Source organism: Pseudopodoces humilis, chromosome 3, assembly GCF_049639895.1.
Source record: "Pseudopodoces humilis isolate 2021_Gansu_Grassland_sample_001 chromosome 3, ASM4963989v1, whole genome shotgun sequence".
NCBI lineage: Eukaryota > Metazoa > Chordata > Aves > Passeriformes > Paridae > Pseudopodoces > Pseudopodoces humilis.
Genome location: NC_142202.1, coordinates 25,862,888 through 25,934,976, shown reverse-complemented (window position 1 = coordinate 25,934,976; position 72,089 = coordinate 25,862,888). Strand labels below are relative to the sequence as shown.

Genomic DNA, 72,089 nt, shown 5'->3' with positions numbered 1-72,089 from the left:
TATTTCTTTCCCTCCTGACCATGTCATCTAGTGTGTTTGTGCAGCCCTGCTGTGACTTGCTCACATTTTGGATAAACAAACCTTTTTTCTTGTTTTCTTTCTTCACTCTCCTTATCTCTGAAAGGTCTCTTTAGCCTGACTGGAGCCATGGAATAGACCTACACGTACTATTGTAGAGCTTGGTGCTGGATTATAATTTTGTGTGTCTTGTACTGATGATACATCCTTTTGCCACCCACATTTGTAACAAATTCAGCAGGCAAGTAAACGGTTCATGACAGTGAATCACAAGCATATTTTCCCTGAGAATCTGTAATAGTTTGGTGGTAAGTTTAGGAGAAATTAGTTCTTAAACTTAAGACTGAACCAACCCCCAAAACCATAGGAGTGGAAAAGTCTTTGGACTGTTGCCATTTTTGAAAGGAAGAATATGGGTCAATGTTCATGCTTCAGGATAGATTGGATAGATACTGTGTTCTAGGAGGAAGTATGCTTATAAAGGATTTTCCATAGTTATAAGCTAAGCATAAAACATAAAGTTATTCTACCCTATAGCATTATAAATTCAGCTGCTTGGAGAAACTCTAAACCGGTGACACTGGTCATGCAAGTTGCCTTGTCATGTTCTGTATTTCTAAATTATTAGAAAATGCCAAAGAAGGAGAGATTGTCAGGTTATTTAGAGTAAAACAATTATCTTAGCAATTTTTCCCCCCGTGCTCTTGAGGCTCCTTCCTGTCTCTGAGTTACTCATGTTTTTAAGTTTAAGAAACGGATTGTGACAGATGGCCTCCCATACACAGTTGTGTGTGTGGATGTGTGTGCACATAGACACTCATGGACCTCTGAAGCATCCAAGGAAATGTGATTTTTGCTTCACATGCTTTACTTGGGTCAGAAATACCAAACCAAGGCAGTGTCAGTTGGACTTCATTTTTACAGCTATATCATATCACCAGTGAATGCATTAGCGGCAAAGGTGTTAGTTCAGGAACTTGAATGCTGTAAATTTTCTAAGCAGCAGAGAGAGCATAAGGACTAGAAAGCAGAGCTGTCCCACACTGACTCACTGCTTGTTTGAACTGTCTTTAGGCACCTACAGGAGCCTGACAGACTTCTTCCTTTTCAAGCTACACCAGGTGTGTTTTTGTGGCAAGTTTTTCAGCAAAGATGTTCCTAAGAGGTAGGTAGGTTTTGTAGTGCCTGGAAATAACTAGCAAGGAGTGGGGTAAATATCATGCTAAAAGACTGCAGCATGGGGTTGTTTGCTAATTTGCTGGACAAGCAAATCAGATTTTGTTACTTTAACTGGGAAGCAAGAGATTTACTCTCCAGACCATCCTGTTCCTTGGGGAGGGTGAGGCTTCTTGTTTTGAGCCTAACAGTGAAGTGAGGGAACAAGAATATGTATAAATTATAGAGAAAAAGGACCTTTACCCTTGCCTGGGAGCTGTAGCCTTTCAGCAGTTTGATGGATACAGGGGTAATTTTCTTAAACTTCAGGGCTGAATTTTCAGCTGAGTTTCAGGTTTTAGAAAAACAGTCATTTTAATTTTGAAATTACCTCACAGAGTTGTCCCAGCTCTCTCAGTGGCTTTCCCTTGTCCTCAAGTGCATTTTTTCCCCTAGGATAATTTCACCAAATAAAATTTAATTTAAATTTAGGATCTGATCTTCCACTGGTAAAGTCAAGGGAAGCTTAGCACTGTCATGCAGCCAGAAACCCTGTGTTTTGCAGCAGTAGGTCTTATAAATATTTGCATGTAATAAATAGTTATTTATGTATATTTAATTAATGTGCAATTTGCCTTTATTAATTGTAATTCCAAGATACAAAATCTGTCCCCAAAATTTGTGTTACCCTTTTAATCCCTCTCTGTAAAGCAGGTACTTGTGCTTAAGTCCAGGGTGTTCCCAGAAGATGTATTTGATTTCACATCATGAGTTATACAGGTCTCAGTTTTCAGGGAACTGACTATGTTTCCTTTATTAAATACTATTGCTGATATTACCCACTGCACCAAGTTTGGCTGAGTTCATTCTGGTAATGACATTATGAAAGACACATAGAAATAGGGCCAGAATGTTCTGTCAAGCCTGCATGGATTGGTTTGTGCTCCTGTTCCAGTTTTACCAAAAACAAATGTGGGAAATCTCAGTCCAAAGCAGAAACCAACACACCCAGTGCATGTGACAAAGTCATTGACAATGATGGGAGTTACTTGCTACTGGTATTTATTGTTGTCTTATAAAAATATTTTTCAGTACTTGGTAAAAACATTTTCTGAGTGAGATGAGCACATGCAATTACATTTATTAAAAGATTTAAAAAGCCCTGTCCTTCATTAAATAAAATTAATATTAAAAAAAATAATAAGGAAGAAAAATTATTTTATAGATTTGGTTTTTTTTCACAAACTACTTTCTTAAAAAAACACTTTCTACACAATTTTTTTCTCTTAAAAACAACCCTCTGGCTTCATTCTGACAGAAACATCCTCTAGCATGAACCAAGCTTCTTCAGGAAGGAAGGGGGCGGGGGACATGCTTCCTGGAAAATCCAGTCAGTACAAAAGGGAAATGGTCTGCAGCATCTGCATTAATTTTGAGGAGAAACTGAAGTAGTGCAAATGTATAAGATATTTTTCAGCAACAGGAAAGCACATTATTTTCCTCATCATGTACCCTGTACTTTGTTCTTATTCCTTGGGAGAGCTGCTTTGTTTTTGGGTTTTTTTTCCTTTTGAAACTTAAAAGGTTTGAGAAGGGAAAAAAAAAAAATGGAGTCATAAATTGAAAATACATGTATATGACAACATCCTTTGTCTTTGCTCTTCAGTTAACTGTACTGACCTTAATCAGCACATTAAGCATGTTTGTGTTATGCATCCCTGTATTCCCTCAGCGTTTTGGTAACCTGGCAGCTTTGTATTCCCTGTTTCCCAGGACCTATGAGATACTTGGTGACAGTGGAGGTGGCACCTGCAGGTTTGCTGTGCACATAGACACCTCTGCCACTGCAGCAAGGTCTCACACTGGAGTTCCAGCCTTAGGAGGTCTCTCCTTGATCGTCACCTCCAGGGAGGAGGAACAGAGGGAGCAGGGCTGGGCAAGGGGCCAAGCCCAGATGGGGTGGTGGAGATCTTAGCTGCTCCCCAAGGGGTGGGAGCACCTTCACTTCACTGGGTGAAGTGCTCCTTCACCTGCTGTGAAATGTCAGCTGTATGGAACAGGGAGAAGGCAAGGGGATGGAAAGGATGAAAGAAAAGGGAGACCAAGAGTCTAAGCAGCACTGACATTGCTTTTGGCCATGAACTCTGGAAAACCTAGAGGTAAAAAACTCCACTATGGTGATGTGATTTCCTTTGAGCTCTGGCCTGGTGTGCACTCTTTAGAAAGTCACTTTAGCTCCAGACCCTGGCTGCTTCTTCCCACTGCTCTCCTTTTCTGCTGCATGTGCTCTGATTGCAGACCCTGTGGGAGCCAGGCAGTCGTTCCCAGCATACCTAGAACACATTGCAAGGGTGGTTCTGGTTACTGCCAAACCTGTAAACAAATCTGTGCTTAAAGAAGTGCTTCAAAACCTGTATTTTAGAAATCTGAAGGGAGTAGCCAGTGTTCTCTCTGAGTGCTTCTGAGTTTGTGCCCAAAAGGGTTTGGTATTTGATTCTGCTTCTCTGGTTGTGTTTAGTTTTTATCATCTAATCCTACTCTCTTCATACAGGAACTAAAAATGTATATACAGAGATATTTTTGAAAGCACATCATAATCATGTAATTCTAATGACACCCTAGAAGGGACATTTTCTGATCTCACACCCTGGCAGGCAAGCAGCTAGCTGTGGCTTTGTGTGCTGGGGCAGAGAGACCAGGAGAGAGATGAAAACCACAACTGTTTGTTATGTAGAACATGGTTATTTTGGTGTCTTGCCAGTCATGCCAGAGTATCAACAGATGTTACATATGTGATTAGAGCTTATCCAGGTAAGGATAAGAAGGAAGCTATAAGGGTTATAATATGGCTGCAGTCTTTAGCTTTTGGTTAAATTGCTAGAACCATAAATAAAACCCACTCACCTGAAAATACCTTGCATTTGCTGTGTTCTTGGGTTTAAAAGAGTTTCCTGAGGGAGGTGCTTTTAAGTTTCATTGAAGGAGCCAAATGATTTAATTTTTTTTAAATAGCTCAAAGAAAATTTTTCAGTAAGAGCAACAGTTACTGGTAGAAACATGCTATTGCTGGCTTACAGACTTGGAAAGCCAGGCACATTGTACATGATTTCTGGTGTGCTTATGTATGTTATTCTTAACTATAAAAAGGCAGGGCTAGGCCTAGGTAGGAGCAGTGAGTGGCTCTGGAGGGCAGAGCTGAGCCTGAGGAGACAGGACAGCCTGCATTGTGAGGCTGGACTGCTTTTCCAGGATTGTGTCTCCCTGGTAAGATTACTGCCTGATTCTCTGCTGTGGACCAAATGTGCAAAATACCACGGTTTATCAGGCTACTTAACCAAGGTGAATGTTTGGGGGTTTTTTTGGTCTATCTATTTATTTTTTACTAAGAAGTTATAAATGGCATACTTTGCTCCCAGATGAGAAGGTGCTGCAGCCAACACCACCAAGTGGTAATAAAGCAGAGCTCTGTGCCAGTCTTCCCTCTCACCCTGCTCCCTCTGCAGCTGTGCATCCTCTCTGCAGTGCAAGCCTCAGATTCAGGAGATTTTCGGGGTTACTGTTAATTCCAGTGGGGAATGGTACAAACTTTATATAGAAAATTACACGGTGGGGAACTGCTGAGTTTTGCACATGGATTTCAATGGTGCTGTTCATACGGCTGGAAGACCAGAATGTGATCCTGTGCTTTACCTTCTTTGGATGTAACCTAAGAGGAAAAATGTAAGACTGAACGTTGCCTTTTAGCAATTTGGCCCTTCGCCTTTGATTTTATTCCAGAGTGGAAGTAGCAATATTTGCAGCTCCCACGTTGCCAGTGTGTATATATCATTCTAGACAGCAACTTCTTTGTTCAAAGATGCTTTTAGATGTAGGATTGAGTGTATTGAACTCACTGAAGTTTATCCTTGTGTTTTTACCCATATACCTGCAGGTCTGTCATGGCTGTTGATGCATATGTTTCTGGTCTACAGGCAGTCTTTCACAGCATTGTTAATGGCAATGTGCTCTTTCACAGAGAGCCATGGAAAACACCTGCCTTCTATGGCTGCCAAGTTTTTTTTAGATGTAGTCTTCATTGCATTGTGCTTATCTTTTATACATACGTATATGCATATATAGACATATGAATATTTTATATAGGAATATTTTCTCAGCTATCATGAAATAGAGTGACTAAATATAAAAATGTGAAATAACAATGAATACCTTAAATGTCCCTACTTTTAGTAATTTCATACTGTGAATTTATATTAATGCATTGTTTTCAATTATCAGGTTTTTTAAACTCATGATGCATTTTAATAAACAGCAAGAGATAAATGAACAAGTGCCTACATTACTCTGTAGTGTATGTGCAGTTGTGGGGGTTTAGATATAATTTTTAAAGATTTCTTTTTTTTTTTTTTGTTAAATTGCAAGAGCTTTTGTTTCCATGATGCAGAATCTGACTATATATTTATAGGGATAAGAGAAAAGGAAAATGAATTCATATTCTTAAACTAGCTAATTATTTTTTTTCTTGGAACATATAAGGCTAGTATGTTAATATGTAAATATTCTAGTGTGTATTTGCCATGGTAAAATTGGAGATAAGGATGGAAAAATGCAAAATTAGGCATGATAAGGCCTATACAGGAATAAGGTCTGGTGAACATCTCATAGGCTAAGAAAATCAGGTTTTGTGAATTGATCTTTGAAGAAAATACTCTGTGTGAAGATGGAGAATAGGATATCTTGGAAGGGATAGTTTTTCCACTGGCATACAAGGTATCAGTTTTCTAGTGCTAGTGTGAGAAATGGAAAAGCTGCACTTCATCAGGAGGAGAGCTGTAAAGCCACCAGTCCTCTGTTCCATCAAAGCAGATGATGCCCAACAGCTCTACCAAGCGGCAGTGGGTGGTAAAAAGGTGCTGCTGTGGGAGACCATACACACAGTGTGTCTGAAGGCAGAAAGTTACACTGGGGAAGCAAGAGAAATGTAATACTTAATTTTTTAAATGTTACTTCTCCAAACTGTAATAGACAAATCTTCCCAAAGAGAAGGGGCAGTGGTGAAGAGCACATGAACACAAGGATGGGAAGTATTGCATGCCACTGAAAATTGCCACAGTGCGTAGGAACTATAACAAACACTTTAATAAAAGGCCTCCTATTATTTTCATATGTATTATGGTTTTTCATGAAACATCTACATTATCCTGCTAAGAAAGGCTGATGTGGCTGCCCCAGAGAGCCACTCCTTGCCCAGGTGACTGCATTTGCCAGTAAGATGTTTTCCATCCAACTGTTCTGAGGTGTTTTTCAGTTTAAATACAACCCCAAATCAGCCATTTACAAGGAGCTGTTGCTAAACAAACACACACTGTGAACAAGCACAAACCTGTAAAGTTTCTCTCCATGTTGTGAAATCCTTTCAAATGCCTCAAAAATGAGGAGAAGAAATAGCATCCTCTTAGGCCTCAGAGGTGGGGCTATTTAGGTTCCCAAACACATCTGCTTCTAAGCCCTAGACATATTGACACTTGGCACGGAAATAGTGTCCCTGAGTTAAGGCTGAGCAACATCACGCAAAAGCTAGTGTTGAGGATAAAATATTGATAGAACAGGAGTTTGTCAACTTGTATGTTGTAAGCTGTGATTACAAGGCTGTTAAAAGCCAGCGATGAAGGTCCTGTAGAAGCACCCCCTTGGGTAAGCAGAGACAGCTCGCTGAAGAAACAACGAGCTGTCAGCAGGAATAGTTAATGGAAGGGCTTGTGAGGGTGCAGCTTCCCCAGCAGATCAGATGGTGACATTTCAGAGCCATTTCATCAGGGGAGGGGAGTAAGATGTACAAGGCAATGATCTTGGTGCACTTTGGTAGCATTCCCTAAAGGGGGAAGGAGAAATAAATTAGATCAGTGATCTCCTGGAGCAGAGCTGCCAGTTGTTAACATCTCTGAAGGGAGTGCACAAGCCAAGATGACACTGCTGAAGAAAAAGGAGGAACTCATTTGTCTAGATGTACTAATGCATTATTTTGATTGTACCTGTGCTGGTGGGCCTCAGTTGCAGGAGGTTAGGGCTTGACAAATGCTGTTTAGACAGCCCCTTTCTTAGGCTAAGCTGTTGCAGAACAGAGCAGATAGGCAGGACTGAAAGTGTTGTTTTCCTCAAGGTAGTATATGTGGAAATGTCAGAGCCCTGTTGGCCTCTGATGCTGCCCAGGACCGACAATAAGAGCCTTCAAAATTTTCAAAGGTGCTGTTAGGATTTAAAATACAATTTCAGTCTGGTGTCCCTTGTTACCCTGCAGATGCAGTCTCTCACAAATGTAATCTGAACTCATGCTTTTTAATGGAGTGTATACTACTAATCACTCAAAAATCAGTGGTTTTTTTTTTTTTCCTTTATAATGAGACTGAGCTTTTTATTTGTATGTGGATGGAGTTTTGCCAGGAAGGCTTATGTCAAGTGGTTTCATTCAGCAATGTGAAAACTCATGTGCTTGTCTCGGCAGGTAGAGAGAAGTGGAAATCACACACTTGCAAAGAATGTAACTAATGACTCCACTTCTGTATGTGTTTTTTTCCAGGGAGAAAGCTGGTGTATAAGCCTTCAAAATGTGACTCAAAATGAGATAAAATTTTCCTAGCCCAAATGTTTAAGTCTGTGTTAAAACATAAATGTTGCTTTGTGGGACCACCATGCATTTCTGTATATAACTTTATGTGCAATAATCAATAATTAATTGGGAAAGCTGTGCTAGGAATTTTGGTGAACTGTTCATTACTTTAAGCTATCTTGATTAGAAAAATCAGAAAACAGTTTGTATTTAACTTGCAGCTGCAGTACCCCTTGCCTTCAGTGTTCTCCAGACCAGACTCTTCCCAGAGTGATGGCACACTCATGTTGTGCCAAGGCTGGGGTCGCGCCTATTGAGCAATGTCAATGACATTCCCTTGCAGCCACCACCTGCCAGCATGACTGTGCCTTCTCAGGCAACTGTTCAGGCTCCATCAGGAGCAGGCAATGCCCAGCTGATCTTTTACAAAGAAGATTTTTCTTGGCAGGTTGGTTTTCTGTTGTTCCCAGTCTCCTGCTAGCCAAAATGAGTGTGAGCACTGTCCACCCCTACCCAAGGCAAAGTTTAGAACCACAAGAGCGATGTCTTGGAGCATCTCATGTAGCTGTGATGACAATGACAAGGAAAGGACTGATACCATATAACTTTAACATTTGGATTTTTGTGCTGCAGCTTGAAGTGGGGATGATCTGAAATGTGTAATAGTGTAAGGTGCAGTTCAGGGTTGTTGCTAAAGGGGAGGAGTGGCATGGTTTAGGAAATTTACTTCACCAGACCTGGCTCCAAGGTGGGAATACAGCTGCCTCTCCAAACTTGGGTCATCTCCTCAGCAGCAGCACTTACCTTTTCCTTCAACAAGTTAACAGTATGTTGCAGAGGGAAGCAAGGTATGGCACGGCTTTTCTTCCTACAAAACATTTGGTGCTGTGCTGGGTTTTCTCATGCCTAATAATTGAGCTGATTCAGCCTTTCAGCAGGATAACAGTGGTCTGAAACAAGGAATTGGTTTAATACCTTATGACAGAACTAATGTTAACACTTTAATTTTCCCGCTGGCAACAAGGAACCTTCACTTGGCTTTGCCACTGCCAACAGCTTTTCCAGCTCGTGGGTGACCTCCCTTCTCTGTACACAAAAAAAAATAGAATCTCTCCCGTCCTTACAGGGAAATGAAAGAATTAATTCCTAGCTACACCATGAAGCCAGCAAAGATCAGCAACAATGAGATGAAGACTTCAGTATTTTAGTAAAATATTTCTTTGCAGAGATGTTTCTAAAGGAGATTGATGACTACCAGGAAGCCGAAAGGCTATCCATTAAAGAAGATCTAACACGACTCTAGATAGAAGCCAATAATTTTTTAAAAAAAACTAACTGCTTTTTAGTTTTGATGAATGACTTGGCACCAGAAATTAGACATTTAACAGGACTGCTTTCACTGTGGAAATGAACATCACTGGGAGTCACTGATGCAAAACCAAATCTTTAGAATAATGACCAGACAAGCCCGTTATTTTACCTTTTTTTTTGTATTTCTTTGTGTAGGAGCAAAGAGTGGGTGAGTTTGTTTATCTGATAGCTACAAGGTCAGAGGCTTTTGTGCTTAGAATAGTACAAAAGTGTGAGCTCCTGCATAAGATCAAATCTAGATACAAACAGAAATGTATCATTTCTATTTGTGACCATGAATTTCAATAGGAAGCAGGTTCTGCACGCAGTATGAGATTTTTTTAAAAACAGTTGGCATCAACAGAAAGTAAATTAGATTAACAGTGTTTCTTCTGTTTTATAAGCAAATAACACATCAGGTTATAAGCCCAGTTCAGTGCAGAGTTTCATTTACCCATCTTATTCTTTGCAGAGGCTAGCTCTGCTAATTTTCCTGAAGAATTGATAGTCAGAAACTTTATGTCTGAATGCAGAAGAGGAAAAAAGCAGTTTAGGAAATATTATAAACCTATAAAAGAACCTAGCTAAGCATGTATATAAAGACATTTTGGGCTTGAATTGCATGAAGAGAGTATGGCTTTAGAGAGTGCTGCACTTTTTCTCTCCTGGCTGTGTCAGACAGGGAATCCACTGTCAGGATGCATCCCTGCTTGCAGCCATTTTACTCTCTCCCCACGTTTTGCTCTAATCCTCTCACAAGTGTTCCCATACCTCGGCACCTGCACAAGATATGTGTGTGTTAAATGTGTGTTAAATCAAGTAATGGCTGCCTGGGCCCTGTTGCAATTAGAGCTGCTGTGAGCTGTTCTCCAGAGACATGGACTCTGGTGAAAAATCTCCTCCAGGTAGATTAGGAGCTTGCTCCTCTCTTCCCATTGAGTTTTTGATGAAAAGGCGAGTCTGAAAGCTGCCAGTACTTATATTTTTATATTCAGCTGCATTGTCTGAGGGTGATATCAGTTATCAGCACTAAAGAGAGAGAGTGAGAAACTTTGTGCTCACAGTAGAACATTGATATTTTGAGCTCATTCCTTAAGTGTGGGAGAGAAGGAGTTAGGAATTAGCTGGGGAGGGGGACTATTTAGTGGAGGTATTTCTCTACTGACTTTAGCCAAGATCTCTCAAGGCTCATAAATTTGACTACCAGTACTTTTATTTCTCTTGTTGCTGAATGATATGGATCACTGGATAGCTCTTTTCCTTTTCTTTTCCTTTTGTTGTTTTTGGTTTTTTTTATTTTTGAACTCTCTCTCTCATCTCAGATAAAAAGACATTGACAGAATAAAAAAACCAAAATAGCCAGGATAATTTTGTTTCATTTCTTATGTCTCGTTAGCCATGCTATTCTTGATGGGTTTTCTTCCTCCTGAACTAGCAAGATTTCTCCTTCATTATGAGAAAGATCTCGAGAGTTCTGTTCTGGAGTATATGATTTCTGCCAAGTCAGTTTATAAACCAACCACAGTAAGGTTCCAAGGCCCAAGATAAGACTGATTCTATAGATCCCACAGCCCACACTTCTTTTAACTGAACCAGCTGTAGCCTCTCCTGGCTGGGTCTGCTGATGAATTGAACATTCAGTAACTACAGATTGTAAATTGATGAAGTTAAACAGTAGCAGGGAGAGAATCTGCAGCTTCCTTTTCTTTCAGTAGAGAAATCTGTATCTTCCTCTAGAGCCTTTTCAAAGGCCTTCCAAGTAAAGGTCAGGAAAGTGAAGTGCCATTAATTAATCACAACCTAAATTCCCAGTGCAAGGAGAAAACTGCTGCTTTTGGGATTAATGTTCGAAATCCCAGACCTCATTTGCAGAAGCACCTGTCTCTTGTGTCATGGGGTTAAATTTTGTCTTTTCTTTTCCCTGTATTTTCTCATCATGATTTACCTTTTTTTTTTTTTTTTTTTGAGTTATTTTGGCATTATTATTCACTGGAGGGAATGTTTGAAAGGGAGATGAGATTTACTGAGAAAAAAGTTTGTTTGCTTTTCACAGTTCTAAGGATACATTCAAAACAGAATCTCCTTTTAAATTAACATTGTAGCAGACTGACTTACCTCTTTTAGGAAATTCCTATAAAAAGTTGTGGTTTTTTTTATTTTAAGAGAAATATTTTAGTTTACCAAACAGAAGCAACTGTTCATTCCACAGATCTCTTTCAGGAAGATTTGGGCATTTGGGGCTTTTTAGTTAGTTTGGGTTTTTTTCCTAATTTTTCTTTACTCTTCTAGCTGATTTTTTCTAATTTAAAGTATATTTCAGATGTTTTGTTATACCTACATTTTCCTATGCTTTAGGCTTTTGGTAGGAATCTCTCTTTAACAGATAAATGATGTAATTTTTCCTTGTCTGCACCAATAACTGCTTTCTCCAGGTCAACTTCTCATTGTTAGGTTGTTGTGTAATTACCCTCAGACTTAAAAAAAAATACTATATATTCTATAGCATTGTTTGTTTGGACTCCAATTTCATAAGTGAATTAATTAAGTGAAATAGAATATGAAGTATTTTTAATCAATTATTATGTAAAATGTAAGAAGTGCACTATGAAATATTTCTTTATACGATTAGATACATGACACTAGGACAGGAAAGTCATAGCTTCAGACAGAGACACAGGACAGCGGGAGATTTCCACAGCTCATTTAAAATAAGTTCATAGTTTTCTGGCATCTTTTGAATTTTGAGTCTGGTTGCTAAGGAATAAAAAACCCCAAACATTAAGGACAAGAGAGATTTAATGGTTGTTATAGCTTTCTGAGCTCTTTTAATAATTCCAGCTTTCCTTTGTGAGCTTCAGTTTTCTTAAGAGTTTACTATTAAATTGCTAACTATCACTCCACTGAATAATTAATGTTCATTTAGATGGGCAGCCTAACTCAGTGTTGACTTTCAGAAACATTTTGGGCATTACTTAAATGTTAGTGCCACCTTCCTGTTCAAGCTGTATATTCAGAGTACAGTGACAGCAACTGCTGCATGGTTTCTTCACTGGGAGATAGGAGTGTTATTAATCGCCAACATTTGAAATTCTCCTGTGGTCCCTGCTAGACGTGCAGTGCAGCCATGGTTGGTGATGGCACAGCGACTGCAAGTCACCAGGCAGAGCTTGAGCTCTTTTGCAGCAGGAGTTTGAGGTGCAGCTAGTTGCAATAACCATTTAAGATTACAGAAGATGGTTGTTCAACTGCAGGCTCTGTGTTTTTCCTTTTTTTCCTCAGTGACTGGAATTTCCAGAGAGAATTTAGGAATACTAGCTGTGAGGGCCAGGTACCTCAAAAAAAGCAAAGGAAAATGAGCTTTTTTTAAAAAAAAAAAATAATTAGGGGACCCTCTTGGTGATGAACCACATCCATATGTTTGCCACAGAATCAGTAATGGTCTGCTGTTTAAAAAAATCAGTAAACCTGGATGGCATGGAGATACTTGCTGAGGTGTGGGAGAAGGAGAAGAGTGAGAGCAATCAGACAAAAATACTGCTCTTAGAAGTGTCCATACCATGTGCATGGGAGCTGCCTTATGTAAAAGCAAAGAAAAAATGCCATTGGAAAGAAACACCGCTTTGTGGGCATCTTGCATGCAAATACATCTGTGCTCACATCTGTGCTGGAATGCAGACATAGATACAGATCATTAACATCTATTTTCTGAAGGTGATCCAAGGTATCAATCACCTGAATTACTGCAGTAAAACCTGTCTTCTAATGAAACAAAAGTGAGACGTGAAAATAAAAGGTAACCTACTTCTAAATGTTTATAGAAGATAAAGGTTTAACCACAAGTCTTTCATCAAATGGAAGACAGTAGGAAAAAAAAGTTTAGAAAATGCCCTTTGGCTGCTCTTTACTGTGTGGTGAAACCTCACAGTATCTCACCTCATATACTACATGGGCCCTAAAGGCAGCTGGAAATGTTTAGAAATACGTCTATTTTGGTACATGGCTGCCTCTCTATCTGTTATATCCAGCAGTGTTTCAAGGAAGGGAGATATTTACTTAAATGAAAAGCCCAGACCAAAGTGTGAGATGGTAAATGGTGCTCGAGGGTATACTGCAGTCGAAACGGTGCCCTCTGTTAAAAGAATCAGCCACCTGACTGCTCATTAGTTAGCAGTAAATAATGAGGAATAGCTTGAGGCAGGAGCTCAGAAGTGCAGATGTCCCAAAATATTCACCCAGTCTGTGGTGTCATGAGATCTGTAGTGTCGTAAGGTAAAATACACGTAATCCCTCTTCTGAGCAAAGTAAAGCATTTTACAGTCTTTGTGCAGTCTAGTAATTTTATGTAATCTTTTCAGTGAAGATATCAGAAAAGTAAAAGCAAGGCTCATGAGATAAGGCAGTAACTGCATAATTTCCCCTTCCCTGTCCTGTTGTGTGCCCAAAAGGCATTTAGCAATACATGGACAACCCTGCAAATTCCCCCATATAGATGCTGCGCTCTCCTCACTCTCAAAAGGCAGTAGGTGATGAATCTTGAATTAGACTAATAACAAATACGAATTTCTCAGATGGCTCCTGTTGTTTTAATGGGAAGACCAGCATCTCAAACCAGAATTACCCTGAAAAGAGAGTGAGTCTGAGTGAGGAGGGTGAACAGTGACAGGGTTATGGGAAAAGCCCAATCGTATTTTACAGTGATAGTGCCATTGCAAAGAACAGCAGAGATATATTAGGTTTGAGTAGAAATTAATTTTAAAATCTATGGACAGTTTTAAAATGGGTTGTGTATCTTTTTAAGATATTTTTATACCCTAGAGACTCCTTCTCTTAGATCTATAGAAAGTCTGATTTTCTTTGCTAAATTTTAGGTTGCTTTGGATTTTGAGTGCTCTCTAAGGTCAGAAGATACCTATAGTAAAATTGTTATAAGCATTTCAGGCACAAAGAATCTTCAGCCCAATTAAATTTTAATGAAACTTGGGCTGGTAAGTGCCTGCATTTTCTCTTTTCTGAACATTTCTCCTCCTTTTTTTCTGTTTTTGCCAGTTTGGGTAAAGCTCCCCAGTAGTCTTGAGGCCATATGAAGCAAAGATCTTTGAAGAGATGAGAAGGAAGACCAAAATCAAGGTCTGCTCTCCACAGCTATTGTGATGCAGCACCCCCTGCACTGGTGCGTAGGTGATACCTCTTGTCTCTTCCGTTCTGGCTTCTCTCCATCCCCCTGACCCTCTGGCAGTGCATCAGAGCTCAGCTTCAGGCTCCAGTACGTCTCATCTCCTCTTGTATCAGGTGTCTTCTTATGTCATCCTCTCCCTCCAGCTCACAGCTCTACCTGCCTTGATGTTTCTTTGATGTGTCCAGCTTAATCTCATACCAGACAGCCGCTGTGAAGATACCTGCCCAGGAAGGTAGTCTGGGCAGACTCAGATGCCACGGCTGTTACACGCTTTTCAGTCATTGCTGCCATAATCACTGCCTGGGGAGGGACTGATTGAGGTCCCTGCTCTATTCAAGTAGGTTTCTTACCTCCTTCTTGCCACAATCTGCCTCTACTTGTGGCCTATTTACTGTGCTTTGTGTGTTCATTATCTGAGCTGTGATGCTGAGCTGAACCCCCCCTTTCCTCCGAGCTCTTACCTTTCAGCACAGTGTCAAATCCTGTTTGCTGAGAACCTGAAACATTTTTTATCTTGTCTGAAAAATCAAACAAACTCTGCTCAGAAACTATCTAAATCCCATAACCAAGGGGTTTAAATTAGAAAGTGTTTAGTGTTTGGGAAGAACTCAAAAATGTAGGCCTGGACTGCAAGTCCAGGTTCTTTCATTTGTTGCTATATGCCTCTCATTGATCTCAGCATACATGGCAAAGGCAGAAGGGGTGTTTGCAAAGAGATGGGGAGCTGAGCCATAGTGAGAAAGCATGGGGAGAAGATAGATACTGCTGCTGAATGCGCTCTACCAATAATGGGGTAAATCTAGCTGTGTCCTCCCAGTCCATGCCAGGCTGGGCCCATCCAGTCTTGATCAAAGATCAAGATCAAAAGGTCTTGATCTTTTCTTCCCAGCTCATGCTGGCCACAATTCCCATTTTGGGTCCTGCATATGGTAAAAATATTTTGTTTATCCTGAGGGACCAAATTCAAAGGTAGAGGGGGTCTCCACCAAATGGTCACTGAGCACAGGAAAGGCTGCTGAAAGTTCTTTCGAGCTTTATTCCATGGGACAAACTATCATTTTTTGTGAATGTTAAACTTTCATATTGTCCCTTACTTTCGCTGTCATGCATTTACACAAATTGAAAGAGCAAGTGGAAAGAAAAGCTGGAAATCCAACCTCAATAAACTCTCCATAAAATCCACAAATTAAGGGCAAGTACATCATGAAAGCATATTATTCAGAGAGCTATAATTCCAGCAAATTTATTGTCATATATAATCAAAAACATACTATAATATATAATAAATTGAAATAAATACCACAAACCAACCTCAGGCTGTAAATGTTTAAGATTAGTCCTTCATACCACATACACCTGAGGTATAAATAAAGAAAGCAGGAAGGCTTAAAAAAAAAGAAAAAAGAAAATAGGTGTGTGTCTTAAAAACAGGAATCGGAATGAAAATGCAGCTGAGTTACCTTTAGAAATGGACCTCAAGGGTTTTCACAGCATAGATACATTCTCTTGCACCACTCAATAGTGACCAGTCTCCCCTTCTTGAGCTGAACCCATAGAAAAGCCCCTAGTGATGGTCCTCACAGAGTGTGTCCTTCTTGCTCTGTGTGGAGGTGACAAATGCAGTGGGTGGCTGACAAAAGGTTTGCTTTGAGCAGCCAGCATGGCACTGCCTTGACTTTATGGAGAGTGGTTGGAGATCACCAGCTGGGACTGCAGGAGCTCTGCTGGTTGCAGTACAACTCTGCCATGTCTCAGACCTTCCTATGCTTCTTGGGTGCTCCTTTTCACCAACAGGAAGCTGCACCTCACCCACAGCTGCCTGGGGGACCTCAGTTACAGACAACCCCATTCACAGTGAGGAGACACCTTCAGGAGCTACCTCCTGGTTTGTGATGCTCACCAGGACATGCTAGTTGCTGATGGGTTGATGGATTTCAGATCACTTTCAGGATTTCAGATACTCTCTATTCTTTTAAAACAAAATACTTTAACCTTCGAAGTTAGCATATGAAACTAGTAGAGCAAAGCTAACAAGAGCCTGTGTTTCATATGAACATGCACAATTGGTCCTATGTGTAATCTGAAATGATGTGACCAGGATGCCCAGTGCCATAGAAAATGTCTACAGGCCAGTTTCTTCTTTATTTGGTATATATACTAAATAAGTAGTGCCTAGGGTGCCTTTCTGCCTGCACTTTTAATAAGGTATGGGGCTATGGTTTCCAGTATCATATATGTGGAATTTAATTTCTCAAATCCTGAGCAATCTGCATCTAATCCTCCAGCAGGAAAGATGTTCAAAAATCATGGCACTGCACCTTCTGAAGGAATGTGTGATGAGCACCCTACTGCCAGAGTGGCATCCATGTTATTGAGGACACAATTATACCAAATGGGATAGGCAATGAGTGAAATCATACTGAGAAACCAATTGGGATGGCTGGCAGCTGGATAGGGCAGTATGCAGTGTGGCTGGGCTGAAGAAGCCAGACCTAGTTCCACATGAAGGTCTCCTAGCCCATCTGGCTGTATCCACACCAGGGAAAATGTGTCTGGAAAGCAGGAATCTGCTATCAGCTGGTGCTGCAGTATGGCTGGGGTGGTGGGGGGAAATGAAATCCCTTGGGTAAAGGCTGGTAAAAGGAAGAGCAGCCTCCTCACCTGAGCTGGCTGTAGGCACCTGCTGTGCCATGATCTCGAATGCAGACCTCAAATGTAAGGCGGTTTTCATTCACATGGAGCCCGAGATGCACCATTCTGTCAGTAACCATAGCCAAAGCCCTTCAGGTGAAGATAGACTTGAGAAGCGTCCCAAAGCTGCCTGAAACCTGATACTTCCTTCCTGGCAGGATTCAAGTCTCACTGTCAATAGCGTGTCAGTGCAAAACGGAAGCAGCCGTGTTTACAAAATTAACAAATGGACTTCAAGTTAAACACTGGGCAATTTGTGAGACCGCTTTATTTCTCCAAGCCTTGACCAGTCTCCTGAGATTACTTGCAGGTGAATGTTCTGTTATTCTTTTTAGACTGACTTGTTCTAACATCATGTCATTTTTAATTGCTTTTCTTGAGAAAATATGCTTGCAACTCCATCTTGTTAGCCTCCTTAGGGTGCTCTTGGTGTTAACCTTTTCCCAGGTCCTGCAAAGATACAGGCTTTACATATTGTACAATATGTACAGGCTGTACATATTTCAAGCAGTCTTACTGACTTTCCTGAGACGGCAGACAGGAAGAAAAAGTTCAGCACATGCCTAAAGACTCAGAATAAGGACTTAAAATGTTAACTCCTACAGCAAGAAGGAGAAGCTTTTATCACAAGACAACCTCAGGGAGATGCAAAGGAAGCAGGAAGGCAGCCTCCTATCTGTCAGTGTGGGATCTGCCTGCCTTGCTTTGTTGGACCCTGATCCTCCATCCAGCCTCTGTAAAAACGGAGGATCTCAGTGTTCCCACCTCCAGACTCACCTCAGGGAGTTTCTGAGTGGGTGCAAAGCCTTTGGTTTTGGGTTTTATGGGTTACTTCTGCTTTATCATCACCACTAACCATTTGTCATGAAGTGCATGAACCATGTGATATTTTTAGCAAACTCAGTTATAGCCTGTGGAGTGAAAGAACATCACTTGTTTCAACAAGTAGCAAATATGAAGCTGGTGGAGAGGGCAGGAAAGCACCCAGAGCTGAAATGAATATTATTACTTTTCACCAAGCAAGCAGGACTCCTTGTAACAGGATCAAAATAGCTCTTTGTTAAAAGTAAAAGGGTTTGCTGCCAAGGTTTATGAGGAGGAAGATACACTAATACACTAATGCATTAATTAGGTTATACAATGTTTATCTCCTTTTTCCTTTTGTTTTGTACTATCAAATGTAAAAGGCAGATCCATCAACATCTAATGTTTTGTTCAAAACTCCATGTAGTGTCTAGAAAACTGAACTGTCTGACATGCTTGTCATGTACACATATTTTATTATTAAATGTGTTTGGGCATGAGTTTTGGCAGGATTTCTTCACAACTCTCCTGAACTTTTCTTGACACCTTTTATGGCACGTAATACATCTGCAACTCAGGGATGGTAAGCCCTTAACTCTTTAATTATGAGCCTAGAAACTCCCTTCCTAATTATTGTCCTATAAGCAACATGATCTAATTCTCATGCCAAAGCCCAGAAATTCACGCTGCAGGTGCTTTGCTTTGTTTGGCTGCCTTTTGCTAATTTTTTTTTTCTTTTTTCTTTGCTGTGTCAGGAAAGCAGTGTGTTCTCTGCATTCTTGCCTCAGTGTAATCCTGGAGCAGTTTGCAGTCTCTTGCAAACCTGATTGAAGCCTAGCATTTGCCAGTTTTTCTTGCATCTTTTCTCCATCTAAGGTCACTGCTCAGCTCTCACTCAGTGCATGCTGCTTGGACCAGGTTTAATCAGTGGAGCAATTTCCTCCTGTGAAGGGTTAGGGTTTAGTATTGGCAATTGTGTAGCGCTAAGTGTTGCCAGAAACCCCTTTCAGAGTGAGTGGGACTCACATAACTACTGTGGGAAATAAAAGTACAAGAGTCTCATAGCTGATGTGTCTAAAGCTGTATAAGTCCTTTTTTTCCCTCCAGAGAGACTGAAGTGGAAAGTGGCTTGGTGCCTTGCCAAAGGCCACAGAGGATATCAGTGCTGGAGAGAGTGAAAGGACCCTGCCAGTCCCGACTCTGTAGCCTCCATACGATCCCTTTGAAAATTTCATTTCCTTCTATTGGACTAATTTAAAAGAGAAAATGAAACAGGGAATTTTTCTCTTTTTCTTATGACTTGAGGGAGGAAGTCAGGAAAGGTTTGGCTGATGATTTAATTAATTGAGTGAAAGAGGAATTACCTACAAAGCTGATTTTTGTGAAATTTCTACAGAAAATATAAATCATGACTATATCATATTAACTATTAAATCAGAAAAGATACAGCAATCTAAAAAACTAGAAAACACTTCCATCTTTCCAAAGTTTCAGAAAGTCATATATACTCATGCCATACTTGTATGACACAATTTTATGTAAGCCTAAATATAAATAATGAAATATATTTTGTTTTCTTACATTCTAAACAAAAAATACATACTTCATTGCAAAATGAATTTGTTTCTTTTGATATTTATTCAGCACTTATGTATCAAGTTGATCATCTTATTAAAAAAAAATTCTGTTCCTCCTTAAATCTGGACTTGCTAATGCAGACCCATCAGACAACAGCATCCTTCCACAGCCTTTCAGAACACATACAAATGGCACAAAGTGTTAAGAGATGCAGGCCACGAGGCCAAGAAGTTTAATGGTGGATTCATTATTGAAAAGTGTATGCACTTTCCTGAAATACTTGTTGAACTTCAGGCTTCTCTTAAAGTCGCTGTTTAAAGAATAGAGTTCAGTACTGAAATAGTCTGTCCAACTTCCAAGGAGGATCACAAAGGACCCCTCCTGGATGACAAATTGTGGAAATTTCCAAGTCAAGTTGTAAACTTCCTTTCCAGGTAAATAACAATTGTCAAAACTGTCATTGTTCCCTAGGTTTATACACTGAAAGAGAGAGAGCTTAAACTTCATCAAAATTCCAGACCCAAACAAATTCAAATTTTTGCATTAGTTCATACTTGGGTTTGAATTTAATAATTTCGACTGACTTTGGTAGCCCTATTGGTTTTGCAACAACACCTTTCCTATGGATGTATTTTTCCAGGCTGATAATTTTGATAAAGCCTTCTGAGGTTCAAGATCAGCACCACCTGGAATCTTGTTTAGGAAAAGCCAAGTATTTTCCTACCTCTTTCCGTGCAGCTGAGTAATTACTTTCAGTTTGATGTTTTTGTGTTAAATGGCATTGCTTCAAACTCTGTGCATGTCAAACAGAAGAAAACTAGGGGAGTTTGAAAGGTTATCGCTGTTTCTCTTCAAATTCCTGTGTACTGAAACCCTTTGGAGGTGGCTGCCTACTGCAAATCATTGTTTGACAGCTTCACTCAACTTCAAGACTTGTCAACTCAGGGGCCAAGCTGACAGCTCTCAAGCAATAAAGTAAACAAGGGATTTGGAGCATCAGGGAAGGAATGCTTAAAATCATTCCTAATATTTCTCCTATTCATAACATGTCACCAAACCAGTGAAGTTATGAAGGCAGCAAGTCTCAGTTTCTTACGCATCCCAGGTGGTGTTTGCAGGTTAAGAGAGCGCTTGGGGGAAACCTGGCAACAGACTTCCACCAGCTGTACAGATTTGTTCCCCTGATGGTATTCCTGATAATAATGAAAACTCTAGGCTTTTTTCTTCAGATGGATGGATTTTCAGACACTTTATGCTCTATTCTGAGCTAAAAGGTGATTTAGTATTGGTGGTAACAGAACATCATGTAACAGTTGTTCTTTAAAACAAAAAAAAAGTGACCACAGTATATGTTTTCTGTTCAGTAATGTAGTTAGGAGAGACTTCTTTCCCAGCATCCAGGAAACCTGTAGATGCACTGGCTGTAAAAACATTCAGGTGCAGATGATGCTGGAATCTGCTTAGGGTTGATGACTACATGGATGTCCCCACTCACATACCTGTCTGTGGACTTACAGCATATCAGCACATGAACTAAGAGGTACATTTTCTGAAATAGTTACTTTTACAGGCTTCTACCTTTGTGGAAATTATCTGAGACGCCTTAAATAGCCTTTGTTTTTGTTGTTGTTTTTGGTGAATCTGAGCCCAAATTTGATAATCTGACTATGTTAATGCATTGCCAATTGAATGCTCACAATTATTAGCAGCTTTTGAAAATCTAACCTGAATCTTTGGATATTTTTCATTGTAAGTTTTAGTATTTCTATTAGGGATTAATTTGACTCAAAATAAAATATAGAAAATCTGACCTAATTTTTGGATTAGTGTGACTGTTCCTTGCACATCTATTTTGAGAACTCCTGCTGCTAACACACCTAGAGCTGACCCCTTTGTTAACTGCATGGCATGTGCATGACAATAAATTACCTGTTGTCATTATTGAAAATGACTAATGACTTGCTAGCCTTTTAGGATGTTATTTAAAAGTCATTTTTCTAAAAGAAGAACTCTATTCCCTCTTGAGGTAATGCTTGCCTTTTTTAAAAAAAATAACTCCATTAACTATTGCTGGTCTGTTCTATTATAAGAGGTCTTCTAATTACAGTAGTTGCTATGCAATAGTTATGGCTAAATTATCTTATTTTTATAAGAAGGACTCCTTACTAGACACCCAACTAACATAAATATGTGTAGCTGGTTATTCAATGGATTTAATCTACTGTAGAGTAGGGATGTTTAAGGATGTAATGTTCAGGGATAATGTTAAATATCTTCATTTATGGCAGTATTACAACTCCATTAATTCATATTTTAAACTGAACCCTGAACAAATGCACTTCAGCAGCCACTTGTGCTTGCTAAGGGATTAAAAGCTCTGGACCATGAGAAGAAAGGAAATCTCTATAGGTTGCTAGCTAATGGTTGTTTTCTTTACTGTTGGAGTCAATTAATTGAATTGTAATGACTGGTATGACTCCACATATGGAAATTACAAAGAACGTGATCATTTTTTTTCCAGGTGAAAATTTCAGTTCCAAAGTCAGCTATGCACTTCAAAATGCTGGACTGCAAGACATTATTTGAAACTGTGATAGGTCTTTTTTAGCATAATATTGCTTGCTTATATATGTGTCACGTAGTTTGTGTTAGCAGCTTAGTAGTTGCTATAAATGTAGTTAGTTTGATATTAGAGCTGGAGGTGCAGGTAGCATTATGTAAAAGCAACGTGCATGGTGCCATGACAGTGGGGAATACATGGTCAAGGATGCACATGAAATTCATGTGCAAGTAAAAATTTATTAGGGGAGTAGATCTGTGGGGCAGTGTTCTTTTGCAGTATTCCCTAGGCTTATCTAGCCTAAGGTGTATTCTCAGATTTGTCTCTTGCTGATGCTGTCATGACAGACTCAGACACATCATAGCTGCTCTAAGTAGCAGAAGAGCAAAGTTTCCACCCCTGAAACTGCTCTTACTGCACAAAGCTAGACAGAGTGATGGGAGTTAATCACTGAAACACGAACAGACAGGACTAGCTTGTCATAATATGAAGCTATCAAATCACAGCTCTCTAAAACTCTTAATGTTTTATCACGAACAGCTGTCAAACTCATAATTTCATGATAAATGCATTGCAGAGTAGTTTCCTCCCTTATGCTGTTGCCTGTAGCAATTTTTTAAATGGAACTGGTTTTGGTCATATTTATTGAAAATGAGCTACAATTCTGCATGTGCCTGTGTATAAATGTATGAAAAAGCACAAAAAGGAGGAAATAATTCTCAGACCTAGCTCCATGTATGGGAGGAGACTGCCCCTCATGGCCTGCCTTCCATCATGCCCCTTGGATGGAAAAGAAGGAACGTTGTTAGAAATTTGTGTTAAGCTCCATAGATATAACTCCATTTCTTCCCACGGTAACATCTGTGAATAGTGCGACTAGGAATGACTTCAACATCATCTACTCCTGAGGAAAAACATAATGAAAAAGATCAACTGCTGACTTGTACACAGCCAAGTTTGGGGAGAATTTAAATAACAATAAAGTCTCTTTCATAGTGTTTCCATGTGAAGAAAAAGGTGTGTGGCTTCTGCTTTTTCATGGGACTGCTCATGCAGTGCTACAAAAGTCATGTTGGACTTTAACCAAACTAGGTGAAATGAAATGGTCATTACATTTCTTACACCTCTGGCCACCAAGAAACCTGTATGGCTGTGCCTGAGAGGTCCCCACTGTCCCTCCTGGGGCAATCTGGCAGCCAGTGACTCAAGGTGTGTGGAAAGTCCCTGGACATGTCATTTGAACTGAAATTAATTCCCTTGAAAATTACTGCTAAACAACAGGTGTTACAGACTGTAATAACCACTGAGCTGCTCTTTGCCATAGTGGATTCCTGCCAGGACAGGATTTCCATCTCTTGTGAGATATTTCATGTCAGTCTTGAGGTCTAGGATTCTTTGGACTTGCAGCTCTATGGATTTGCTTGTTTAAGACTATTGGTGTTTTCTTTTAGCTTTTAAGAAATAATAATAATTGTAAAAACCTTTGAAGAAAAGAAAACGACTGCTGAAGTGTGTTTCTTTCGGATTTTCTAAGAAGGTTTCTGAGGAGGGCACCTTCATGACAATATAATTAAGCAATGAGACATGACAGCTAGTCATTTCAGGCTTATTATTGTATGCCTAAGGTGGCATTGCAGGCATGAGGCTGAAGGGCAAGTGGCTTTAATCACCCATTAAGTACAATAATCCCTTTGATACACACTGTCTGGGAAGACTTACCAGAAAGGAATTTATGAACAGTATTAAGAGGAACAGACAAACTGGTGAATGCACTAAATGTGAATATTAATGTGGTTACAACATCACTGACGGACACTCAAAAAGGCTTATTTGTGTCAAGTTTTCCTCATTAGAGACACCCCTAAGAAATTATTTTTAATAAGCAAAATATTGCCAGGACTTCTTTGTGGTTTTGCTTTTTTCGTCCTTATATATTTGTCTTCTATACTTTAAGCATAGATCATATGGACATTAACATGGGTAAGTTAATCCTTGCAGTACAGATGGATAAAAATGCTGATGGCATGTGATAACACAGTGCCTGTCCATAGCAGGCAAATCTTCCGTAAATCCCATTTTTTGGGGGATTCACAACCCTAGCACATTTCAGTATCCTCACCTGGCACTCTGCTCTCAAGGAGTTCAGTTCTTTGGAAGAGGAGGGTTCCTTCCTACAGCATGTGAAGATCACTGGTGTAGTTTCCACATCTGTTTCAGCTTGTAGAGCTGGGAATTTAACTGTGTCCCTCAATGGCCATGCAGACGTAGATGCCAAATTGCCAAGCTACTTCATCAACCTAGTAAAATATTTTGATTGATTTTGAAGGAAGGGCATAAAACATGGATATTTTCATATGAAATGGGTTATGGAAAAACATAATTTTTTAGAAAAACATAATTGTGTGATTTTTTTTTTTTAACGCAAAGCTTTGTGTTAATGTGTCACTAAGTGGATACATCTGGTGCCAACATAAATGTTGGTAATACGTTCATCATATTTACAGGTCTGGCAATGTTTGCTTTTCCTTGGCCTCCTTTATGCATATTAATGCATTAAAATAATCATCAAAATGTAAATATGAGGGTTAAAATATCTTCTTCATCCCAAAATTGCTCTAAGCTGTATAGAAGAGAGTATTTTGCTGAATTGGCCTGCGTTTGAACTTAGGTTTGCATATTTTGTGCTGTATAGAAGAAGCTTTTCCCTTTATTTGAAGTCAGTTTTGAGTGTGTAATTACCATGCTCCAATTTCCATTCGAACAATCAGGGTTCTCCTGTCAGTCCTGTTTGAGTACATATGGGTTGAACAATTAAAAACTTCCTGTTGAGGGGTTGTGAGGATTTTATTTCATTGAAGAAGAAGGATAAAAATTGTAAACCTGAAAATGAAAACTGATGAGAGTTGGACTTGTATTTTATTTTGTTTTTCCAGAAGATTTATGGAACTGCATCACAGCAGAGCTGTTGACAGTGGTTCCCTAAAAAGAAGTATTAGTACTAAATAAAATGTATTCTTTGAACAATATTTGAAGAATGAGTCTAAAAAATTGTCACAATTCCCCTAAAGAAAGGGTTAAAAGAAATCTGCTAAAATGTCCCTAGGGACAGGATAGTCCAGTTTTGAAAAAAGTCATTGTTATGCTAGTAATAGGATATGTCTTAAGCTTGTTCTTAAGTCTTATTTTCTTTACTGCAGATTGAGAAAGTTTCTCTCCATCATGTTCCATGCAGTTGTTCTAGAAAGGAATGGCAAATCTGTGCTGGGCTTTGCAACAAAAAAAACCCTCTTCCTGTAAAGGCAAGACCCTGCCAAAATAAATAGGGACATCAGCAAATTGTACAGATGGTAATTTCTTTTAAACACATGTGTATGTATTATATATAATATGAACACGGATATATAGTGTGTATGGATGTGTGTATTTACATGAATTTGCATATGTATCAATATTTTCAAGAATATAGGTTCTGGAGCCTATATTAATCCATGCAAGTTTTCCTGGAAACTGAGCTCTCAGCACAGCTCAGCCTACTCACAAGTTCAGCTTGCAGAATCCTGAGATGGGGGTTACTGTGCTGGGATGCAAAAGCTAATTTCTTAATCATGATTAGGTTACCAAAAGCAATGCAAGCTCTTGATGCCTGGAACAACTAGGTGAAAATGGCATGGTCTGGTGATTAGAAGGTTTTAGTAGGAAATAATACTTTTCTTGTCACTGGGCTGTGCTGGCAGAATGAGCGCAGCAGCTGGAACACATATGCAGAGTGTTTACTGGAGCGACTCTTACACTTTCAGACAGAAGGAAATCCTGTGCAGGATTGGAAAGTGCAGTGAGCCGTCACCAGGGAATAGGCTGTCTGTGTGTCTCCATGAAATAAAAGCTGTGTGGACCACAGACCCTGCAGTGGGCACTTCCTGCCCCCTTCACTGCAGCAGCTCAAGATTGCTTTTTCTTTCTTTTTTTTTTTCCAATTTTGCTGGAAGATATCAAATCTAGCAGTATTATCAGCAGAAATGCTGATGAAGCTCAGGATTTACTTTGTATCAAACTTCAAAAATCTGTTTAAGGGTGGGGGTTTTGTTGGCTTTTGTTGTTATTTGGCAAAAGGAGAACCTGCAAATTTGGCCATTGCTCAGGTTGCATAGTTTAGGCTAATAAGACATCTGATATTACTTGAGGTGTTTTTTCGATTTTTTTTTTCTTTTTCTCAAAGCTGTGTAGGTTTCTAACTAGTATGAATGTATTTAAAGCAGTAGCAAACCCTGGCACCTAAGGGCTGCTAAAACAAGGAATGTTTCAGATTATTTGCTGGTCTTATAGCAACGACTGCTAATGAATAAGAAAATTCATTAATTATCCAAATAATTTTAAAGATCCTAAATTAAGGATGTGTTTATGTGACAGATTTGTGGGAGGGATTTCATATATAATCACCATCAATCTAGCTACAGCCAAAATTAATTTTACAAAAAGTAAAACAAACTGTTGTACAGACAGGCCTTCAGGGGCTCACACAAAAAATCAGTGTTTTCTCATTTAGCTGTGTATAATATTTCTGTTCATATCTTGTCCAGATAGAATCTCAATATATATAACATTGCTGTTAAATCTGAGGAGAGTCAACATATGCCACTACCCAAAGGGGAGGAGAGAAAAACATGAAACACAAAAATACATGCTTAAAATGTTTCTTTCAGAAGAGCAAGCCATGCCCAGGTACCTGTGTCAGACATGGTGTGATTGTAAAGGTGAGCATTAAACACAAAACTTTAATTCAAGGATGGTGGCTTTTTGCAGAAATGTGTGACTATGTTGGGGTGTATATTCTGGAAACCCCAGATGCTGCTGTCACCACTAATAAAATTCTTGCAAGGTTCAAACTTTTGGTGAAGTTCCTGCATATGTTCTTTTACTGAATGGAAATGTCAGATTGAATCAGATGGAAAGGAGAAGTGGGGCCCTAGGTTGGGAAGCATGCGAGCGGTGCTGATGCAGGAGCAGTGGCCTGTAGACCCAGCCTGTGCCATCTGCTCTGGCCTGGGCTTGGTGACACACAATGGGTGGGGGAAGCCGTGCTGGTGTCTGAGTGATGGCGACCCAGATTGGAAATACTTCTTTGGGCTGAGGTGCTGAAGGTTACCAAGCACTCCTCGTGGACGTGCTCCATTAATCAGTATCATTGACAAGGAAAGGCTTAAATTCCTATTGGCACATTCCAGTAAAAATGCATCAGTAATTTTTTATTGTTTTAACACTGTTCTGCAAATATGTTTTAAGGATATTTTTGCCTGATTTTTTGCTGGCGTTTTGGTTGCTGAAGGCATGTCACCCTCTTTCATTCACAAGTTTAAATGTATTACAGACAGCCACCAAAAAAATCTGCTTTTGCACCCTTGTCCAGCTTCCTTGCTCTAATTATTGGTTTAAGTCAGTGTAATGGGAGTATGTGGCTGTCATTCAAACAGATGAAAACCTTTGGCATTGAGAAGATATCAAGAGGTCCCTGTTTTTTAAAGGAAATATACCCCTTTCTATTATTGTATGATTTTTTGATCAGATAAATCCCATCTTGTTCTAACGTTTAAATTAAATGCACTACTTTTTGACCCAACAACAACAAAAGCAAACCCACTCATTTCCAAGTATCACAAGCTCTTAAAATACATTCAGACAGTGCGATGATATTAGTAGGGAAGCAGATATCAGGTTTTGTCTGACAAAACAAACCACACAATGGAATATGAGAAGTACCGTGCTTACTGCCTTCAGAATAAAATGAAAGATAGAAGCCCTATCAAAAATTATACTGATAATCTAATACTGTACATTTATATGGAGACTTGGCCTAGAATATCTCAAAGATGCTTCACAAAGACATTTTAATCTTATCTCTCCATCTAGGTGACCAAGTAAAGAGGTTAAGCAATTTGAACTCAGTTTTCAGAAAAAAAACATTTTCCAAGGTGTGTTTGGCAAAGACTCTATAAGAAACTAGGTTGTACTACAGCAAAAAAAAAAAAAAACTAACAAAACAAAACAAACCTGAAACCAAAAAAACACCAGCAGACTTGGTAATCACTAAACTTCACCGGAATTTAGTAAATTGGACAAAGCTTCATTGTGTTCCTACCTGTGTTTTGAACTGTCCTGTTAAGCATCTCTGCTAGCTGTATTTTAAGGGTGTGAGGAGGTACTGGGATGGACTTTTAGTCTTACATACTGTGGCTGTTCATAGCAGAGTTGGACATAAAGCTTGGCTTGCACTTTTCTTTTGTCAAACCTGTAGTCATCATGGATAAACATGCATCCACAATCCATAATCTGCTAACATATTGATAATTCTTCCTTTTCATAGCCAGTGGAAAAATTGTTCAGATGTTATAATATGAATGATAGGAAGGCTGAGTTTCCTGATTTGTGTGTTATGATAGATAGAAACATCGATCATACCTGTTCTGAAAGGGAAGTTAACTGAGCTCTACATTTTAACCAAAAGAATGAACTGTGGAAACAATATCATTCCAGCTCTGATAGATGCATGCTGATTTCCAGCAGCAGAGTTCAGCTGCATCAGCAGTTTATCTGGTATATCAATTGTCTTGGAGGGCATTCTGCAGTAGAGGGGCACCTGGTTCTTTGTGGATCTCAGTAGGAAAGACATATCTAGGAAAAAAAAAATTCTTTTACAATAATAAGATAGAAATAGGAAAAGTAGTATAGATATTGAGTAAATCTTGCATCCCTTTGGATGCCAGAAATCCTGCTTCTGTCCTGTATCAGATGAATCCCACTTTTTATCTCTTTGCCTGCTAATGTTCATAATAATTTGCATAATCATCTTAATTTACATGGAGAATACACAGGGGCTGATTGAGTGATGATACCTTTTTTCATCCTAGGCAGACTTTGTTCTTCTTTTATTTTTAAAAACCTGGTGTAACACCAGACCTTAGCACATGGCCAGAGAGCCTTCTAATGGAAGGCAAATTAGTCTTGACTTCTGTGTTAAATTTGTAAGGTTATGTAGCAGTATGTATTTTGGACATCCATAACTATCTGCTTTCTTCAGTCTTTGTTGTAGGCTTATTGATAATAATTATTTTATAATCCAATTTAAAAACCAAACCAAAACAAAACAAAAGAGAAAAGAAACTTGAGTGTTGGTACATTCTCTGTAATTGCATGCTTATGATAGGTCTCAAACCAAACTCCTGGAAATAATGGAAGAATATGAAAGAATCACAGATATCTTAAATACAAAGAAATGGTTGGTTCAGCTTTCATTGGTAGGATGAAGGACATTGGTAGAGTAAGCTTATTTGTATACCAGAAAGCCATCTAGCACAGTAGGTTCATTCCTTACTGAGGAGTTAAATAATTCTTTGTAGAGAAGCCAATTTCTTTCTCAAAGAGTTGAGCTCATCTGTCTGATATCTTCCATGCATTATCAAGCTGTTGTCTTCAACTGTTTTGAAGAAAAACTACAAAAAGGATGCTCCTGGCAGTGTCAATGATTCAGTCAAGACATTAAACCTGCATGCCCAAGTATTTATTATGGAAACAGACTCTAGAACGAATGCCACTCTTGGTATAACTGCAACTGTGATCTGATAAAGGAAATAGAAAGCTTTGTGGGAAATTTCTCCTTGTGTCTTGTGTGAATTCTTTCTGTTAATGAGCAAGCTTAACTACTACGGCGTTTATGTAAACAGGAATTAAAACACAGGTTGTGTAAATACATTGCATTTGAAATTTGTGTGAATTTGATTCACTGTCAGTGATTAAATGGCCTCACTGCTTGATGTCCACCAACTGTGCACAGAACCAGCCAAGGGTTTGCTTTTAAACTATAGCAAGTTAAAGTGTATAATATTACTTTGATAGTGCAGAAATTTGATATTTGCGTACATCCTGTTTTTGAAACAGGATAGAATACAGCAGGTGCTGCCGATGGAGTGTGACCCTACCTCTACAACAAGGTGCCTGCAGAGGCAAAGCAGGAAATCAGATACAGTGAAATGGTGTTCTGGATAAGAGAGTTCAGTGCACACAGATTCTGGGGACATCATCTGCTTGACAATCATTGCATACTCCAGGGGGTAACTTGTGGCACTCCTGAGCTTTGCTCTTAGGATTGACAATCTTTGGTCAAACTGTAAATCCCAGCCATTTGCTATCTGTCACTGGTTGAAGTTTACCAAATGTCAACCTGACTGCATTTCAAACACAAGTGTCAACTTCTATGTCAGATCCTGTATTCTTCTGTGCATCTGTGGTCAGTGGTAAGTTATTCTCAATGATAAAAGAGAACTATTTCCATCATGCTAACTTTTGCAAGCAATGCATCTTCAGCATCTTCTTTATTTTTAAATTCAGGCATGGAAGGGATTCTTCTGCCCCTGTGGCTCAATTCATGCCTATTCTGTGAGTTAAAGGAAAGCATTTACCTTCTCTAAGGAGCTTTTGTGTTGATAAGTACTTTTATGGAGTAGATGGCACTTTGGGAGGATCACAGTGGAAGGCTCTGCCTGAAGGAAATCCAACATATTTTCTGGATCATAATCAGAGCTCTTCTTCTAACATCCATAAGGCTGGTAAAAGAAATTAGGAATAGGAATACACAGTATTAATTAATAGGAGGGAAATACACTTGTTTCATATTTGATTTTGTTGAACTGAGATACAGGCAAGAATTACTGACTTTTTACGTGCTTACTTTGGAATAATAATTTCTTTATAGCTATGCCTAATGAGTAAGGAGACAAATATTTAAGGGTGACTGTAAATCAGAATCTAAACAGAAAGTAATTTTATGCTGTGAATAAAATAAACTAATCAATATAAAGTTTCAGTTTCGGTATTAGAATTGATGAGCTCTGCCTTTTCTTCTTGGTAGATATTTAAGGCCTGCCAAAGAGTTAAATGGCAAAAATGATTTCTTTTTATCAGCTCTGTTACTTCTTTTTTTAGCCATTTACAATATCCAGCTTATTTTGGTGGAAATACTAGTAGTTCTTTCATTAAATTTGTGAGGAAAAAAATTGCAGAATATTTTTTCATAGCCATGATTTTTGATGTATGGTTCCAGATGTAAAGAAGCTGTATTGTGTGTTCTGAGGTTTTCCTATTGAGCATTTCTGAAATTTCAGAAATGAACACTAAGTAGGTCTAAAAGATACAGTATGGGGTGCATGAGAGATGTTTTTGACACAATAGGGTCAGAGAAGTTAAAGACACATTCTTTGTTGGCAATTTTGGCAGAAATACTGAAACACAATGTGGGAACTGCAAACCTTATGACGTTCGGTAAAATGTGAAAAGCTTCATGTCTATAATATACGACTTGATGTCATGTATATGAGTTGGTAGCTTTTGCACTATATATAATGAATCTCACTTTTTTTTTTCACTGAAGTTTAAAAAGATTTTCCCAGTTTAAATAACTCATACTTGAAGTGCAGTGTGAATTTAAAACTCCCTATTGTCCGAGTGTAAAAAAAGTTCATTTCATGATCTGGCAAATACTTTAGTCTGTGTTCTTACCTCAATGGGTCCTTATAAAATTGCAAACCATTTTGAGAAACCTTTGCTGCCTAAATAAAAGTTGTATAAAGAGAGGCATGTGTGAAAACAGGGAACCTATTTCTCAGCTATGTCACTGGAAGCTGAAGTTCTGTTATAGTCCCCCATTACTTTGCTGTGTCTTTTATTTGCTGCTCTTGTGTGGGCTGCAATAAATATAACACAACTAGACCTTTCTGCTTTTGTCAGCTGAGCTCCCCTGGTTTCCTCTGCTAAAATGTAGCATTGTGTTTTGCGTGGCAGCACTGGCTTTTCAGAGCCATTTCAGGTAAAGGTCTGTAAGCCTTTTCTTTGCGAATTTTTTCATACTGTATTTGCACTGAGGGAAGCTCCAGCACACTGGGTACATTGTACTGGAGATGCCCATTTGACTGAGAGAGGGGCTCTCTGCATGACAGTAGGGAAGGAAAACAGGCAGGACAGTGAAGGCACCTAAAACCAGCTGTACTGGATCCAGCCATAGGCTTGTGCTCTGAATAAGGCAAATCCAGAGATCATTCAACTGTGATGTGGACTGAAGTTCCATTGCAGGGACATGACAGCAAAACTTAGTCTGAAACCTGGTCAGAAGAAAGGCCATTAGTGCCACAAAGCTGATTGGGATACCTGACACATGATGAAAGGCTGAGGGAGCTGGAACTGTTCAGCCTGGAGAAGGCTTGGACTCTCATCAATGTGTGTGTGTGGGGAAGTTAAAAAGGTGGTGGAACCAGTGCCCAGTGAGGACAAGAAGCAATGGGCACAAGCTTCAGAAACACAGAAAAAATCATTTTAACATAAAGAAACACTCTTGCTCTGTGTCAGTGATCAAACACTGGACAGTGGAATGGCTCACACAGATAGGTTGTGGAATCTTCATCTGTGGAGGCATTAAAAACTCAGCTGGCTATAGCCCTGTTTGGAGCAGGAGGCTGGATTAGATCATTTCCTGAGATGCCTTCCCACCTCAACTGTCCTGGAAAACTGCAGGTAGATGTGCCAGGAATTTGAATATTTGCTAGTTTGGGTGCCACCAGTGCCTACAATTCATATCTTCCTTTTTCTTCTCTTCTTTCTGGTGCTTCCAAGCACAGACATACCCCCTCATTTTCCATTCATGCAGTCTTAGCATTTCGACTAAAAATTTCTGCACCCCAGCAGTCTTTACTGTATTCCCATGGACCTTCATGACCAAAGTCTGTATCCATGGGTTTAATAACCCTGGGTGAACTTCTATTTTTTATTATTAATTTGTCAAATTGTTTGTTGAACATATTTATAGTTGGAGATTTCTTCTTTCCACAACATTCAATGGCAATTAATGTTCGATAAATCCCATGGGGGATAAGTTCCTCCTTTTATTTACTTTATAGCTGCTGCCTGGGAGTTTGCTTTGGCATCCTCTGGATCTTGTGTCAGGAGAAATAACAGATAATGGGTCTCTATTAACCTTTGTATTCCAGACATGGTTTGAAGACCCTAGCATATCTTCCATCAGTCATTTCTATTCCAAACTGACAACAGTCCACTTCCTCTCCTCTCTTCTCTTCCAGAAGTCACTCCAGACCGCTCACCATCCTTCTTGCTTTTCTCTGCTTTTTTCCTGCTCAGTCACATAATTTTTTGAGATGTAAGAGCTAAAGGAGTGCACAGCGCAGGTGGGCTGAGGTGCTGAACCATGGCATAATATTGTTTGTGTATTTTGTTTGTATTTTTTTCTCTATTCCCTTCCTAATAACTCCTAAAATGCTATTTTCTTCATGTGTCTTTACTGAGCACCATTGTTTTCAGCTCATTGGCTTTTTCAAAGAATCTGAACAGAAACGCAGATTTCATTCCTATGCTGAAGGCACCTATATTGACATCCTATGGATGATAACTATGAGCAAAAGCAGGCAGCACAGTGCCTGTGGAATAGCAGGCTGCATAATTTTCTCAGTCTCGCCTGAGAAAGTGGCCTGGGAAATCATAAGGAGGAATTAAAACAATCCTCAGAGATAGAAGACAGCCTTGCAGGTGTTGTTTGTCAGTCTCTTGTTTTCTTGCAAGAGAAGGTTGAGGGGTGGTGTACCCCACTGACCAATGATAGTGATGTGTTTACTAACCAAAAAGAGTTTTACTTTTCTGTACTTTCACGTATTGGTCTATGAAAGAAGATCAGAGGTAATAAACCTCGCTCTCCTGTTCAACTCACAAGAGTCTGTGTTGTTCTTCTCGCCGTTCCCGGTAGAGTGACAGACATCCCAGATTAACCCTATACATGTGCAACTGGGATCCCAGATTTCTTCCTGACAAGTTTCCCAATAAGCAAATCAGGCTTCCTGATTTGTACTTCCCTAAATTTCTCAAATGCCTACTCTGTAAAGCAGTGTCTATGTTTGCTGTCTTCCCTTGCTATAGTAGTGACAGATGTTTAGATGTAGCAATGGGGAACAAAGAGATACGGACCCCCTTATGCATCTGAAGGAGATCCCTTTGTTGCAGAAATCACCCTCCTTTTATACTTTTAATTTCCACCTGACATAAATGAAACCAAACCGAGGTCTAGCAGAACTTAACAGAAGAAGGGCACCCATTGGCTGGCTCAGTTGCAGTGCCACTGTCCATGTGTCCTATCACCCAATCAGCTTCCTGCTCACACGCTGTCCGCGTGTTCCTCCAGCCAATCACAATCTCACTTCCAGCTGTCACTCAGCTGCCTCTGTCCTCGCTCCTAACTGCCTCTCACCCCACAGCTGACGTCCAGCCATTCAGCCTGCAGCTGGGCCTTCCCACAGGGCCTTCCGCTGAGCATAAGCCTTAGCAACTTTAACAATTATAACCCCATATCCCACATTCAGACTGTAAATTGTACCACCTAGTAGCTTGAGAATTTTGTACAGGAATTTCCTTAGGACTCCTGGGCAAATGTCACCTGCTCCAGACAATTTATTACTGTTTTAGTGATCTATTTTAAGAACTTTTCTCCTGACTTTTCAATTTGAAAATGTCATTCTGCTGAAAAAAAAAAAAAAAAAGAGTCCTCTATAAGTTTCTCAATAATGAATCACAGGTAAGTAGTTTGTTTGCCTAACTGTACTTTTGCAAGTGCTCCTATTAGACTCTGATTATTAACCCTAAAGGTTCTCTGGCAGGCTTTCTGCTTGTGATATTTTAGAAGCAGATTCTTATTTTTACTTTTTACTACTTTGGAAAGTTCTTTCTCAAAGTCACATTTGTCCTTTGTTACTCCGGCTTTACTTTTGGCATGCCTTAATTTAATTATTTAATGGTTTTCTCCATTGTGTACAAACTGCATGTTTTGAAGCATGCTTTCTTGTGTCTAATATTCCTCTTTACTCCAGTGCTTAGCTCTACTATTTGTTGATCTCAATCTTCAAAATCGGCAGCCAGCCCTGTATTTTTACCAAAACACCTCTGTACCACTTGTTAGCAATTCTGTTGATTCTTTTTAATTCTTTCTGTTTAATTTACCAATTAAGTGTTTCTGGTTGAGGTTTGGTATCTTAAGTCCCCCAAGTATTGTCAATACATTGTGGTCAAGATTTTCAAAGGTAACATCTTCTGGCTTGAGAAATTAATCAACCTCCAGTTTCTTTTCTTTTTTTTTTTTCTTTTTTTAATTTGGAAGTTCTGTGACCAGTTGCTTCAAGAATATAGTCACTGCAGGAAACAGCACTTGTCCAGCACTTGGTTCGGGTTAGCCACTCTGGCTCAGCATGGGGCTTTCCTCCGGCGAGCGACGGGGTGATTAAAAGAAGACGCTAGGGAGTGCAGTGAACAGGAGTGGGCAAACAGGGGCGTGGCACATCTCTGACGGTGTGGCAGGACAATTTGCAAAGCAGTTCACACAAGCAGGATAAGCAGGCAGGCTTGCAGGTTTCCTCCTGCTAGTGGGGTTTTTAGTTTGTTGTTTGCTGTGTTTCTGTTGGTTGCTTGGCTTTGGGGTTTTTTTTGTTAGCAATGGTTTTTGGCCTATCAAAATCTGCAGTTAGTACAAGTGTATGTAGCCAAATAGAACCCTCCAAAAAGGATGCATCTGTCCAGACCCCTTTCTGTGCTTGAAACCCTTTCAGAGTGTTTGAGCTTATCAGTGGTACCAGGGGGCGTTGCAGGAGAAGCCTCCTTGTAGTGTGAACAGGTGAGTGATCTTTCGCTGGTGGCCAAGGTTAGGGAAAACGTTTAAAGACTAAGGAGTATTAGGGAAAGGGTAATAGATTGCTGGAGTTCTGCCCTTCCACCCTTGAAGGAGGCCCACCAGGAGCCAAAGAACTCCCATGCCTCCCACTGTCAGGCAATAGGAGGACACCTAATAGATGAAGGGGAGTGGAAATGGGTCTCTCCTTGGGGAGGTAATAAAAATTCCTCCCAACCCCCATCATCTACCCGGGTGCCACTTCAGAATAGGTATGAGGCCCTGGATCTAGAGGGTCAGCCAGATGATGTAGAAGAAAATTATATTCCCAGTGATCCTCCCAATTACACTTTCTCTGTCCGATGGGTCACCATCTCTAACATTAAAAAGAAGGGTAGGTGACTCCCTTCTGAGGGGAACAGAGGGCCCCATATGTAGACCAGACACATCCCACTGGGAGGTGTGCTGCCTCCCTGGGACCTGGCTACAGGACATTACTGAGAGACTCTCTGGGCTGAATCAGCCCTCTGATTATTACCCTCTGCTCATACTCCAGGCTGGCAGTGACAAGATTGAAAAGAGGAGTGTCTGGCCAATGAAAAAGGACTTTAGGGCACTGAGTCAAGTGGTTGATAGGGCAGGAGCACAGGTAGTCTTTACCTCAGTCTCTTTGATGACAGAGAAAAACGGTGAAAGGAATAGGAGAGCCCACATTATCAACAAGTGGCTCAAGGGTTGGTGTCATCAGCAGAATTTTGGGTTCTTAAATCATGGGGCAACCTGGCCTTTGATCACATAGCACGTGGCCTGCTAGAACTGAATGGGCTCCATCTCTCTGTTAAGGGCAGAAGGATTTTAGCTCATGAACTGGCAGAACTCATTGAGAAGGCTTTAAACTTGGTTTGAAGGGGCAGGGGGATGCAGCTGGGCCCTCTGGAAGCAGGCCCAAGGGTGGTAAGCCTGAGTTAGAGGTGAAATCAGCAGCCCAGCTGAGGTGAATGTACACCAATGCACACAGCATGGGTAACAGGAAGAGCTGAAGGCCAAGGTACAACAGCAAAGCTATGATGTAGTCACCATCATGGACACGTGGTGGGACGACTCACATAGCTGGAGCACTGCACTGGATAGCTACAAGTTCTTCAGAACTGACAGGAAAGGGGGAAGAGGTGTAGGGGTGGCCTTTTATATTAGGGAGGCTTTTGATCCCTTGGGTATTGAAACTAATGACAATGAAGTTGAATGCCTATGGGTAAGAATTAAGGGGAAGGCCAACAAGACTGACATACTGGGAGTCTGTTACTGTCCACCCAACCAGGAAGAAGAGGTGGACAACTTATTCTATAGGCAGCTGGAGAATGTCTCAGGATCACCAGCCCTTGTTCTTGTAGGCAACTTTAACCTACCAGACACCTGCTGGGGACTTAATTCAGCAGAAAAGGGGTAGTCTGGGAAGTTTTTAGAGTGTGTTGAGGACAACTTTTTGTTGCATCTGGTGAGTGAGCCCACCGGGGGAGGGACTATGTTAGATTTGTTTGCAAATAGAGATAAGCTGGTGGGAGATGTGGGAGATGGTGGTTGGAGTCTGCTTGAGGCATAGTGATCATGAAATTATAGAGTTCTTGATATTTGGTGAAATCAGGAGGAACATCAATAAGACTTTTACGTTGGACTTCCGGAGAGCAGACTTTGGACAATTTAGGAGACTTATTCAGAGAGTTCCTTGGGAAGTAGCCCTCAAAAACAAAGGAGTCCAGGAAAGGTGGACATGCTTCAAAACAGAGATCTTGAGGGCACAGGAACAGACTGTTCCTGTGTGCCAAAAGATGAGTTGATGAGGCAAATATCCAGTCTGGATGGGCAAGGAGGTTTCAATGGAATTTAGGATTAAAAAGAGGATATATCATCTTAGGAAGAAGGGTCAGGTGTCTCAGGAAGTATTTAAAGGGGTTGCTAGGGCATGTAGGAAAAAAATTAGGGAGGCCAAAGCTCAGTTTGAACTTAAATTAGCAACTTTCATAAGGGATAAAAAGAAGGGTAAGACCAACCTTTGTTCTCTGCTGGATGCGGGAGGGAACTTAGTAACTGCAGATGAGGAGAAGATGGAGGTGCTTAACACCTTCTTTGCCTCAGTCTTTAGTGGGAAGACAGCTTGTCCTCAGGAGTTCTTCTGAGTTCTGTTCTTCTGAGTTGGTAGATGGTGTGAGTGAGCAGAATGGTTTCCCAGGAGGAGGCAGTCAGAGAACTGCTGAGCCTCTTGGTTGTTCATAAATCTATGGGACCAGGTGGGATCCATCATCCCAGGGTGATGAAGGAACTGGCAGATGAGCTTGTGAAGCCGCTCTCCATCATTTACCAACAGTCTTGGCTCACTGATGAGGTTCCAGATGACTGTAAGCTGGCCAGTGTGACCATTCACAAAAAGGGTAGGAAGGAGGATCCTGGTAATTCTAGACCAGTGAGCCTGACCTCAGTACCTGGTAAGGTTATGGAACAGTTTATACTGAGTGTCATCACTTATAGGATGGCCAGGGTATCAGACCCAGCCAGCATGGGTTTAGGAGGGGCAGGTCATGTCTGACCAACCTGATCTCCTTTTACGACTCACCCTGGTGGATGTGGGAAAGGCTGTGGATGTTGTCTATTCGGACTTTAGCAAGGCCTTTGACACTGTCTCCCACAGCACACTCCTGGAACAGCTGGCAGCCCATGGCTTGGAGAGGAGCACTCTGTGCTGGGTTCAGAACTGGCTGGATGGCTGGGCCCAGAGAGTGGTGGTGAACAGTGCTGCATCCAGCTGGGGGCCAGTGACCAGTGGTGTTCCTCAGGGGTCTGTGCTGGGGCCAGTTCTGTTCAATATTTTTATTGATGGCATGATGAGGGTATTGAGTCTTTCATTAGTAAATTTGCAGATGACACTAAGCTGGGATCGTGTGTCAGTCTGTTGGAAGGGAGGAGGGCTCTGCAAAGAGACCTGGAATGGTTGGATGGATGGGCAGAGTCCAATAAGATGATGTTTAATAAGTCCAAGTGTCAAATCCTGTAGAACCACAATAACCTCCTGCAATGTTACAGGCTGGGGATGGTGTGGCTGGACAGTGCCCAGGCAGAAAGGGACCTGGGGGTACTGGTGACAGCTGGCTGGACATGAGCCAGCAGTGTGCCCTGGAGGCCAAGAATGCCAATGGTCCCTGGATCAGGAATAGTGTGGCCAGCAGGACCAAGGCGGTCATTCTCCCCCTGTACTCAGCACTGGTGAGGTCACACCTTGAGTTCTGTGTCCAGTTCTGGCCCCTCAGTTCAGGAAGGACATTGAGACGCTTGAGCACATCCAGAGGAGGCAACGAGGCTGGTGAGGGGCTTGGATCACAAGCCCTGTGAGGAATGGCTGAGGGAGCTGGGGTTGTTTAGCCTGGAGAAAAGGAGACTCAGAGGTGACCTTATCACTCTGTACAACTCCCTGAAAGGTGACTGTAGTCAGGTTTGGTCTCTTTCTCCAGGCAGCAACTGACAGAATGAGAGGACACGGTCTCAAGCTGTACCAAGGGAAATATAGGTTGGATAATAGGAAACAGTTTTTACAGAAAGGGTAATAAAGTATTGGAATGGTCTGCCTGGGGAGGTGGTGGAGTCACCATCCCTGGATGTGTTTAAAAACAGACTGGATGTGGCACTGGGTGCCATGGTTTAGTTGAGGTGTTAGGGCATGTGTTGGACTCGATGATCTTGGAGGTCTCTTCCAGCCTAATGATTCTGTTATCCCATGTATCTGAGACCATCAAATTGCCTCACTTCTTTGTGCTTTCTGTCTCTCCAGTGGCTCTGATCTCACTCAGCATGTGTCCACTGACAGATTGATATTGTTGTCATTCTGTCTTTTCTCAAGTACCAAGAGACCCTAAACCCCATGTTGTCAGTGTTTAAACCCAGACAGTACAAGGTCAGTCCTTGTACTGTACTACCATTTGCATGGAAAGAAGTATTTACCTGTGGTTTTCTTGTCTATTTTGCATAAATGGTATTTTATTATTGAAATGCAACTGGAAAGTCATTGTTTCATACTAGAATTTTATTGATATCAGAACTAAATTAGGGGTTTTTCAAAGGATAAAGAGCTTTTATTGCTTTCCCAGGAGAGGATGAGTCATTCCAATTTTTGTGCTCTTTCCACAGCCTTTCATTTTAAAACTCCCCTGACACTCTTCTAATTTTAAGTGCCTACAATGTGACTTTTTTTTATGTAAACAAAAGATTCCTTCCTCTGTAGGCCTATTTCAAAAGTGTCCTTTGTTGCTAATTGTTCCTCTTTCCTAATTAGTCTCTGTTCCCTGATCAGAGAGAGAGAGAGAGTTAAACAAAGTGACCATTTATAGAGCATTTGAATAATTACGCACCAATTGCTGAGGGTAATGTACATCCTCCGTTAAGCAAACATCTGTTGCAACAGTGGAGTGGAATCTGGTCTCTCCTGGAGTGGAAAGGTTGTACCAGAGCTCGAATTAAAGCTATCAGCCTGAATTAGTCATGTTTGCAGCACAACTGGTTTGTTCAGAGATATCTGTTATCTCCACAGGACAATGCACTAGTTTATGTAATCGCACCATGAATTCCTTGGAGAGTACCTGAGTAATGACAGATAGACAAAATAGTGTTCACAGCCGCCAGTGGTTCTTGGCTCTGTGAGAACTCTCCAAGCAAGAAGTAATTTAAATCCAACAATAGGAAATACAGAGAAGATACTGAGGTTAGAAAATATGATTCTCAGTAAGGAATATATATTTAATTCAAAGCTGGTAGATGATGCTTCTGTGGGACCAGGATTCACAGTTCAGAAAATTCTTCTGGAATTTGTTACTCTAAACCATCTGTTGAATGTCTTAGGTGTAGCAAAAGCACTTGCCATGAGATCAAGAATCTAGAAATTGAATGGCCATTTTAATTATATATACACTTGCAGGATATCCCAAAGGCTTACATAATAAATTATTATTGCACAGCATTACAAAAATTTCATACATGCACTGACTTCTTTTTTGATGTTGACTAGTTTCCTGTGTGATGAGAAATTTGACTGATATCAGAGGTGAATCTGGACCTAGGAATTTTCAGAGAAAATATCCCAGGCCCATGAATGAAGACAGAATTATGGACATCGTTTTTACTATTTGTATATCAATTCATATTGCAGTCAGCATAGATGTGAAGGTTTGGCCTGTTCTTTCAAACTCTAAAGAATCTAACGCAATTTTCCATTAGTAGAAAAGACTGAAAATTATATATGAAACCTATCTGCAAAATGTTGATCCATTTGAAACTGTTGTGAAGACAAAAGACACTTTTCTGGCTGAAAATGAATCTGTATATCTTCACTATAGGTACTCCTCTTGGAGACAGATGCAGTTCCTTAAACTTGGTATCTCACTGTCTGTTCCGGTAAGTAATGAAGACTGAACAAGGTGAAAAGATTTGTGAATATAATTCATTATTCTAGGGCCTAAATGTCCAAACCCATCTGTAAAATATTTTTGGAGTGAATGAGCAAAATGTCACTGAATGTTGCAGTGAAGGAGAAAATGAGAGTTCATTTCCAGGCTTAACCTGGCTTGCTGCTTCCATGTAATAAGAGACCATTTCAACACAGGCAGCTTATAAATAAAGTCTTCTCATTGAATGTGGAAAATATTGCACACGTTGTATAATGTATATGTTAAATAAAAAAGTCTCCCTTGTTGGATTGGCAGCTTGAGACTGCTCCATTAGCTGAATAGCAGAGTTGTGGGCCCCTTGGCCCCATCCCATCAACCCTAGCTTGGCTTGGGAAGTTAATTTTGAATTTGGCATGGGCACAAATTTATTTAAGGCAATGTTTGTTAGGTTCTAGCTGGTGGATGGAAAATAGTGTATCTGATGCCGAAATTGTGACCTCCTGTGTAGAACTTCAGCAATGACTTCAAACTAAGAATAGGAACATATATAAAGTGTAGACATAGATGTAGTTTGGTGTTTCCAGCTACTATGACTTCCGCCAGCTGAAACGGTCAACAGCAGAGCCCACTAGATAAAATCCCAGTCCTACAAGTTCCTGTGAGATTGGACCCTGAAATTCCTTATCAGGAAAAACACTTTGAAGGGAATTTACTAAACAAAAGGGGTTAACAGAATAAGAATTTGCTGGATCTAAAATTAATGCTCCAAATTAATTTCTATTTCCCCTTCAGTCAGAGCTGGCTGTCAGGTACTTTCAAGGACTTTTCTTTGAGCATGTGCAATTTTCTCTTCCCTTTTCTTAAAAAGAAATTGACGGTGTTTCTGCACTACTAGCTCTATCTACCCTTCAGCAATTTTGCCCTCCTAGCTCTTTATTTTGTAGATGACTAATATTGTCTCTCCTCATCTTTCTCATCCTCATCTTGCTTCCAGCTCTCATAAACACTGTCATTGCCTTGGTTCTGTGGCCCACATAGCCTTTGACCAGACTAAGAATGTTACAGAACCACGATACCATTGCTGGGGAAGCAAAGGAACTTTAATAACAAGATCTTTTTATGAGAGAAGGTAATCTTTCTGGGAAAGAACAAATAAACTTGTTCTTTGTTTTGAAATTTCTTCTGTTTATTTTCAGCTAAACCCCATATTTTTCCCATGTTGTTAAATGTTTTCAGGTGCCTTTCTTATTTTTTTATGGTTGCTATGACTTTAACATTCATCAAAGCCGAGCAGCTAAAATTGATTTGGTTTAGACATAGCAATAGAATGAGTCATGTCAGTAAACTTGTTCAACCATTTACTGAAGTCTGGAGCCTCATATGTGTTTGTAGTGCACACGTGTTTGAGAGGAGCCTTGCCCAATGGCTGCCCTGACAAAGACATTCTTTGGGTCCCTTTCCACTTGTGACTTACTCTTGCTGCTGCTGAGGACTTGTGACTTTGCTCTGACTTGTGACGTTTTGGCATCTACAACGACTTGGTGAAAGAGGGCAAGGGTAGAGCTTAGTTTGGGAAGGAGAAAATAAGAGCAGCATCCCCAAGTTACCCTTTGTGCCCTTGAAGCAGGAGTTGGGTTGGAGAAAAATATGGGTAGCGTTCTGGCAGGTAGCTCAGATGAATTAATATATTGACACTTTCTTGAAAGAAATGCAAGTCATACGAGCTTTATGAGTTCCCCATGAGAAGCCAGTTTTGTTTGTCATGATGTCAGAGAGAAAGATGACAAAGTTGGATTGTGTCATGCATTAATCCAGAATGTGACCCCTGGTTTATTTATAAAATTAAGCAAAATATATGCTTAGAAATCATATTTATTTAGCTAAAATCTTATTAACTTGTTTCAAGGTGAAATCAACTATAGTTCTTTGCCTTCAAATGACCAGAAGACCATTTGAATGGATCATTTGAATATTACCTGGCTGAAACTTTTAAAGGTTTTTTATGTCTATGCTATGGCTGCTACAAATGACTCTTGCTCAGATATACTATGAAAAGATCAAGAACATAGCAAGTATTTCTGAGTACTGCAGAGGCACAGATGGGGTAGTTATAGTTGTTCTGGAAAGGATGTGTCTGAATTTCATAAATCTTATTCATTCAACCATACTTTTCTAGGAAAAGGACACTGCCACTGAGTGCCCAGTTTTTTTGAGCTCAGTATGTACATAGAGCTGAAAACAGACTACATGTCAGCTCTAGCAATACATTTAATTTGGTGGTCAGCAAATTACAGGAAATGCTCTTCCCCTAATCTTGCCAATACATTTCCACAAACTTTCTCCCAGTAACCACATTATTTCTGCTACCCAAATCTCTGTAGTTCTTTGAACTGCATTTTCACGTGGTGACTGGTGGCTGTGGAATAATGTCTTGAATGTAGATAGGTGGGTGTCAACAATGTGACTGATTCTTGGTGGCAGAAAGTCTGTGTGCAGTGCTTGAATGTAAAGATGTGCACACATAGGCTGTGGTAAACTCCAGTATGCTCGCTTTTTCTGGTTAGACTGCTATAATAAGAGCATATGGAAAACATGGCCTGCATCTTTCTGTTGAATGATAAAAACAGTTATTGTTGCTGCTTTTTGAACTAAGGTGTACCTGTAAAATTGTATTCATGGGTGCTTCCGGGGAACAGGGAAGTTTTAAGTGGTTTGAACAGATACAATTTACAAGTATGCTGATATCATGAAAAATGAGGAGCCTTATGAATCTTACACATGGATCTAGTAAGTAACCTTGAACTCCTCTAGTCCTTTTAGCAGGACTGGAATACAATATATATTATCTGAAGCAAACTGTTTCCTTGTAATATGTCTGTCACAAAGACAACATAGCTAATCTTCTGAATACAAATAATAACAATAATAACAATAAAAACAACAATAACAATAATAATAGTTGTTGTTGTTGTTGTTATTATTATTGCCAGACTTCAGGAGATTTCAGCTGATTTGTTCAGGCGATCATCTCAGGATCTCAAACTTGAAGGAGATATCAATGCAGTCTGATGCAAAGTGAAACACCTGAGTTTTGTACACTTCAACCCAAGTATCTGTGGGGACGCACTGAAGCAGTACTGGCTGTAGTGAAACACTTCTAAAAGCAGCCTTGAGCTAGTTCTAGCTACTTTTCAGAGTGTGGTACATGTAAAAAAAACATCTTTGTACAGGTTCAGTAGTATTCTTTGGCACACTGACATTTTTGTAAATTATGCCTTTTGCCTTTAATATTTATGTGGAATCTGTTTGTGTGTTAGTGTTTATGATGGAATATGTTCAAAAGGTTTGGAATTCCAGATTCAGCTAAGCATTTAAAAGGTCAGAGGCTTGTCCAAGGCTTATCCAACCTCTCAAGTATGAAAACTCAGAGTGGAAACAGTTTGATGGGAATAACATATTGCCCTCAAATGGAGCCTGTCTTCTAACCTCTTTTGTTCCTTTTTTTTTTTCCTCACTTCCATTTCCTTGTTTCTGTGGCATTCCTGAAGTAGGATCATCCGTTAGACTAGGCCTTAATGCCCTCTTAAGTCATACATTTCCTAAGGACTGATTACTTCTACAAACCCCACAGATGCTAAATCAGGTCAGGTTTACTCAAATTTTTACCCTGCTACCCGGGACTATTTTATATCTACTGCATTATGTGATTTTTATCCTGTTTTATTATTTTTTACATAAACTTTTGATTGAAGGAATACGTCTTATTCCTGGAGTGGAAAGCCAATAACGCTGGTGGCTCCTGCATCCAGAAGAGCTTTTTGTAGTTCTGTAGAGGCTGCAAAGGAAATTGTGTCTCTTGTCCAAGAAAGTTTGCCCTTACCGTAGGCAACTCAATCATCCCTCTGGGAGCACACTGGGAAAGCACTCTTCACTCTCCAGCATTATTTTGATGTGGATGTGAGCAAGAGCAAAAGAACAAAATTAAATACAAATTTTAAAGTATTTCTTTTCTCAGGCTATCCAGTTAGATTCTTCTGGTTTTTTCTGCTTATACTTAAGATGGAAATAATGGCAAGAGAAATTCCTTGGTGACAATTCGGTGCTTTCATCTGGAGCCACTTGTTACAGAGGCTTTTTAACTTTTTTAAATCTCAGTTAAGTTCGATTCAGGATTTATACAAGTTTTGGATTAATTTGGAATCCAGATAAGCCAGATCTGAAAACACTCAGTCTTTGATGAATTTGAATTGTCTCTTTGGAATCTAAATTACTTTCTCCTCATTAAAAAAAAAAAAAGGCTCATACATACAAAGTACTTCAGGATGACAAGACATTTAAAAATTGATTTGGCATTTTACCATGTGAAATTGTGCCCCAGAAGTTAGTGGCACCATGTGGGATGGGAGTGCTCTGTCTGTTTTTCTGTCTGATAGGGCCTAAGCAACCCCTTACCTGCTCTCCTCTTGCTTGCTCTGCTTTGTTTCTCCTTCTTTGTTGGGTAGATTTTTAATGGTGATTATTTACTAGCTGATTTGCTTTGTTCTAATCGTTCTTTTTGTCACCTCAAAACCTCATGACATGACCGTGCATGTCCATGACATGCAGGGTGAGCAAAGAAGGCAGAGGGAGATTCTTTGTCTCTGAAACTATGGGCACAATGAGAAAACAGTACCCAACTGGAAACTACCACCATGTCTGTTTTCTTTACTGAAATGCTTTATTCTGTGAGAGCATATAAAAAAGTAGAGTGCCACAAGTTTCATGAATAAGTTCTCACAGAAAGTGTAAACAATTAGGAAAATTGTTGCTCCACTCATATTTGTTTTCTCTTTCTGTCTGAGTGGTAGTCTTAAGCCTATGTGAATTACCGTGTCAGGGAAGACCCGCCAAGCTCTCTTTCTGAATTGTACTAAAATGTCTCTGGAATCTGCTCTGTGTGATGAAAGCACAGACAGTACTGTTCCTCCAACTCTCACAAAATAGGTTGGTAAATAAAATGTATGACCACAAAAGGTGGGGGGGGGGGGGGGGGAAGGAAAAAAGGGATGCAGCCATCAGTCAGACTAATTTAAAGAATGGACACACTAAAGAATCCATGGTCATCCACAAATTATATCATATTTTAAAAAGTTTTCTTCACCAAATATTTGTGACAGAACGCAATACTTGCGGTATGCTGCCCAAAGAATGCATATGTTAAACAAATATACCAAGTAATACGAAATTTGTGGCCATTTGTCTTATAAACCTGTTTCCTGTTTTAGACTCAGTGGGTCAGAAACTCACTGCTGTAAACTACATAGATCTATTGACTTCTAATTTATAACAACTGAAAAGAGGGTCTAGGAAGAGTCTAAGCAGGATTTAAAAGCCTCACTTCTGTCTACAGTGGTTTTCAATTTTCCATACAGGACAAATAACAAAACTGTATCTGAAATAAGGAATGACCTATGCTAGTGGCCATGGGTTGACCTAAGCCAATTTACCCCTTTACACATGTATGCTCTGGAAAGGCCGTTTTTAAAGGGTTTTAGAATTTTATGGTTGAAAATTTTTTTGAGGCAGAGGTGACAAATAGTTTTGAAGATTATAGTGGTGTTTCCAAATACAGCAGTCTCTGCTTTAGCCTTAGGTGGGGGAGTTTTCCATTTCCCTTTCAGCTTATATTAAATTACTTTCCTTTCTTGTCATAGGCATAATCCTTTGATGAGAAAACCTTGACGGCCTTTCAGAAGAGGAAGAAAGCCCTCCTCTGCAGAGTCACCAGAGACTGGCTATTACTAATTGATTCTACATGGAGAACACACAGTGGTGACAGCCATCAGTCTGAAACAGTGAGACAAAGAGTTTTTTACCTTCTTTGAAGTGCTGTGTGCAGGAGCGCTTGGAAATATAAAAAGTTTCTCTTTGCCTGCTGAGGTCTTCTGTGCCACAGGTCGTGTCAGGGTGATTTGTTCTGTGCATGTTGGGAAGGATAAGGATGGAGGGATGACCTTGGGGGGACAACCTTCACGTGTAGCACTAAACTCACTTCTTAGGTGGAGGGGAACTGGTCAGGCCACTCGACTCTAAGATTTGTCCCAGTTTTAGAGTAGTCCATGCAATGGCCATGAGATGCCCCTGTCTAAGGCTTTGATTTCACTTAGAAATCTGTCCAGCGGAACAATTGGCTGCAAGTGCAAAATCATCATTTGTCTTGCCTGCTGCTGATAGGTGAGATTCCCAATGGGAATGGAGCTATGCTCTTGCTAATTCAGCCTGTGTCTCAGGCATGGGCAGTGAAGAGGTGGTGGAAAAGCGATTCTGGCACAGGAAACAGAACAGGTACAGAGGAGGCAAGCACACCAGCATGGCTCTTGGGGCAGGTGCTCCCCAGAGCCAACAGCCTCCAAGCTGCCAGGGCACTGCAGAGGTTGCCCCAGGTTTCAGTAGATGTAACCCAGACTGCATCCTGCTCTCCCAAACCAACTCCTGCTCTCTCTGCTGGCACTTGCGGGTGGGTTCTCAGCTGTTCTCTTCTGCAGCTGACAGGAAAGGTTTCCCCAGCCTGGTACAGTGTTCAGGGTCTTTTTGGTCTGCTCCTGTGCTCTTTGTTTTGTAAAGTGGAGGGAAGAAGATTTCAATTTTGTCACAAGGCAATGAAATCATCCTTCTCTGGGAAAAATACTGCCAGCCTACCTGCTGTCTGCTGCAGCCTAGTGCAGTACACCAGCAATTTATTTCCCCTTGGGCACTACCATTGCAAGGATTGTCACTGTCCATAGCAGCAGATGAAACCTACACATGGCATGGAAAACTGCATTCCACCTTTCCTCTTCCTCTCTGAGTGACCCAGCCATGCACCCCCAGCAGTGCCCACACAGGGTTGCAGAAGGCTTGGGAGGGACAAGCATCTTGCTGCTCCAGTGGGCCTGTTTGCTGGTGTAATCCAATGTGCTGTGACAGCCCTTTACTGGGCTAGCAAAGAAAATAAATACTTTTCAGAAATTGCTGCTGATCTAAGAGATGAAACTGAGAAGCTGATAATAGTGAGCGGTTATGAAAGGCACGTGATGGTAATTCAGTACCTTGGCAGCCTCCTCTCAAAAGAAAACAGGACATTCCTGGCACACCAGGTAACACTTTGCTTTAAAGGTACTGCCACAAAAGGCTGCTTAACTTCTAAAACACACACAAAACACCTCACATTGTGAGGACCAGATAGCAAAATATTCAGATATCCTGTACAAGTTAACAGGGGCTCCTGTAAGTATGAAGAGTGATATGTTTAATGGGGTCTGACCTTCAGCTTTGGGGTTGTGTTTGTTCATTGTACATTAATTATTTCATATAGTTAATCTTGAATGGACCTATAAATGCCATACTTGTCTTCATATGACCTAAACATATATCTAGAGAGAAATGTCATTGAATGTTGGGAGACTTATAAAATGGAATGAAATATGCTTGAAAATGGAGTTTGTGAGGAAGGAATAACTGATTTGACTTAACAGTCTTGCATGATTTCAAAATCTAGATTTGAGTCTGTATGTAAAAAACATTTGTCTTGGACTCATTTCAAGTAGATTTTTATTTCTTATGAATGGCATGATTTAGAAGTCCTTTCCCAATCAGTTAACTTGAAATTAACCACAGCACTCACATCGCAGAGTTTCAGAGTTCAACTGAAAGGTGTTTTCAACAGCAGTATTTAAAATTATCCTAGTTTGGTGGTTGCCGCTTCTGAGCTTTAAGAATAGCACAGGCTGTGGTAGCTGTGTCATGGATGGAACAGGTCAACACCCATGGTTTTCAATGAGTAGGAAATTTTGATGTTTTGTGTTTGATCTTCTGAAAATAAGTGTGACAAGTAGATTAGTAAATAAACTTAGCAAGACTGAAAATTAATTATTATTTTTATTCCTATTAGTATTTTCATTTGACTACACCAAAAGATGCAATATTTTACGCAGCTCTAATTCTGATGATATGAGATTTCTTTTACAGAGTAATTGCTTTTTATTTATTTATGTTAGTAAAAAAACTAAAATGTCTTGCCTGAAAGGGGAAATATTTGGATTGGAATTGAACTTCTCTGCTGCTCTGTAGGCATGAGAATTGCCTCTATGGGGTAGGCTCTGCTGACAGATGGCATTCAATGCACTTGAAAGCCAGAGCTTTTCTAGAGAGCCCCTCTGAAAAAGGAGAAGCTGTTGTACAACAACTTGTCAGGTGAAGATCCACAAGTATTAAAGAATTGTATTTTCACTGTGTGTTAAGACTTTGCTTGACTATTGAAATGGTTTCTGAAATATTTAGGATTTTTCTAAAACAACTGTTTTGGAAAGATAACATTTTTTTCTTACAATTTGCAAAGGAAATATTCCAACATTCTGTTTGAATTATTTGCAGTTAAGTACAATAAGATAATGTACTGTTTTTAATAAACCCATAAAACATGTTACTAGTAAAGATGGATATCTCAGGAGTAAAACATAAAAATTGGCACATGTAAAGATCTGTCTCAGCTAATCAAGTGTAGCTTTAAACAATACATTTTGCTTCCTTAACTTTTCCACTATGGAAAGCAATTACTTTTTAATGTAAATGAGGATGCACTTGATATTGCTACCTCTGTCTAGTCAAGTGTGTTTGCCTTATGTTTCTGAAAATAACCCCACTTCAAAAATTCAGTAGTAATTTTTGAGAGCAGCTTAAAGCTCCACAGTATTTTCAGAGCACTTGCAATCAGTTCAGTGCAAACTAGGTTTACCTTTCAAGGATCATCTATTATAGCATTTATACATGATGTCATCATTACATCTGGTTTCTCCATGGTGTCAAGAAAAGAAGTCTCTCACTCTGGAAAGCCTTTGCCTTTTGGAGCTTTCAGATTCCCAGGAATTGTTTACCTTTCCACAGGGAATGGGTAAGTGAACAGCATCATGCCCTAGGAAGTTAGCATTCAACCTTCAGTCTTGTGCTGAGCTTCCTGGTCCAGCCTGTCCCATGCAAATACAGGAGATGGGATCTCACCAAATCCTCTGATGTGTTTGGATGTGTGCTTCAGAGGCAGGCTGGGGAACAGTGAGGAACCCACCACTTCATCTGGTAAGGTGGGAGCTGTCAGGGAGCAGAGGGCTGGGATGGGCAATACCTTGGAGATCTGCCTTCTTCTCCTCAGGTCCTCTCATTCTATATCTTTGTGCTTTTTTTTGCAATCTCCTGGGAAAATAGGTAGAGGGGAAGAAGGTTGATAAAACACCCCCTTAAAAACTCCCTGTATTTCATGCTGGTTTTATTGCTGTTGGGGGTTTTGACATGAGGGACGTGTCATTCTCTGTCTTTTTCTGCAGCCGATATGAACAAACCATTGACAAAATTTTTAAAAATATTATTATTGGCCTAATTTTATGAAGGATTATGTTGCTGTGGCATGCTTTCTTGTGTTCCCTCTGAAAGTTAGAAATAAATCAGTATTTTTGAGTGTTTTAGCTGGAAATCGAGCATAAGATACTGCCTGTGACATGAAAATTGTCCCTTTTGGGACTCCAGATACCTTTTCCTTTACTTAAATCTATAAGGATGGCAAAGCCTGGAGAGCCACTGATGTAGTTTCTGGTTTGGGAAAGGGGTGGCTGGAAGTTGTTTTTTTAGAATGGGGAAAGTGCTGTTTTCCCCCTAGCAGCTGAGTCCCTTAGTATATCCAACTGCAGCAGCCTACAAAGGGATTACAGAGGGGGAGGTACGGAAGCTGGGGCTCTGGTCTTCATTCCTTTGATTGAAACATACTCTGTTGCTTTCTGAAGTTGCTGAAGTTCAGCCTGGGCCTGACTCCATCTTCTTCCTTTTCTGATTCACTGATTTAATTCACACAGGCTTTTAGCTCCCCAACAAATGCCAGCTGATATTAATAAAAATCCCCCACTTTATTCAAGGGGACTTTGTGTCAGTCTCCTGAGATACATGGACTAAAATTATTCCTGATGCCTTTAGGAGAAAGCGTGTTGGATGGAAATATTTTCCCATCCCACCTGCCTAGCCTTAGCAACTTGATTCTCTGTGGTGCTCAAAAAAAAGAGCCTTTGGACATATCTTTTTGTCTCTGTTAGAAGCATTTTTGCCATTTTAGAGACATCGCTTTTTTTATATTGTGGTGGAACCCACAGAGAACTTCTGTCAAGTCATGTGTTATAATTTGTGTTTGATTATGAGCTGCAGCTTGTTTGAAAATGGAACCCAGTCTTACAATGCAGAAGTTTTCACTAAGCAATTGTCAAAACCCAAAGTTGTAGATAGATAATTTCACAGTAAGTAAACTTTCCTGAACATTCATTGTCAAGATAATACCATAGCATTATTTAAATGATACTGGCTGGACTGTAACATATTATCTGTAACATATTATAACATATCTCCTAAGATATTAATCACCAATACACCACAGAAAAAAAATCTGGCTTATTTTTGTGCTGTATCAACTAATTTAAACTGACTTTCTTAACACTGTTTGTTATTAAGGATTTCTAAATGATCAGTACCTGCTTTCTCATTCTTTGCATATATTTTTGAAACCATTTGACAAAAACCCGGAAGGTGTGTGCTCAGAGCCTCATTTTTGCATGTGATTGATGGTGAAATAACCCAGAATAGCAAGTTTCACTCTAGATTTTTTGGTAAAGCAAGGAAACTACAAAGACCAGGCTAATTTGCAGATCTGAGCACATAAACCTCCTTCACGCTGTACAAGTCTTACGTTATCCAAATCTCAACTGACATGCTTTTGATTTCTACCTGTAGGCTACCAACAGTTTCTTGGATAAAAAGTAGCAAGTCAGTTCTGTTCTAGTCACTTCCATGAAGCCAGAGGCATTTGTACCTGTGAATAGAGGGGAAAGACTGAACTAGAGATAAGAATCTGGGAATGGAGTCAACTGCACTGACAATGAATTTATAAGTTCTGTTGTGAGCCCAGTAATTACATTGGCTCATTACTCCCTTGTAAAATCTCAAAGAGCAGAACTCCCAAGCTCTGTCACTCTCATTCCCACATCTCTTCTGCATAAAGCAATAATCCTTTTACAAAACTGATTTTAGGAGGATGACCTTGCTCCTCCTCTTCCTGCTATCTGACATAGGCACGTGGGGTCTCTGTCTACTATAAACTGTGGGAAAATGCTCTTTTCAGACCTCAGCTGACATCTCTGGGGAGTGGGTTTCTATCCTCCTCCATATCTCCCTGACCTTCATTTTATTTGGGGATCACCAATAGACTCAGTGGGTGTCTAAGCTGTGCCCCTGGGTGATGGGTTCAGTAGAACTCTGTATGGCACAGCTGGAGCTCCCAACAAGAGCCCCTCAGAGCAGCCACCCATGGTTGCTGGCTCTGTGTTGAGTCTGCCCCTTTCTGGAGACAATCTCCAGCTGGGGCAGGAGGGAAGTGGAAGAACACTCCTTTGGCTTGGAATTATATTTTGTAATTTCTGGTCTCCAACTGCTCCTCAGCTCTCTTCCAGATGCAGGCCTCTGTCCCTTGTGCCCTGGCCTGTATGGAAGGATGATCTGGTGAGCGCAGCCACAATAGAGACTCTGAGCCCCAACCCAGCCACACACTGCCTCTTCCCAATGGGCTGATATGGCTTCCACTGATCTCAGCTACTGAGAGTTCTTGTTCTCTTTTAGCAGCAACAAAAAAAAAATGTAGAAAGCATTCACAAATTACCCATCTCTTGCCCATTATCATGCCTGTGTTTTTGCAAAGGACAAAGCCAAACCAAGGCTGTTGAAACTGCTCATTAGATCTGTCTCTGCCACGTTGTAAGGCAGCTGCAGTGTTCCTGGTGAAGTGATTAAGTGGTTTTTGGAGCTTGGTAATGTAATGCAGATACTTGGACCTCCAGGCTATTTGTTAAGTAGTCTTGGTCAGTGGTAACCAGAAGTTAGTGATTAACAGACATTATTGTCCACTTAAAACAAATAGGCAGTCACAGCTCCATTCCCAATAAGTCAGCTGTCTCATCTAAAAAGCTCACTTATCCAAGCAAGTAGTATTCTTGTGCCTCTCTTGGTAGAGCCTTAAGATAACTGGGACCATGTGTTATTTGTTTACTATTTTGGTTGTGCCATGGAGCAGTATTCGCCAGAAGTATATGTGAACTTAAAAAGACTGCACAGAATGGAGCTGAGTTATGTTTTCAAATGAATGCAACAAATCACATCCAAAATTCCTATTGTTTGGTTTTAGGGCCCATTTATTATTAGTTTTCACTAAGAAGCGTCCACAAGCAGCCTGAGGCAAGCAAAGCTGCTGAAATGGGGAATGGACTGTTGATCTGCCTTTCCAGGTTTGGCCCACACAAAGCTTTCAGGAGGTAAAGAAGGGATGAGTCCTAAACTGGGAAGAGGGATTTTATGGGACTGGTAGTAATGTGTGCTTGGATGTAGCACACCACAGTGGGAGGAGAGGATACAGAAGCAGGGGTGGGTTTGGTCTCAGCACAGGGACCACACCAGGGTTTTAGGCTAATGTAGGATTAGTGCTGGGAGTCAGCCCAAGAGGCTTGCTGTAGAAAAAGTGGTGGGTTTGTGATTTAGAGTGACCTTAAGGTCAGCCCTTGCTTTAAATGTGCTCCATGTCTTTCAGTACCTAAGTATTTTTTTAAAATCTGAGCACTATTAATTTCCTCACTGAGCTTGCTATGGAAAGGATTGGTAGGTGCTTGAGAGTTATCAAAAGTCCAGGGTCCAGGCTAGACTGACTTTATTCAAATGCAAGTCTTTCATCCACAGATAAAGTCCGCTGTGATCAGGGCTGATCTAGACTGACAGAGCAATGCTGAGCTTTACCCTTTATCCAGATAAACAGAGACTGGCAGGTCTAAAGCTGTGAGTGGAACTCTTTTTATAAATACAAAATTTATTCAAAAGTTTCAAAATGAAGAACATAATAAAATAAACGTTAACAATTTTATTCTGGGCGGTTAAGATGCCATTCTCTTTCAGTCAGCTATGTCTAGGATATTATGTCTGGTTGTAGGACCCACTCTGCCTGAAATATATTGAAATGCTAGCCAGAGCTCAGAAAACAGTGTTACAATTAATCACAAGGAGGAGAGAAAAGACAACTATAGACAGATAAATGCAAGTAATAAAAAAGGACAAACTTTATGGACAGAAGAAAAGGATTTAATCTGTGAGAATTGAAATTAAAAAGAAAGGATTTTAGGTTCAGCAGCCGAATATCACAGAAAGAACTTCAAGAACAAAAGTGTTGTAAGGAATAAAGGTGGATTCAAACAAAACTGCAGATTTTTGTAGCTCTTTCTCCTTTTTATTCATTGATTTGCATCAAACATCCAACACAGTAACAACAGTATCTTCTTACCTTGAAAGTCAGAGATGAAATAGGGGTGGATTTTCAAACTGTAAAACATTGAAGCCTGTCAAAAAGACTAGCTGAATGTGTCCTTATACAATCTGAATAGAATTTCATGGGCCTCTAATAAACTAACAGGAGCATAGGTACAAATCTGAGACAAGGTAAATCTTGCACTGGAAAACCACACATCAATGTGTTTCAACAGCAGACGAATACAAAATGTAGCAATCTGGATTCCAGGTGTTGGAAGCAAGATGAGAGAGGCGAGTGATTGGCTCTGTGTGTTTAGTCATTGGGGGATCTCTGTCTGTATTCACCAGAGATGGTCCTAGGGCTGAGATCACCCATCTAATTTCACTTGTCTTGGCATCGGTCTGGAAGGAAGTATGGTCCCTAATGGAAAGACCACTGCTTTATTTAGTAAGCTGTGTAATCCTCTTGTGTAACATGAGCAATAATATCACATTACATACACTGTAACTAACAAATTACTAAGATTGATATTTTAAATCCTCAGAGGGAATGACAATTTACTACCCCCCTGTAAAGCATTTGTATAATTCAAGCTACAATTCCTAGCACAGAAGCAGAAAATAACATCATTAAGCATTATCACAAACATTGTTTATATTTCTGCTGAGGTTATTCTGTTTTAACCTAGTTTTTCTTGTCACAATTTAGTCAAAGACCACTAATAAATGCAGAAAGTCTCTCAGAAAAACTGAAGTGTTAACTTGCTATACAGCTGCTAGGAAGAAAAAAAACTTTGTGATTTCCATTACATGATTTAATCTTAACATATACATATATTAAATGGGCAATAATGCCTCAGAACCTAGAAGAGTGATGAACAAAACCAAGTATATTTTCTGTTCTGTATTAAAAAGGGATGTGTCTCTGGCTCATAGGGTAGGGAGATGATTCAAGTTTTATATTTTTCCTATTTGTAGGATAGAAACTGATGTTACTACAACAGTGGTTGGGAAGATATGCTCAAGTAGGTGTTTGAATTTCCAGCTGGGCCCAAAATCAAGATCAAACCCAAATACACTGTGGGTAAGAGAATAAACATTAGCAGTGAGAACAAATCTTTTAAACAGAGATGTGTGCAAGTGTGTGGGCAGTTTCACAGCCCTTAGGCTGCCACAGCACAGTCCCTTAACTGTGTCACCTACCAGCAGTGTTTGCAATAAGAAAATGTGGGCTATTGAGTAGGAATCAACCCAAGCCATCACACAGCTGCCTCTGACTTCCTCAATTCCTTTCTTTCTTCTCACTTACAGGCAGCAAAGTAGATCTTTGTACATTTGGAGCCAAAACATCCCAGATCTGAGCACTGCAAAAATAGATTAGGGTGTTTGGATAGTTAAAGGTATACATGGCTTGATAGGACCACAGGGTGCCTTACCTGGAATGACCATTCTGTTTTGGACAAACCTACACTGAGGTTGCTGCCTATGCCCACTCCTTGTCCAGCAGCCCTGTTTCAGCCAAAGCAGGTGATAGGAATAACAACACTCACTATATTTCTGCAGGAGACAGTGGGTCTTTAGGATAAAAATGTACAAATTTAATTAAATATTTTCTTATGAAAAACAGTGACCCATCTTGATTTTTTTTCTCAGCAGTAGATTTGCAGGTACACTGGTAAGGATAAACTCAGGTGCTATTTAAATTAATATCAAAGTTTTATATTCTGTTTTTATAGTAGACTAAAACAGCTTAAATCGGTAATTTTTTCCATGGTTAAATTCTGTTTTTTTCATTTATGTCTGGCTATGGGACAGCTTCTCAGAACAGTTCAATAACAGCCCTCTAACAGGCCTGTATAGGAGAATTACCTATTTCAGAATAATGAATGCTGGAGAATAGAAATGCGGCTTTTGTTTCTGATCACTGAACTCAGGCTAATTAATTTACCTCTCTGTGTCTGGTTTCTTTCCCCATCTTTTTTTTTTTTAAATTTTCATTCTTTATGTTACGGAATTCTGTCTTGCTATGAATTAGTATGGCCCTCAGTGCAATAGTTTCTCACATCTAAGAATAATATGCAGCTAGGAGGAAATCCCAATGCTATTGCAGCCAAATTCTCAGTGGTATAGAAGTGGTATAGAAGTCTTCACCCTTATCCCCCTCCTCTTTTATTTTTAGCTGCTGTAAACAGCTCTCCTGTACCTACATCTCAGCATGGAGGCAGCAAGTGGTTTCTGTTTTTCTTGCAAGGCACAATATATTTTCTAATACCGTATTTGCTCTTCTAGAATTACTGAATTAGTCAACAGTTTGCAAATCTCAAGTGAGATATATTTAGTATGAAGAAAAAAAAAGAAGAAAGTATTCTTAATAGAATCGTGTAAAAGTTCAGGCAGAAAGTACTGACTTGACAAGTCAGATCCGTGTGAATGTACTGTCTAACACCATCCTAGCAACACTGTCACTGCTGTCACTGATAATATAATGAGGGACAAGATCTGGAGAGGTAAGTCGCACATTTCCTGGGTATTTCGGCTGAGGTAGTTTGTCGGCAGCTGTACGATCTTGTTAAACTGAGAAGCAAAATACAGTTGTTTTCAAAATTTATTGCCAGTGGTGGTGACAGATGCTTTTTGGAATGACACCCAGTGAGTTGTGAAACTTATATAGTCAAGTACTTGTTCACTTGTCCCTACTTCATGTGTTATGGGAATATGTTTACACTCAAGCTGTCTCAATTTTTAAATTTTTTTTTACCCATCTGGATGAGGTATTTTAAAGATGCAGCATTGCATGCATTGCAGAAGGCAGTAGTTGAAGTGGGCAGCTCTCCCTTGTTTTGTCTGGGAATTCTCCAAGGTTAGCTGTTTGTAGGGCACAGTTGATTTAGGTGTTGAATTTATTTTGTCAGATGCTGAAGAGGTAAGCATAATGAAGCTGGTATCTCCACCCTGAATCTTGAGACAGGCTGAAGTGATCATTTTAACCACACACAAGCTGAGGATGCAGATAGTTCTCCACAGTTTGGTATGTCTTCCACATTCTTTGTTGGTGGGACATCCACCTGTTCTGGCTGAAGTCTGTGCCCTGAGATGGTTCTGGCCACTCTCACACCTCTTGTGTAGACTGGAAAGCTGTTCTTATGTACACCTGGGGTTTGTGTGAAGGCACAGGCGGCTGTGGGGGGTGTCTGCAGTGGGTCAGCATCCCAATACTCCATCTTTCCGGTAGCATTGTCTCTGAATGCTGACAGAGGAAATGCTCTTCCTATCATGGTAATACTTCCCATTTTTCTACTCTGCACTAAGATTTATTACTTACTTAATTATTTATTTATTTATTACAATTATTGTATCTTACTCCTTAATGCGTTATGAGAAAACAGATTATTTTTCTTTAGACTGAAGAATTAGATCCTAAGGTGTCCCTTTACTGTAGACACATGCATGTTGCCTTTTCGCTTGTGCTCAGTATCATTTTATTATACCATGTTTCCTTTGAGGCTCTGAAAATGTCTTTGCAACTTTCCTTCTCTGGCTTTTCTCATTCTATATTGCTTCTCAGATTACATTAAAAAGAAAAAAATAACATTATAGGGCAGAGGTAAGTGGAGCTGTAGAGCAGGGAATGTCAGCACATGAAAAGGTGTGCTGTACTTCAGTGTACTTTGAGTTACTGTAATGACTCTCAGTACAGGGCTTTCTTTTCACTTGTGTGACTTGAATAAGGATTGAACTCAGGGACCATAGTACCACAAGGAAACCCCAAATTTAGGATAACAGAGGCTGCTTTTCCTGTAAATCTGAGATAACTCCTATTCCAAATCCCTTTTGAGCTGACAGAGATTAAAGATAGTCCAGGAGCCTAGTGGAACCTCAGACTTCTCTGTAGACTTCCAGATCTGGGAAAAACATCGAATCTCGTTTTTCCTTCTTTTTCTCTTCATCTGTAAAATGGAAATAGGATTTCACTACTTCAGATATGCACCGTAACGTATGCTAGTTTTTTTGAGAAGTTCAGATACTAGTAATAGAAAATTTGTAAAACCCTAAAACAGGCAGATGTTTGTGCCAAAGAATATTAGGAGAGAAATACATACAGACTTTAAAAAAGAAAGTGCCTTTTCATTGTAGAGATGACTAACAAAATGTTTGTCTAGAAAGGAGTTTATTTGGAATAGTTCAGAAAAAGTTAAAATGGAGAGGTCCTAAGAAATTAGGGAATGGACTAAATTGCTCCATTCCAGAAAAAAATTATTTTGTGTTAATGATACATGATCCAGTTAATCTCTGTCTGTCTTTCATCTCACACTTTCAGGAGGCCATTTTGTAAACTTAAATACCCCAAATAGTCCAGAAAGATGAAACTTCTGCAGGTGATTATTCCCCACTGAAGGGACATTTGTTTTGATTCTGGGTTTCTATTTTGCAGCTCTCCCTTGTGGCATCCTGTGCTACGGTCTCCTTTCCAGCAGTCTTTCAAGTTAATATTCAAACAGCTCTTGGAAACTTTTTATGTCAAAGTACAAAAAAATAAAAAAATAAAAAATAAAAAAACATAGCCCAAACCCAAAACCCAACCAAACCCAAAGACAACTGTCACAGCAGGATGCACTAAGGGACTACTGATGGGAAAACTGAGCCAATCAGCTTTTCCCTGATTCTGGATCCAGGGGAAGGAGTAGGATAGTGCTGGAAGGCAGTTTTATGGAGTGAGATGGGATGCTTCAGAAGAGCTCCAGCACACAGAACATTTCCTAACCTCCAGGGAGCATCCCCTGAGGTAACCTGGTGGTAGCTTTCTCCTCAAGCTTATTCCTCTGTATATCTTTTGACAGTTTGTTTCCCCCATTGACTCCCTTGCAGATGGATTTCAGCTCAGAAACTAAACTCAGGAATGGGTTGTTTCCTACTTTTTTTGTGTTGTTTTTTTTTTTTTTTCATTTCCACTCTGATATATGCATTTTTGATAACTGGACAGAAATGCAAGTCTAGGATTTCCCAGGTTTTGATACTATTTCGTGTGCCAGTTCTCTAGGAGAACTGGAAAGAGAAAACTTATCTGATTAACAAATGTAAAATCCAGGTACAAATAATACCCTAATTCAGGCATGGAATGTCCCTCTTGGAGTGTGCTGGGTTCTTATTTGTTCAGTACTTAGTGCCCAGTTTTGTGTGAATGGGCACAGTGTCTGTTTTGTTACAGAGCTTTCCTAAATGCAGATGTAGAAGATGTAGAAGGGGATACATTACCTCCGCTTGGAGCATCAGTGGCTCCAGCACTTTCAGTCTGCCAGGCTCCAGGGCAGGGCAAGATGGGAAGGGGTTGGATGTTTATCCTGGGAAGGGCAGGGCTGACAGAGTCATGCTCTCATGCTGTTTACTCCAGAATAATCCATAGTTTGCAGTGCAAGGTGCAGGTGAAGAGGTCTCTGTGCCCCTTCTGTTGTGGAGGATGTGTCCCTCTGGTTGGCACTTCTGCTGGTGGAGAGGAGATTGCATGACTAAAGTTAAATACAGACTTTAAAAGTAAACAAAAAAATAGGGTATTTCTCTTTATGGTAAACTTGGGAAAAAGTGAAAACAGGTGTTTAAGGAAATAATGTAAAACAAAGGAGTGCATTTAATTGTTAATTCTGTTAATGAAAGGCGATGCTATGGAACCTGACATGATAATGTTGACTGTCAAAGGAAGACATTATATGAAGTGTTGTGGCTGTATGAAATACCTTTATATTCGTTAATAGCATCTGTTTCCATACTTGGCTATACTTGGCAGGAGATGATCAAAGTCACGTGTAAAGCACTGACTGACTGGGATGTGAGGAGTACTCCACTTCCTGCTCCCACCCGGCACACACGAGGCACACTCATGTCGGTGGCTTGGGCGCAGGACTGTGGTGAGGAGAGATCATTATGTTAGACAGAGCCACTCTCCTCAGAGCAAACACTGTGTCTGCCACTAAGCTTTCTCTCTGTGCTGTGGTTTTCTCCATAGCAGCAGTGGTCTCTCTGTCTGCCATCCATCCCAGAGTGCTGCCGACTACGCACATCTTCCTGCTCCAGGCTCTTCAGCTGGGTGGACTACATGAGTGTACATCTGCAAGAAATTGTGGGTAGATATCTCAGACAGGGAAGAAAAGAGTGCTTAAATTGACAAATCAGTCCAAACCACTAAGGTTATAACTCCTTTTTTTCTTCTTCAAGCAGAACAGTAAAACAGACCTGTTATTGGCAGCTCATTAGTAGTGAGACAGAGGCAATATGTACCATGACATCAGAGTGCTGCTTGACCCACATCTATCATTTTGTTAGAGATCCTTATTTCTGGGCCTTTCCAAATGCCTATAAGACATGCAGAGTGTAGAATTCTGTGGCATAAATAAGATACAGATTTTCTACTTTTGATGTGTTTAGCACATTTTTGTTACTTCCTTTAATACTGCAGACCTTACATTCTTTGAGCATTAGGAGAACAAAAGGCTAACACGAGAAAAAAAAAAAAAAGAGAAAAAAAAGTATTCACTAAAAAGTATTATTCTGTTCAGCTATTTAGCATTTAAAATTTAGCCTCTTTCTTAAAGGAAGACAGAATGAATACCACAGCTGAGTAACTTCAGATATGAAAAGTTCCTTCATTAAATCAGTTGTTCTTTAATTCATAATAGAACTTAAATAAAGAATGACTTACAGGCAGCTGTTTCTAATATTGAGTCCCCACCACACATGAAAGGAACATTATTCTTACAGCAGCCTCTCTACCCTTGGGTGTTATCAGCCGAACATGTTTTGAACCCACCTAATGCATTTGAGGTAGCTTAGGTTTATTTTTCTTTCAATAAAATAAATGGTTTTGTAATTAAATTTCTGCACTGACTGTGCTTAATGGCTACACTGACAAGTGCTAATGTATGGGAAGAGAATGAGTTTGAAATGAAACATGCTGTTTTCCAGTCTGCAAGCAATTTTGCACTGGGCAATCAAAATCTTGTGCCAGTGAAACATTTTCATTAATCTGCTAACTTAGCGCACACTGCCCACTCAGCAGCACAAGGACACTTTTTTTAAAAAACAAAAATATCATGAAGTGAGCCGTTGTTTGAAACCATTTTGTGGTCTCTGGCAGCAGGGCCTGTGGAAATTCGCTGACTTTACACCATGAAATGTTGCAGCTGTCTCAAAAGGGACTGGCTGCTTCAATGTTTGAGTTCTTGGCAATAACTCAGCTTTCAAATCTGTCTCTTTTTTCCCCTTAGCTAAATTTATTTTTGAATAAATCTTCTCATAGAAAATTGAGAGCAGCTATTACATATTTGGACTTCATTTATGAAAACCACTTCAAGTCATCAAGAAGTGCATCAATCCAACTCTAATGTTTACAATACTTTCATGACTGGGAAACTAAACAATACTGTATTTCCCCCATTATTTTAATTTAGGTAGCACTGCATTTAAACACAAATGTGACTTTTTAATTTTTATTTTTTTTATTGCCAGACTTAAAAAAAAAATATAAAAAAAGAAGCAAAAACCCAACCCTGCAAAGATTTGCTTTTGTGTAACTTCCTGGAAGCTGCCTGCAGAATCTGGCCACTAGAGGGGTGGCTTTCCAACAGCAGTGCTTTGCAGTCAGCATCCCAGCGCTCTTTTGTCAGGGAAAAGGCTTAACTAAAAGCAAGGTGAAACTGTAACACCTTAGATAGGCATGTAGGATTCCAGCTTAAAAAAAAAAAATACCCAGAAGCCCAAAGTATCCAGGCATATATATATATATCAAAAAATTGGTTTTGAATGTTAGAATGTGGCAGTTATTCTCTCTCCATGAGGAAAATGTCCTAGAAGTAACCCAGAAGAAATTAACCACTAGTCAGTCTTAAACAGCATATATTTAAGTCAGTAGATATCTATGATCACATTGTTAAAGAGGATCACGTTGTTTCCCTCACCACATCCTATTTCATTTGGGACAAATTGCTGCTCAGAATTTAATTCCTTTTGCTGTGTGCAGGATTTAGAGTAAGAGACCTACAACAAACTAAAATATTCCTCTTTTGAACAGAATAATAGGGAATCAAATATTGTCCTGGTGCAGACTTCTCCCATCCAGCAGGAAATTGCACCTTGGGGGATGGAACGTTGTGAGATGAAACATCACTAACAAAGCATCGTGCAGCGAGAGGCGCGTAACAAAATGACAAGGATCAGCCAATGCTGGTGATGTTATGGCTTGTAGTAGTCATTCTTGTGAGGATGCTCCATCCATGCTAAATGAGCAGTTTTTCTGCTGAGAGTTGTAGTTTATGTCAGAACCCTTTAGCCAAGCTCTAAACTTAGGAGGGCATACAATATGGGAACTCATTCCATCATTTCTGTTTGAAGGGTTGTTATATTTAAATAGGTTTGAAGTGGTTGACTCTTTTTTCGCTCCTGTGTCTCCAGCATAGCATCTGCACTGTGGGACTGGGAAGTGACATGGAAAACAGACTACTGCAACCAGGTTCTCTGCACAAGGTGCTAGGGAAAATCACGGTCAAAAACCTCTTTCACCTTGAAGTTTTTAGCAGTGGTGAAAAAGTCCATCCACTGGACTGTGCAATTTAAATGCAGGGCTACACAAAACAGATGCTGAAGTAAACAGAGACATCACCTATTCCTGCTTCAAGTCATCTTAGCCACCTGATGAATTCTAAGCTAATTAGAAAAATTAATAGCTACTGAAAGATTGACTGATACACAGGTACAAGAAGGATGGAATGCTGATTAAAAGTAGCAAAGTTCTACAGTGGAACAAATTCTTGGAGGGGATGTTTAGAGGGTTGTGGAAGCAGTTTAATAACTGAAACACAGACTTCAGCAGGGATGTGGGACATTTACCCAACAGCAAGAGAATGTCTTCAATTATCACAGTGTGTGTGTTATGACAGGTTGTGAGCATGAAGAGTATTCAGGATTGACTAAGAACCCCAGAGAAACACCTCCCTGAAGTGTTATCTGAGACCAAAGGGGATGGGCATCTGCCCCTGGAGCTGCCAGAAGAAATCAGCATGCAGGAGTGCGACAGAAAAATATATCCAACAGTAAATAGTGCAGTCAGAGATCTGTGAGGTGTGAAGGACAAGGACCTCAGCAGAACTGAATGGTTGTTGATCTGGGGAAGAGTAGGGGCAGTGAAGGCCAGAAGAGGTACTTCTACTTGGGCAAAGGATTTTGAAGGGAATTGGAGGTTCTCTGCAAACTAAACTCTATTTCCAGACAAAATGGTTCCTGTGCCTGTGATGAAGGAAGCCTTGGTCCCCCTTTCCCTAGAGCTGAAGAAGAGGAGTTGTGCATATCCATCTAGATAGTAGAAATAAAGCAACTTTGAAGTGTCAGGTTTTACTTTAAACCCAAATGATACAGAACATATGAGTTGGTTAGAATATAAAACTAAAGAATACAACGTACACAAGCAACGTTAGGAAGGAGTATATTCTTTACAACATAGAGTAAGTCTTAATAGACACTTTAAATTCCTTTGTATATTCAATTTAGAGTTTTCATAGAACCAATTACTTCAGTGTACTCTATGAATACAATTGTGAAAGCACAAGAGATCTACAGCAGCATTTTGAGGTGCTGAACATTGAGATTTGTTGACAATGATATTGCCTTTATGAGACAATTTTGATACACAATACCTATGCAGTGTCTTAGACGGAAGTAAAGGATTTTTTCATGGCAGAATATTGATTTTATTGTACTTAATCCTGAAGTGTTTGTTCTTTCAGACTTAATTTCATGCATCTGAACGCTGCATCTAAACCACAGTGTGAAGCATCTACAGTTACAATGGAGATTGTCCAAAGGAAGAGCTAATTTCTAACAGTCCAGCTCTTGAATTAGTTGAAAACAAGACTTGGAAACAGTTGTCCACAAAAACTAAAGTTATCATGTAATAATGCCTGCAGGGGTTCCACAACTGCTGCATAATTTAGAACAAATTTAGCACTCCTTGAGGTAAGTCCCAGTAAAAAAAATAAAGTGATCACATCTGCCAACCTACATGCCTGAGTGAGTGCTGCAGCATGCTCTGGGTTGGGCGTATGCTTTCCTTTAATGATCATAGGCTCCTGCAAGAAAATTTTGTCCATCTAGTATTTTCCCTTGGCAAAATTTAGTTCTGTGTCAGGCATGCCCATGTACAACAGCAGATGTAATATTAAGTAATCTTTATCCTGGGTTGGTGTCTCTCCCATGGGTGCTACAAATACCAATGAATCTTGGACTGATTTTCCAGATTTATGACATCATCTTCTATCACAAAATAGAAGTTCATAACACAAAAAATGTGTTCCCTTTGATTGCAAGAAGTTTAACACTCTGGAAAATTTTATACAGGATCTGAAGGACTGACGGTTATGAACAGTTGTGTTTGTCATACTTTTACTCTGCACGTAATGCTGTATTTTCAAAATTAGGCCCTTAAAAGCCCACATATGTACAGTGTGTCCTTCACCTTTGTATTTGTATAAACATTTGAAAATAACTATTAGCTTTAGAGATTAATTCTTTGCTAACTCTTAATCCCTTCTGGTTGAAGGAAATGGTTCTCCATGTTGCAAAGAGAAATGGGATTTGTTTTATTTTCCTCCATTCACATCACCTGATGAGTCAGAGTGATGCACTGATGCTAATCAAACAACAAACTCAATTAAAGGCTTAAGCTGTAGGTTTTGCCGCAGCCAGAAGAGTCCCGTGAGAGGCAATGTTATAAAAGCCGCTTTGGTTTCTCACTGTAAGTTACAAGAAGTAGGCTAGCCTTATTCTTTTTAAGAAAAGTAGATACCTGCTAGTTTTTCAGCCTACCAACATGTCACTATTTCATAATAATACAGTATATGTACTGGCATAATCATAATAGTGTCTCACATAATGGCTTTGTTGATGAGATTTCAGCTCTGTTCACTGCATTTACATAGAGTATCACTGAAATTAATTTTCTCCTTTATGGCTATTATAAACCATTATTTGATGGGTGAGTTTATCTCATATATTTTATTACCTGTATGAACTCTCCTACTGACAAGAAGAGGTAGATTTGCAGAAGGACCTCTGCAGAAACTTATAGGCAGACTCCTCCAAGTTGGAGGAGTTTTTAGTTTCCCAGAGACAGACTGTAGAGACAGTCTGGGAGAAAGCAGAGGTGTATATTAAAAATCTAAGGAACAGAAGATTGAAATTGGCATCATAGGCCGGAGGCAAGAATTGACCTCTAGATGTTGAAGGAAGGAAGTATTGGGGGAGGTTGTAAATAGCCTCAAAAATTATCACTGCTGGAGAAACCCAGAGAAAAATGCAAAGACAGAAACAGTAGAGCTCACGAGGGCCTTAAAACAGCTTCATGTAGTCAGCCTGTCTTTGGCAAAACTGAGGAAGGGATTTTACAGAGTTCAAAGTACCTAGAGCATGGAGAAAGTGTATAGCTGTGTGGGTGCACTATGTAAGTGTGTACCACAGAGAGCATTAGACCAATGCAGGTATTAGAATACGCAAGTAATTACTTTGCTGCCACAGAACAGCATTTTTGCTACTCATTTTGAGATGAGACTGTGCTGTTGTCAAGTTACTTTCTGTGAGGAATTTTCTACTCTCTCATGTCATGTGCCACATCACTTCCCAAGAGTCCTCAGAGCACAGCTCAGCAACTGGCTCAGAGTCAGGGAGTCTGAGGGGACTCCGGGGTGCCTCCTTTCATGGAGACCTGAGTGTGCAATAGCTACAATGTCAATGAGTGTCATATTTCCAAAAAGCTGTTAGCCAAATACTGTGGCTCAGTAGACCAGGCAGCTGTGCTTCCCTCTGGCAGTAGGAAGCTGGCAGCTGAACCTGTTTCTTCCTCCATGTCCCTCTCAGTCCTATTCTTAATGCAAAATCACTCCATGCTTTTGGGGGTATATCCTACAGAACTGTAATTCCAACCTCCTTAAAATTCAGTTTAGTTCTGGTGTATGGGAACAGTGCAAATGCTATTTTGAGGAATAGAAAGTGAATTATTCTGAAGGCCTGTCTAAGGATTCCTCCTGAATGTAGTTTTCCATGCAGTTAGTTCTGCATTCAGCAGCAATCACTCATGTAGACTTGCCTTTAACTATTTTTATCACTTGCTGAATTTGAATTATGACTTATTGTTACGATATATTCATGTATATTCCTCTACTTCCCAGAGGTTGTATTCAGGACAAGGTCCAGCACATGCCATACTCTTGCATACAAAGGCAATTCCTTTCTGTGGGTCACAGATGCAACAGAGAGTTAGAGAGGGAGAGACACCCAGCAGAGGTAATGCCATTGCATACAGATGTTATACACATCTTCGTCTTTTACCTGGCCACAATAGATACATAGAATTAGTGACAATTGTTCTATCAGTCCCTTATGGCATCATGACATCATGACAAGCTCCTACAGTGGCATAGTAAAGCTTTAGCTGGTAGATTCACTGTCTCTGAATTGGACAAATCAGTTCCTCTATATTATGGAAGAGGTTTGAGTTGGAGAGAACAAGTATCTTTGAGATATTGCTGCAATAAAATTCTCTGCTATTCCTAGAAAAACAAACAAACAAACAAAAAACAAACGAACAAAAAAAGAGGGAACTTTGGGTACTCATTATTGCCTTTTGATATGTATACAACAGCACAGAGTATGCATATAAGAGCACAAGAGTGCTGCTCTTTCTACTCTTGGTTGTACTTCAGGTGTGGAAAAATACCAAAACTTGCAGAATGTGTTGGATATTTAGAAATGTATAAAAACCATAGCAATCATCAGCACTGAAGCAGTGGGCTTCTAAAATCTGAAGTAGTTGATTTCTTTCCTCCTGTAGCAAACATCCATCTTACAGACAAGGAAACTCGGGCTGAAAGATTCAAGGAGAACTAAGTATAAGCATCCTTCTTCCTTACCAGTGCTATAATTAGTACAGAGCAATAGCACCATCAAGCTCCAGGTGAACAGTTACATGCCAGGAAATACAACCAACAAATATCTCATTATAAAAAGTCACGTCTGTGGTACCACGTAAGTATGCACCAGTGCCACCTAGCCAATCCCCAGCGTATGTCACTCATAGTGCTAGGCAAACTATGAAACAGCCCTCTAGCAAATCACCTCTTCTACACACTTGGGGAAATTTGTAGAACCAACTTTTATAATATATAATTTTAAAAAATTATGTATTTTTATGAGCTTATTATAATCAATAAGCTGAGAAAAATTTGGAGTGAAATATATGGATTAAATGTGCCTATATTGGCCATATAAACTGTACAGAGCTAGCTGTTTATTCAATGGCCCTGTCACCATCAAAACTACCCTAATGTGATGTCAAGAGAAAGCCAGAGAATCCAGGTGTCTGTGGAATAACTTTGACAGACAAAAAATCCCATAGAAATTGAAGGACTTTCCATTGAAGTAAGCCAAGTGCTAAGTTCTAAAAAAGCTATTATCTCTAACTAGAGGTACTGCATGTTCTGAGAAAGCTCAGTCTCAAAGTTACAAATATGCAGACCTCCATCCAAGAGAGCGTATTTTCCATGTCTCAGTTTGATGGTAAAGAGAGTGCAATAAAAGAAACTGGCTTCCTAGAGCAAAACCTGTATCACCTCTAATATAATGGCCAGGGTAAAATGAACTGCACTTAATGAGCCTTGGAGTCTCCCAAAACAAAACCTGAAATTTGAGAAACCACAGCTTTGGGAAGGTTTGTATTTCCATCAGGACTCTGAGCTTCAACATCATTTCTGCACAGAATGGTGGTACTACAATCAGAATCACTGGAATTAGGAGATTTTTTTATTTCTTTCAACATTACTGGAAGTGCTTCAGGAGCACTAATGACATCCTCAGCCTACTGAAGATAACAGGAAGTCTCCTGTGGCTTCAAAGGCACTGGGCTTTAACTCCGTAACTAAATGAAAGATAAGGCTGGAGGAAAGGGGTAATATTTTAATTAAATCAATTGTCTGAAGTGCAATTCTCATTGTCACTAGATGGTGCAGCAGAGTAGCTTTACTTTGGATCAGTAGAGCTAGAACTTTTCATGATGTCAAGTGAAAATGTCATGATGGGGTTTTTTTTGCAGGCTGAGACCTCCATTAAAAGGGAGGTCAGAACTATTTCTGTTTGCAATTTGAACACAATGATCTACTCTAACACTATTTGAATCTGAAAGAAGATGAGTGATGCCTATGAGGCCTAGCCTGACATCACTCAGTTTTAGCTATCTATGTCCTAGACACATGTCCTAGACACAGCATCCTATTTATTTAGAAAAGCTGGGTGCTACAGCTGAAAGAACCTAAAATCTTATGTTCATCACAGGAAAGGTTAAAGAAAACTTGTGCAGATGATTCCTTGGCTCCACCAAACTTCATACTTGAGCTGTATAGAGGGTAAAAACCCAGGATGGTTTTAAATATTTTCTGCAATTCTGAAAGAAAAGTTTTTGTGATACTAACAAGAGATGTCTTTTCCCTCCTGTTTTCCTTCCTCTGCTGCCTTTCACCAGTGGTGCTCTTCACCAAAGGAAGTGATGGAATCCAGTGGTGAGGTGGGTTATTGGGTTATCTAGGAATCTTACTCAAACCCCTCCTTTTTCATCATATCAAATCATAGATTTAATTTTAAATTATCCCAGCAGCAGTTCTATGCCTATCATCAGTCCATTACCTGCCCAAAATCTATGGTGGACAATTCCTAGCCTGTATTTGATGTACTCATTGGTATAGCTCCTTCCACACAACAGTGGGATATTTCTGCTGCTTTGTACCAGCAGTTTCAGAGCTTTAACAACAAAAACATGTTTCTGCTTTTGGCTAAAGGCCAATTCTAATACTAAAACAACATTTGATGTGCTCTTCATAAAGGAGGCTCGTCAGGACATCCAATATTAGAGTTCAGGTTTGAATCAAAATTACCAGATTGTCCTTATTGACTTTGATCATTGCTTGGAAACTAAATTGTCTACAAAGAGAACAAGTAACTTGGGGATTTACAATTTGTTTTATACTTTGAGCCTATCTCAACAATAAAAATACATTATGCTTTGAAAGGATAATTGCACTCATTAATTCCAACTCTGATTCTGAGAAGAACTTCATTGATCATTTTATTTTTGCTTTATAACTAGTGAGAAAATTGCAATTTTAAGAACAGTACAAGAACCGTGTGGCTGTGTACTGAATTGTACTGGGTTCAGATTAAAAATATGTGTTTTATTTTTTCATCTAGGAATTTCCTGCCAGCTCTAAGACAGGATATGATTTTGGAGAGAAAGAGAGAGAGAGAGAAATCAGATTCTTCTGCAGTTCATGCGGACATTATTTAAAACCCTTGAGAGAATAGTAAGAAACAGAAGTAGCCAAAATAAGGCTAAGCACTAGTTCTCAAATTGCTAAGCCTTCATATATTAAAACATATTATATACCACATGTTCATTACCGTAATATATTCTATAATTTGTTCTGTGAGTTGAACATGTCAAAAGAAAGATATAGAAATTCACTGGTGATAAGATGACTGGCAGCAAGCTTGAAACATAACTGTCTCAGAGACCTGACATCTCAGTTGAAGGTGTAAAACTTTTGAACTCTGATGACATCAGTCACAATTCGTTATTTATTTATTTATTACTTATTATTGACTGAAAAACAAATTAATGCCAGAAGAGAATCACTGTGGAGCTCATGCCTTGTCCAGATATTCTAGTGAACTGTGTATGTATATGATTGTACTAGTGAATGTTGATGCATATTTGGGCATGCAAGGGCACATTATTCAAGAAAAATTGTGTCTTTCTCAGAAATGGAATGCAATTAGGTATAAGCAAAAATGTTAGGTTAGCAAGTGGTGGGACTACATTTTTCTGTTTATTTTCTAGAAGATAATCACATCTTGAGCAACTATTTTGAGTTCTATAAAACTACAGCAAGCCAGATTGTGAGGAAAAGGAAACAAGGGAAATATTCTCAGATGACAATTCAAGTCACTATGTAAGCAATTATGTAAGCAATTAGGTAGTTTTAAAGATTTTTCTCTCTCTGCCTCAGTGTGTGCATACAAGTATATATTTACTGTACACACATATATACATATATATATTTACATATGTATTCCACTTGGAGAAAAAGGGAAGGGCAGCTATTCAATACTATTGAATTGTATTCAACCTGAGCTCTCAGCTCAGGTTGAATACAATTCAATAGTATTGAATAGCTGAGAGCTGTTAGACAGTAAATAGGGAACAAAATGCATTTGATAGAGGAAGTACAGTCCTAGCAAACCTGAAGAGAGTCTGATACATTTTTCAAGGATTTTGAAAACTTGTTTTACAGACTGTTTTGTCAGTTTTTGATCCAGTTCTGGGGTGATAAAGTAAGAAGAATTTGAAAAGACCTGAGGATGACTGTATGTGGGTATTTTGATCCAAGCTGTTCTCCTGTGTCCTCATGAGATGTGATGAAGGTCTTTGGGACAGCAGTGTGAGGAGTAAGGGATATGCTAAGCTGCACATCAGCTGTGTTGCAAGTGTCCAATTTATATTTGTGCTTGAGGGCTCATTCTGATACCACTGTGCTCCAGATAATATTATGGAAGTTCTCTGTTATCAGAGACTAGGGAGATGATGCATATCAAAATGGAAAATTAGTATAGTCATTCACATAATTAAATCCACTAATCCAATCATAATGGCACAACTGCTACATCCTGTTACTGTCTGGAAAGCAGGATGTGTATCCCATGAGGCAGTCACAGAGGGCAATATTTTAAAATAAATTCCATCACTAGGTATGTTATAATGCTTAATTATGAGCAACCTTATATTCTAAAAGTCACATTTATCTCAGGAAATTAAAAGAGACACATTTATAAAAAGCAAAGGAAGGAAAAGTTTTTTAGCAATTAATTCCATTTTACTTAAGGTCTTTTAAAATGTAGAATCTCAGCTAATAAATACTTCATCAGTTTTGAAGTATTCCATTAAATTTGTTTATTATTTGGGACAAATTCTGCATTTGAGTCCCAAAGAAATTACAGATAACATGGTGGAAGCTGCTAGAAATGGTACTAAACCAACGCCACATCCACTACAACCTCTTGCTGTGACGGAATTGCTCTGAGTAATATGCTTTCGCATTTAAATTCCCAAAGTGAGGATCTTGGGCACTGTTTCTGTTGTGAGGCTTTTCTACTAAGCTATCTCAGCCACAAAAAGTTTTTCTCATATTCAGCGCCTTCTTAGAACTGTCTCACTGCTTATGGGTCCACCCAATGCACACATCATCCTTCCCTTCTGCTTGAGCAGCTCTGCAGAGGGTGTTTGGTTAGCCTGGGTCACTGGCTCACTTCTCTGCTCATGCCAACAACAGGGATGAAATCCTATTAAAACCTCAAGTACGTAACCTGCACAAGGAGTCAGGGAGAGTTACTACATTTGTTGTGTTTTAAATCTTCAGATGGCTTGCAGGCTCCATGAAGGGCTGCTTTCTCTCCTCTGTCACACTCATGCTCTGCACAAAATTGATTCCCACTTTCCCACTCCTGCCTGTTATGAACAGCAACTGATCAGATGAAGGACAACATCCAATATCTCACACACCAGAGAGTGATTTTCTTACTCCTCCTCCCGGTCTGCTCTGCACACCTCTAGCTTTCATTCA

At 39.8% G+C, this 72,089-nt stretch overlaps 1 long non-coding RNA gene across 1 annotated transcript; it reads left to right on the top strand.

The window, feature by feature from the left end:
- Window positions 1-34,319: 34,319 nt before the first annotated feature.
- Window positions 34,320-47,198, top strand: LOC148184611 (uncharacterized). The gene is made up of 3 exons (XR_015772324.1): window positions 34,320-34,552; window positions 41,011-41,068; window positions 46,755-47,198. It is a non-coding gene; the product is annotated as an uncharacterized LOC148184611 (long non-coding RNA).
- The last annotated feature ends 24,891 nt before the right edge of the window (window positions 47,199-72,089 follow it).